The 70,235-nt window shown below is 35.7% G+C and overlaps 2 protein-coding genes across 2 annotated transcripts; one reads left to right on the top strand and one right to left on the bottom strand.

Moving 5' to 3' along the window:
- Nucleotides 1-410: 410 nt before the first annotated feature.
- Rab30 (RAS oncogene family member Rab30) lies at nt 411-10,212 on the top strand. The gene is made up of 5 exons (XM_089249619.1): nt 411-582; nt 701-800; nt 1,765-1,848; nt 4,266-4,449; nt 7,354-10,212. Exons 2-5 carry the CDS (start codon nt 714-716, stop codon nt 7,617-7,619), a joined length of 621 nt encoding a protein of 206 aa, XP_089105745.1. The 5' UTR covers nt 411-582; nt 701-713; the 3' UTR covers nt 7,620-10,212.
- Nucleotides 10,213-14,641: 4,429 nt separating this feature from the next.
- Nucleotides 14,642-69,532, bottom strand: LOC149070150 (uncharacterized). Its single transcript, XM_089249875.1, has 2 exons — nt 69,100-69,532; nt 14,642-15,903 (listed from the first exon to the last, which is right to left on the bottom strand). The coding sequence occupies exons 1-2, from the start codon at nt 69,127-69,129 to the stop codon at nt 15,019-15,021; spliced, it is 915 nt and encodes a 304-aa protein (XP_089106001.1). The 5' UTR covers nt 69,130-69,532; the 3' UTR covers nt 14,642-15,018.
- Nucleotides 69,533-70,235: the final 703 nt, after the last annotated feature.

Below are 70,235 nucleotides of genomic sequence, written 5' to 3'. Positions count from 1 at the left end.
TTTACTTTGCAAGAAACTGAACAAGTGCTTACAAAATGTGTTAGAATCTTATAGAAGCTATACGTCCTCTAACGTTAGACTTCAAGAATCATCACGAGGATTCAAGAATTTACCTCTTTCACTTCCAGTGCCGAAGACAGATGGCAGCACTTCTAAAACATGAAACATTCAGAACTTAATCATCATAAATGAGTTAGAAATACGCATAAATACACACACAGCACTTTCCGGCATGCACCGACAGTTGATTCACTGGATCCTTTTTTTAAGGAATCACATAAATGCTTGCATATTGAAATTGGAGTTTCAAAATAAGAATTCTATTTTGATTGGAGAATTTGTCAAGGCCTGACGCTTCCATCCCGGTATTCTTCTTTTGGCTCCTCCAAGCAATCAAAACTTGAACTGACCTTTTTAAAAAATGCAATGTTTATTTACGGTGTTTATGTGTCTCTTGTACTCGTGAAGACACGTAAAAAATGCTTCATCGGCACCAATATCAGTGATAGCACGTGTATTTCTTTCGAAAACAGCAGCAGCTGCGCGTGTCTAGGATTCTCGTATTTGTAGAAAAATGCTCTGGTACACTTACTGTTTACACGTTTACATATGCTCGTGTATTTGATTGTATTTTAAGAGGTCTATATATGTCATCCCAGTTTTTAATTATTTTCTATTTTTTTTTTTTTATCAATTCAAGGATCAGTTCATAAATGGAAGACTACAAGTTCCTTTTCAAGATCGTTCTTGTCGGAAACGCTGGCGTTGGAAAAACGTGCTTAGTCCGAAGGTTTACGCAGGTATCATTTCTATCGATTTCATTCCACTTGACAGAATTGTACTAACCGAATGATCGCACTAACCGAATTTCGTATGAACCGTCACAACAGTGATCCTATCAAACAGCTAAGATGATCATAGTATAGTAGTGTTTATGTTCTCAATTTAACAACCATTCGTATCATAAGGAAAGAAAATACAAAAAAGTGCACATAAATGTTCAAGATTTATGAAATCTTCATCTTGAATGCTAAAATATGTAGATATATCAAAGATTTAATGTAGTTTTCCACATTACGTAATAGCCTACATCAGTGGCCAAAGCCGCTGATTTTATGGCGTTGCAGACATTTCATCGGGATCTATCAAAAGCCTGTTTTGTCAATAAACGCTAAGAGATTCTCAATTTTAATTTTGACGGCACTTTGATAGCTAGATCTATGTATGTATACTTGATTGCAAACCTCTTTGCAACATTCAACATTGCTGTTGATTAGTTCTCAGATTGTATGTGGAAGTTTTTCTTTTTGTTCAGTGAAATATCAATATAACGATACTCCGCGCACCAAGAAAAAATACTGTTGTAGAGGGATTATCATTATATCGACAGGCAGCAGTTTAAATTTTGAGTATAGACATTTCTAAATTGGACTTGAAGATATCATTGTAGAGGAATTTCTCGTATCGAGTATGATTGTAGCGTTAAACCTGTCTGTAACAATTCTCTAGGAACCTAGAAAAAATATTGCTATAGGCAGGTTAGCGTTGTAAACAGTTTCAGTATTTGTGTTATTTTCTATTGAATAGGAATTCTGCCGGGATCAAACCAAAGAGAATATCGTTATGAGCAGGTTTATCGTTATAGACATATTGTTATATATAGATTTCACTGTATTTGTATTATTCATTAGCCTATATCAACATATGGTTGGCTAATGTTGTGAACAGTTTATATTTTTTTATTGTTATTTTTTGTTTTCCCAGGGTCTGTTTCCTCCTGGTCAAGGGGCAACCATTGGAGTTGATTTTCTCATCAAAACAGTTGAAGTTGATGGAGACAAAGTAAAAGTACGTTGCTAATCATCTATTTTTTTATTTTTACCTATTTTGTGCTGACAGACAAAAAAGAAATTTTCTTCTCCAAAATTTTTAGAACTTCATATCGCGGGGAGGGGGCAAGTGGCTCTGAAATATTAAACTGGGTGCACACTACACTTTGCTGAATATTGCCTGTGAAAGTGATTTGCTCTAAGCGATGTGAACTCTTATGCAATGTGAACTTTTTGGTGGCTCCTCGCAGACCCTTAGCTAGAACTTTCGTTTGGGGGAGTCCACTTTCATTTCGGGAGGGGACCAAAGTGATAGAACAATAGATTTTAACAATAGAAAGCAGGATTCCTAGAGAAACTGGAGCATGGGTAGTGAGTTCTTTTCCCCTTTTTTCGGTCATTTTCTCACATTTCGGGGGATCCAGATGCCCCATGTCTCCCACCTCGCTATGGCCTTGTTCTAGCAGATCCATTTGATGTGACCTGTTCCATGCCTGCCAAATCATGAATGTCAGATAACTCTGATGCTATATTTGTAATTATATAGTTTGGGCATTAGAGGATGAAAAGAAAAATCGGTAGTGTTCCATGATTTACTGGGTTTGATTCCGGGAGGAGAGAATGACATTTTGGTTGGCTGGAATTGGTTTTCTGTGGTTCCCAATTTGAGGCTTGAATCTGAGCCGATCTCATTAAAAAAAGTCTTGCCACAGAGAGCAATAGGCCTACAGTGATACAATCATTGCACTTCACACCTGAAATACAGATGACAGCACTGAAAAATCAGACACAACACCAGATACACACTCAGACTGTTAGGCACACACACACTCACATACTTCCAGCACAGCTCACTAGGTAGTAAATTTGGCCGTAGGAATGTAGTTGTGCTTGGTTTGAAAGAAAGAAGAGAAAGCAGAATTCGTAGAGGAACATGAGTAGTGTGAGCTCAGCTTTAGATTCATACTGGAGAGAAGTTACAGATGAATAATAAGAATGATTTCAATTAATTATTTTCGTTTGTTACATAAGCTTGAATATAGTGGATGTTAGAAGACCAAAAATATGAATGACGTGTTGCCACTTATTGGAATCACAGATAATGTCATCATTCAGGTATTGTTATCCACATTTTTAGTTTATATACTTGGTTGAGAGAAGGTGTGTGGGAATAGAAGGTTGGGAGAGATTACTTTTTTTTTTTTTTGCCCGGAAGACTTCGAAAAAAGATTATTTCTGAATATTAACACGAGATGAATTGAAAAAGCAAAGTTTCTTTGACTACGGAGACACACAGACTTCCATTTCCTTATTGTATGCTGAGTAGACACATTGTTGCCCACTTAATTGCAACAATAAGCCCCGGATTGTGCCTTTAGAGAGCTGATTTTACTCAACAAACAACACACCAGGGAAAGGAAGTTTGTACCTATTAAAGCTTGTTTTCTTTCTTTCAAACCAAGCACAACTCTGGTCTATTGCCATGGGCAATTTACTACCAAGTGAGTTGTGCTGTGAGTGTATACAACCCACCTAACAGTCTGAGTGCATATACACAATGTTGTCTGATTTTTCAGTACTGCCATCTACTGTATATGTCAGAAGTGAAGCGTAATGATTGAATATTTGTACCATTGTAGGCCTGTTGCCCTCTGTGGCAAGATTTTTCAGTGGGGAAATTGGCGCACATTTGCGCCTCGAAATTGGGAACCACATAAAACCAACTTTAGCAGACCACCACTGCGGGGGCAGTGGGGTTCGAACCGGAATCCTTGCGATGTGAGTCCGTCACTATGAATGGCCATTTGACCACCACAGTGGCACCTATACAGATACTGAGAGACAAATTCTCAGAAAGAAATGTTTGCTGGTCTCATTACGTTGTTACATCTATTCATTCCATTTCATCTAGAGCTGTGGGGAAATATCTGTCAAAGCCATCCCTTGGTCGTATTTAAAATCTTGGATGTCAAATTTTTGCAATTTTTGATTTCACTTTTTTTTTAATTTGTGTCATTTTTGCGTCCCTTGTAGAATTTTACTCTCTGCAGTGTGTTCCACATGCCTTGGACCTGCCCCCTGGTATTAATCAACAAATTTAATATTACAATGCTGTCATGTTGTCAGTTATCTGTTACACACAAACAGGGAAACATAGATGGACAACACCCACACAGGGTGGAGATATGGGGGGGGGGCAATTCTCTTCCAACATCAAAGATGTGTGGAAGTAATCTGATATTTTTGTATTGATATCATCATCATCATCAACGTGTACTCCTGCCCGCCTGCCCCGCAACTTCAAGTCTATCTCTGCCTCCACAGTGAAAAACGCATGCATGAACTTTTTTTTCTAATTCTCAGTGCCTCATTAATTAACTTTATAGCAGATTTATCTTCAGGATCTAATGTCAGTTATCCGACTTAATTTTTCAGCTTCAAATATGGGATACAGCTGGCCAAGAAAGGTTCAGGTCAATAACACAAAGCTACTACAGAAGTGCTCATGCTCTTGTTTTGGTTTACGATATTAGCACTCACTCAACATTTGAGTGTTTACCAATTTGGATAAGAGAGATTGAACAGTATGCCAACCCAAAGGTTCTCAGAGCTCTAGTTGGTGAGTACAGCAGTATATTTCTATGATATAAAAGTAACAATGAAAAATAAATCGAAACCTCTGAAATCTTTTCCTTCTTACATTTTTTCGGCTGACGCATAAGGGACAGCATCAATGTTTTTCTTTCATGTCTATGGCTACTGCATGGGCAAGAAGGCATGGGTGCACAATATTTGTCTTCTGGCTGTATATTCAAGGTAGCATGGTTCACAGGGTGATTAGCTGATGTATTTGTCATGTTGTGTGGATTAATACTTTTTTTCGGAAACGCCTTTCATGCAAGGCTGTTTTAATGCATGGGCTAACCTGTCAGACCAAACAAGGCCTGGGCTCTGCCCTCTTATGAGATGTTATTTCTCACAACAGTTTGAAAAAAATGATATAAACTTAAGTCAGGGTGCACAAAAAAATTGCTTGATAGAAGTTTGTTTGGTATGTCTAATATTTTTATCGAATTATATCGAGTTTGCCATTTTTTCACTAATCGAAAAACACTTCCTCTTCTGATGACCCATCATTCTTTACTTGTCCAGACAGCACACAAACTCGAAGTGGCGTAACTTTATTACCTTACGGAAATCTAAATAAGCAGACAGCACAATGTTTTATGGTATTGATGTACAGTGATTGGCTCCCGAAACCTTCCCATGCACACTCTTATTGGCTTTATTGTCCCCATTTTTTTTGTTTCTAAAGAAGAGCTGAGGGTCAAATCCTGGTAAATCAGATCTTCAGATTGTAGTTTTTGGTGACAAGAAATAAATAAAAAAATAAGGATGGTTGAAAAAAATTCATTATATCAAGGGTTTTTTTTTTGTGAAGTAGGGGTTTAACCTCCATTATCATCAGAATTTCAGGAAAAAAATTGATTAAATCAAGGAATTCATTGAGTCAGAATTCAATGTATCAATATGTCAACTGTATTTTTATTCAAATTGTGCATGTCGAAAGAAACTCTTGGCTGTACACTGAGTGAAGGGAGGATAAAAATATTCCCCTTTCTAAGAAAAAAAGCTGTTTTATCCTTGAAAATATGAGAGGAACAACAAACTTCCATGTTAAGTAAACATTTATTAATGATATCTAATATTTCTTGCCTGTTATACAGTTTCAAAAGCCTGGGGGGGGGGCTTATTAGCAGTCATCAACCAACTTTTTGAAAACATTAGTACAGTGCAATTATTACATACTAGCATTAGGAAGCTTTTTGAAAAAAAAAAAACTGGTTTTGAAGTGCTCTTAGGGCGCATTTTAGATTTTGCAGAGGAAATGCGCTCATGCAAAGCCAAAAGTAAATAAATAATATATTGTACATACTAACTGAACTTTTTACTTGCATTCTTGTAAAAAGTATGAAAATTTTGTCTTTTAAATAGCAAATCAAAATAGTTTGACATATTTATATCCAGTGACGTCTTAAGGCGTGGGCCAACCCGGGCCTCAAGATAAGAGGGGCAAAAATGAGATCTGGTTGAAATTTTCCAGAATTTCCCTGGTAGAGCCTCAGAAAAATCACTTGGCCTGGAGAGGCCCCCATGATGCTCTTAAGATGGCCATGCTTGTAACTCAGCTGTGATCATGCTTATGATCATAAACCATGCTCACATTAATCAAGTTTAACTGTATATCATCCAACACACACATTGATAAGAAAAGAATTCTATAAAAAAAAATAAAGACTGACTATAAAAGGCAGGAACATATTTCCTGTTCCTGAGATAATGGCTTATACAGAGTGGCCAACTGCTACGGATTGTCTGTAGTTTCTATGGACAGCCGCAATAAACTATGGAGCTATGGGAGACACTCTTAATAATACGGAAATTGGTTTTAAAAAAAATCGTTTCTTTGAATTTCTTGCTGTGTTTTACTTATTATTATTTTTTAATTGTATCTCAATCTTTACCATAATGATCAATTCGTATACACATGTGAGAGAGTTTATAGAGAAGACAAAAACTCGGAGCTGACATGGCCGAGCTTGCAAAACTTGTGTTGGAAAGAATGTTTTATCGTAGGTGCTGGAGGAGCTCTGATACGAAGATCGGAAAAGGGGTGTCTAGGGTTGCTAGACGTTCATATATATACTGCCCACAAGGGCGTTTTCAGGCTGGAATTGCATTGAATATTCATGAATTTTATTAAGGGACTCGGCAGTCTCAATCAAGTTTCTTCGGGAGGGAATGGGCTCATGCGGCCCAAGCTTTCTAGGTTTCAGTGCCAATGAGGTGCTGCATTTAATGAACTTCCAATTAAAAATTTAAAAAAATTAAAATTTTGAGTAACTTTTTTTTATTGTACTATATGATTATGTCGTCTTAGGGGGGGGGGGTACCCTGTCCCGCTCATGGCAAAGCTGGACATTCATCACTACTGACAAGCTTTAAGCCAATGTTGGCATGTCTGCTTATACAGTTATAAATGTATATCTTTACTAAACACTCAAATGCAGCAACAGATGTGCTATAAATCCGGTGTCCTTTCACATCCAAATACACTTCAATGTGTTTCATTTAATTCTTGGATAATTTTCATTCTTAAAGTTCAACATTGTTTCTCTAATAATGTGCAACATATTTTTCAATTTTTATAATCCTTTCAGAACAAAGCATGTATAAGTATGTGCATAAGTCACTTGGTATGCAACATGATTCTATAGGATGTATGGATATCAAACCATACACTGGAAATCACTGAAATATTTTATATACATATTATTTTAGTAATCTGTATTGTCTAAGTGAGTATTTGAAAAAAACAACTTCAACCAAACTGGTTGTATTGTGGAATTAGCTAACTGGTATCGAGAGTATTTTGTTCATTCCTTTATAACCATTTTGTTTTTACTTGCTTGATTTTCCTGTGACATTTCTTTTCTGTATTCATTTTTTGTCAATTTTCCAGGCAACAAGATCGATAGAGAAGACAGGGAGGTCACAAGTGAATCTGGGGAAGAATTCGCTCGTCTCAATGATATGTTTTTCTTAGAAACATCCGCTAAAGAAGCAGACAATGTGGAGAAACTTTTCACAGAAATCGCAGTTAAACTGACACACGAAGCTAAACAAAACGGCCAGCGCTACGGTGGTAGATCCCCTCTAGATTCGATTCCTGCCTATTTAGATTCAAAAGACAGCAGCGACCACAACTGCTGCGCAAAATTTTCATGATTTGAAAAACCTCTTCCACGCATTATCTCTTTTTATGTTCATGTGAATGCGCAGAACGTGTTGCATTTTGAGTCACGTAAGAAGGTGGCTTTATTGTTATTCTTGTTTTTCCCCCCCTTCAAATTTTTATCATTTTATCTGTTGATTTTATTTTGTTGAAAGTATCTATATATATACACATATATTTATATTGTTTATGATATAAATTTTAATTTGATATTTATTTACTCAAAATACTACAGACAGTTTCTGTAGAAATTTTTATTTTTAGGCGTATCTATATCGTTAGAGTAGTGCCTATTTATTATTAACATATGTAGTAATGATACACTGGCATAGAATGTAATTAGTTTTTGAACCCTGCCATCGTTTGTTTTAAACTTCATCTGCCTAAATGAAATGGTTGTAGTGGTCAATCAATGTAAAAGAATATGTATTCCTCCCCCCCCCCCCTTTAATAGATTAACTTGTTTTATATCTAAATTTGGTAAAGCCAATGCATATTTGATTTTCCAATTCATACTTGTCCCAATTATGCCTGATAAATGAGTTTTTACTGTGTTTATAAGTATGTTTTCGTTAAAAATTCTGTTGCTTCAATAACAAATGTCTTTAATCCAATTGTGATTGAATTTCATAAACTTCCAGCTTTATGACTTCCAGAGAGAAGAAAATTACTCTTATTATTTGAATCAAATACTTCCCTGAAAATCGAATGCACACTTTGTTACTCGGTAGTTATATTTGTGCACATTCCAACATTTATACAAATAAACAGGTTTTGGGGTGTGATTTCAAAGGAAAAGAAGTGCACACCTTTGAATTTAGTAAATGAACCACTTTGTACAAAATGGTCAGGAGTGCATTTAAAATAATTACTTTTCTGATTAAGCCGCATCCATCATTGGTACCTCATGTGTTACGTACATTCTAAGTTATTGCCCAAAATATTGAAATTTTTTTTAAATAGAACCTTAAAAATAATGCTGATAAATTTTTTTCAGTAATATGTTGATTTTAATAGTTGATAATGTCTATGTGTCTTAACTAAATCAACTCGTATCACATTATGCTCACGTTCTTTCATGTTAGCTCTCTCAGAAGTTACATGAAGGTATACAACTTTATACACGCAGCGTGACATGAACGTCAACAGAGTTAAAGTCCCAGGTACGAAAAGACGTGAACTTTATATATCATACGGAATGATTGGGTAAAATCAGAGCAGAGTGCGGTATTATTCATAGGGTATTTAAATCAGAGTTCACTAGGATTAAGAAACCTTACATGAGGGGGGCCCTAAAAAGAATTGGCATGGTTTTAGTACTCAAAAAACCACCATTAAAGTGGAGCTTGGTATAGTCTGTTTTGAAAAACTTGGTTTTTTTGCCGTTCTTGAAAAGCAGTTTTTTGTCTTTTAACAACCCTTACCAAGTCACCTCTGCATTCTGAAGAATCATCAGTGATGTGGGAAATCATTGTTCTCCTTTAAGTTGTCCTCAGTGTTGCCCAATATTTGGGACCCTAAAATATCAAATTGTAAACTGCACCCAACATACTGCCCCAACTTTGCTTAATTAATTTTTTTTATTCTTAAAATTAAATTGCAGTTGCTGGAGCCAACAGTTTTGCTCATCAACAAGGTTCTGAAGAAGGCTGAGGTGTTTTAAGTGACGTCAAAAGACTTTTTCCCATACATCTTCTAAGAATTGCAGGCATGCTCTGAACCTAAACTGCAATAACCATTTAAAAAATACTATAACTATCTGAACCTTGACCTTATATGATAGTCTGGGAGAGGAGGGCCTTCCTTTATCCTTTTACTCCCACAGAGACATACATTTATGCCCCATACAGATTCTAAAATTGATAGTGGAAGAATTCAGACTAGAGATAGGCTTACCAAGTAATACAAGTTTTCCGATTTTGATTTGACTTAATGATTCACAAACTACATTATTTGTTCTCATAATTTTTTGACTGGTCCTTGTTGATTTCAATTCATTTTTTCAAAATTGTTTAGTAATAAGAAATAAGTACATGATTTCTGTGAATTTTTAAAAACTTGAATGCCATATTGCTATTTCCTTCGCCAATTTTATTCATTATATGGTTGTAATCTCTTGAAATTTTAATGTAATTGAAACATTTCAAAACACATATATTCAGCCCAAAAGGATGTTGTTTTTACAATTTCAGTTACAAGCAGCAGGTTATTTCGATAGGTTGCGCAGGTACTCGACTGTCTTAGCATTTTACATACATCAACAGATTTTTCTTTGCTAGGGATTTGGTTATTATCTTCGTATCCCTGACATGGAACAAAGAAATAAGATAAGGTCTTTATTTTCATTTCATTCATGAAAGTGAGTATTTTCACTTACAGTGCTTTTTCGGATATGTATGGTTTTGCAAATCTATTCCAGAAGTAAAAACGGTCTCAACACAAATTGTCTGTGATGTAATTTTTTTTTATGACACTGTTGAATCTCGTAGTTGAATGATACATTCACATAGCTGCCAAGTCTCCCGAATTTTCCGGGAGTCTCCAGAATTTTGGTTTTATCTCTCGACCTCTCGAAAAGTTCTTAAATCTCCCGAATTTTTATGAAAATCCCAAAAAATCCCTAATCGTCCCTAAAAATTCCATACTTCATTTAAAAAGAAATTTTAAAGATACTTATTCCGATGAATTTCCTTTCATCAAACGTTCCAGGAAAAAGGCTGACTTTTTCTTTTTGTACAAGTTGTGTTAAGGTCATAAACATCGGTCATGGTGGAAATTCATCATCACCCATGTGAAATAAAAATAAACATCAAGTGAGTGTCACAAGAAGTCTGTGTCCTTCAAAAATTGATGCTTTTTTCCCCTTCATATTCAGATGATTTTGGGGTCATTCGCGCAGAATGTTTGTGTACATCGTTTCTGATTGAATAACATATATATTATTATACAATATACACATATATATTTTGTAGATTGCCATTGAAGTTTTGGCCTCCAATTTCACTTGTTTTTGCATAGGGATTTTATTCCCAAGGGTTTATCTTCCATGTGTGTAAAATCCCTATTATATTTAGGAAAATCCCTTTTGTATTTATTAGGGAGTGTGGTTTTACTATAAAATACGGGTCCGTGCAAAAATCTCCCTAATTTCCATTTTCAAAAGTTGTCAGCTATGCATTCATAAACAGGTCCAGGGTCTGTCCAGCTGAGATTTTTGTTAGTTTTCCCCAGCCCTTCAAAAATTCTGGATCTGAAAAAAACTGACCCTTTATAAAATACAAACTAACAAAACCATAAATGTGACATTTCTTTTGTGACAAATAAACTAGATTGTTTCGCTCTCCACAAATTACTCACTTTTCACAAAATTAATAATTTTTACAAAAATAAGGAAATTTTTCATAAATCAACCCTACAAAAAAAATTTTTTTTTGCTTTTAAAACCTGTAGAAACAAAGCTGATATCGATTCTGGAAACTTGTTTTGTCCTATGGAGAACCTACTCCACAAACAATATGTAGTGATAGTAAATATAATATTCTTGGTGGTTCATTTTTTATTTTATTTATTTTTTGTCATCCTTGTTCTGCTTGTAGTGTTTTATGGAAAATTTACATTCATTGATTGAGAAATTTTAGAAAATGAGTGGTCTTTCAAATATTCTTTCAGAATAGAACAGTACCAAAAAAAAAAATGATTGCTTGTTATTAAATTTTCATTTTATTGCCCAGACAATATTTCATCAATTTTTACGTCAATGTTTCATCTTATTGTCCCCAAAAATTTCTATAACAAGCAAATTATTCAGACATGGGAAGTCATAGTTTCCCAAACTTTTTGTTCCATTGCCTCCCCCCTTCTTTGGAAATATTTTCTCTTTCATCGCTATAACTCAAGCCAACCCATAGAAAACCTATACTAAACCCCATAGCTTCTACCACTTCCTGGAAAATTCCATGCCCCCCCTAGGGAACAATATCCCCAACTTTGGGAAACACTGACGTGCATGATGAGCTGAATTATCATGCAGTATTTCTTACCGAATTAATTATAGAAAATTTTTTGTTATGTGCACTGTTATGTAAACCACCACCTCCTCTTCCTCCTTAAAGAGAGCTAGGTCTGAAACTTTTAAGGCAATTAATATTTCATATGTGAATTTTATTTTTCGTTCTTTGCTAAAGACTGAAAAAAAAAAGAACTAAATACTTGTTAAGGACGAAGAGGTGGTACATTCCCTCATTTCCCAGTTGTTTCTTCTTTTTTTTTTTCAAACCAAAATCTGAAAGTTAAATTCATTGACACTTTTCTTGTGCATGTTTTATTGAGATAAAATTATCAGATAGTTTCAATAAGAAGTGTTCATGCAATCGATACTTTTGTCTCGATTAAAGGGGAAAAATCACCAACAACACATAAATCAAATTATATGCTTATGATCTCACTGCGAAAACAACTGCTAACGCTTCATATAATCTCTTGTGAGTGTAATTGTGCAGAGATTTTAAGGACCAAGCTTCACATGATTGTCTTCTTACAGCACTCGATAAAAAAATTCTGTGTTATGTGATGTGGTTATATATATAGCTTTTCCTAGTTGTCTGTTAGGTACCAGTCTTGATGTTTTCAATACGTTGTGTTCCACCTGTTTGTTTCGGTCTTCATGTTCTGGTGTGTTATGCTAGTCAATTCGGAAACATTGAGAGGTTTTCCAATAAATACTGCCATGACTTCTCAATTTCCGGAAAAGTAATGATATGTGTTTGAGATTATACATGATATGTAATTGTTCAAATTTTGTGTATATGAACTACGCATAAAATATAAATTTTTGTTTTTTTCACCGCAGATAGTTATCTTTGTTCCTCGATGCGTAGATTTTATTTCTGATTATATAATCGCTGTGTTTTGATGTTAGAATTGTGGAGAGAGAGAAAATTCTTATGAATACATAATATATACTATATTGGAACTATTCAGCTTGTTTTTTGGTATTTAGTTGTAGTTAATAACTTGTATTTATGAGGTAAAAATGTCCATACCCAGTGTTGCTCGTTAAAGTCTTTAATGTAGATGCTTTTAAAAACATTCCGATCCATCAGAGAGAGAGAGAGATAGATTCGGTTTTCATTTAAAAATCCATTTGTAATTATGCTCACGAGTGGATATTGGTTTGAACTGTTATTTTATATTTCTGATGCTGTGATATAAATTGACCATGCCATCTTGTTAGTTGAGATGTATGTAGTGCATTTTTTTCTTCCTGTCACTGGGTTTTATTTACCCCCCCCCCCTTTGTGCACTGTGAAATTAGACCCTTGTATAACCTAAAAATATTCATATAAAATATTCGAAAACAAACATGTGATTCTCATCTTGTGTTTCTTTAGATTAATCAACAATGAGTTCGTTGTAAAAATATTTGTGCGTACAAACTGCTTTCCAAAATGTCAAGCACAAGATAGTGAATTAGATATAACTCCAAATTTTGCTTCAATTGATTCTGGATTCTATTTTGGGAATATACTGTAATTTGATTATTCATTCATAGACATGCTAAAAAATGAATATAAGAAAGTATAAAGTGTCTCATAAATGTGTAAATAGTTTAAAAATTCATAAAAATTGAAGGTGGGTGGAGAGAATTGGTGTATTTGTGAATTTGGGATTTGCTGGAAAATTATCCTCACGAAGGGGGAGAATAACAAGAAATAAAACATTACTTCAAATTTTTGTTGATGGAAGGTGCTTCGTTAAAGCAAATCACTGGAAATATGCAAATCAGAGTCCTATAAATGCAGGGTGTACTGAGATTGTTCACAACAGCTCATTTCTGAACTTTCCTGTTACTGGCGCTTGCTTGAAGTTTTCTTTATGATGTTGACATTGTGAGGTGGAGGAATCACTATTGGCGAAGTTGTTTTTCCTCATCCACTAATCGCGGCTGAGCAAAAAAATCATTCCCCTTTGGTGAGTATAACATATAAATTTCATATTTCACACTTTAAGTGATTATTTCCCATTTAATACATTTACGTAGGGGAAGAGATGTTGCTATGCTATTTATAAAGAAACACAAGAAAACTTCAGTGGAATGTGACCTTTGGATATAGCACAGTTTCCCAAACTTTTTGTTCCATCGCCGCTTTCATCCAGAATTTTTTTCTCTCTCATCGCTCCCCCCCCCCCCCCAACTCAAGTAAACCCATAGTATCCTATGTTAAATCCGTAGCTTCTATCGCCCCCCGGACCATTCCATTGCCCACTAAGTAGCGCACTGCTATAGCATATGCTGCACATTCAACAATTTTTTTTTAGCCACGCAGTAGAGGACTAACCTATGCTATTCCTTGTAGGAATGATAGGAATGATAGCATTCGCCCAGACAGTGCAAGGTTGGTGGTTTGATTCCCCATAGGAATGTGAATTTTCTTTCAGAACTTGATCTTCATCTCCGCTTGGTTATCCAGGCTTTCGTACTTTTTAGGCTCTTGGGAGGGCCCCTTTGGATTCACACCTGTTTCTAAGTGCAATATTCACTGAAATATTTGAATTAAAAATTCGGAGAAAAGTTTGGGGAAAAAAACAGCATAAACTTACGGAAAACGCTTTTACCCCTCATTTATGCTTTCTTCCCCCCCCCCCCGTCCACTCTTTCTCAGATTTCTGAATTCAGATATCTGTCCATATAAAAAGTTATTTTTTATTTTAATAACAAATACAACCCCCTTGCAATAATGAATGGCGTGTCTGAGGTCCACACGTTATCTGGATACTTTTTCGAGGTGGAAGTATGCCCCTAGGATATCAACGATTCGCAAGTAATTTGCGGTGCGAGTTGTTACCTATGCACCCTGTATAATGTGATTCTCGACTCTTCCTCCATTGTTTGTGAATTAAAAGATCCCGTACTTGAAATATCGGAAAGCAGTGCAAATATTTGATTAATCTCGTTCTCACTTGTTTCATTGTTTGAGAAATAAATGCTTCAACACAAATTAAGAGGCAACTGCAGTGATGTTTGGAAATACTGGCAACTTTTTTACTCTCAAAAATGGAGCATCAACGAGGCAAATACAATAACAACAGAAATGAACAACATTGCTCTGTGAAGACAATAAAATGTGCCGTTGTTTTTTTTTTTTTCTTCTCGATGAAATGATGGCGATTGTTCTTCACTCAAAACATTAAGGAAAGACAGCGGATGTGGAAAAATAATAATAATAATTAAGCGGAGGGAACTATCTGAAATTGTCACAGTTTTCTGTGTCACTAGTGACTCCAGATGGCAGAAGAAAAACTAAGGGACGGCGCTCTTTCTAATGGAACACTTTTGTAAAAACGGTGAGATATTTCCCATACTGTGGGCGCGTGTGTCACTTAATGTGCCTTCTACGTTTCTCGGTAGAAAGGCAGCGATTCTTCAGAGAGTTTCCCATTCCTGGCACCGTATTCGCTGGCACTGTCGAGGCTTTCCGTAACCGGCACGATGTCGCTGTTCTCACCGTATATGCCGTTGCCCATCGGCCTATCCATCTTGAAGACCCCGCCGTGGAGTATCAAGAACTTACTCCTCTGTATTTTGCTAGAGTCCAAATCGTCACCTTTAGCCAGGTCCATGTAATTGCCGTTCATCTTCTTCCTCGTGTCGAAATCCGCGAGGTTCACTCGGTCCGCGGTGAACCTGAATATCTTGGGATAGTCCCGGGCTTTCGTCGGAGACTTGTTCTTCCCCGGTTTGACCTTCTCTTTGGGCTCGTTCTGGTTCTGTTTGACCAGCTTCGCCTTCGTGCCGCTGGAAGCGGGCCTCGGCCTAGGTAGCCTCCGGCTGTTGCTCGAAGGCTGCCTGCCTCCTATGATGGGATCGTCGGACTCGTCTGCGCTGGATAACGACGATTCCGGTGGCCTGTCTGGAAACGCGTCCCGAACGTAATCCGGGAACCTGAACGGCGGTTTCGGTGTCGTCGTCCGCTGGATTCGGAAAATCTCCCCGAAGTCAGGGAAATAGGGAAGACTCGGTATGGAATCGAACAGGCTGTCGTATTCCGGGGGTTGGAAAGTCCTCGAACTGAAGGACGGCGGGCCGATGTCAGTGAAGAAATTCGCCGATGCTTGGGCCACGTTGGAGGTCACGTGGTTATTATCACTGCTAATGTCCGTATCGGCTCTCGATGGCGTCGCAGTTGACGATGGAGGACTCGAACTCCTCTTTGAAATACCATAGACGATTTCAGCGGCTTTCACAAAGGTGAGTGGTATGGCGGCTAGGCACAGCACCTGTTACGAAGAAATCAAAACAAAAACAAAATTAATGTTATATCGACACTAGATAACACTCATAGTACTACTACTTAATCGTACATGCTCCTGGTAAACATTTCCCTTGGGATATCTAAAGCTAGGACTACACTCGTGTCCACTCTGGCCCAACATAGTCATTCGAAAATATTTCCTCCCCCTGCTGCAATGAAGCACCAGCGGCACAGGCTGGATACACTGATCCAGCTTGGTCTAACACTCCTTGGCGAATATTGGCTTCCAGAACACTCCCCGTATTGTGACTGTTGGCATTCTTCGACCAACGTGGAGCCAGTCTGGAACACCGGGAAGGAAGCCCCCCAGTGCCTTTGACTTGGAGCCTGACTATTTGAATTTGAAGGCCCTGGTCGTTCTCTTCAGCCATCCTTCCAGTGACGATCATTAACAGAAGTGGGGCGGTCACACTACTCGGCTATAACCAACCCCTTGGAACGTATTGGGCCAGGCTGTTCACGCGTGTGTGGGGTCCTAGCTTTCTAGCTTTACGAATTGCTTGCATGCAGAAACGCACACGCGCGTGTATGTACAATGTATGCTATGTTGTTAGACCTATGCTTGTTTCATGCTATACTACTACTACTACTCTGCCGCGTACCAACTCCGGTCGTATAGGCCATACAGCAATTCACTACCAATCGAGTGGGTCGGAAATGTAGGCGTCATCTATCGGTGGTCACCTCAGGTTCAGGAGGGAAAGAACTTGTTATCTATGCCCTTCTCCGGGATCGAACCCGTCCACCTGACGGTAACCTTCCTTCATGGTGATAGACGAGCATCTTACCACTGCTATACTGGTGTGTGCTTCTATCTTTCTTTCATATTTTAGAGTGAAAAAGGCAAATGCTTTGAAATTCCATGGTAAGTAAATATCGCGCGCGGAGAGACTTTTTCAAGTGGGAGACCTACTCGCATTCGCTCCCCCGAAGTTCGAAAACCGCAGAAAACTTCAGCTGATCATCGCTGCGCCATTAACGGGTTCGAACCTTGATCCTCACGATGAGTCTAGCAGGATCCAGGCCCGTAATTAGTCTGGGACAACCAAACCGAATGGGGGTCCTCACAAAAAATTTACACTTATTTTGCAATCTTTTTAAGGGGCCCCAAGGAAAAGTCTACCCCGGAGCATCCCCGAGAAGGCACGCTACGACCCTGCACGCTCCAACATCAACGGAAAACAGATGACAGCACCTGCAGATGGTAACACAAAAAAAGAGTAGGCCTATAATTTACTCTGATAATATGGTTATGGCCCCACACACACACACACACATAAAACGTTCCGGCATGTAGCAATTCGTTAGAAATTCCACAGAGGAATGTTTACGAGGAGCATGTATGGTTCAGTAGTAGCACAAAATGACACTAAATGTAGTTTATCTATTATGAAGATCATACTTAAGATTAAATATTTATTTTCGTCTCCATCATTACTCGTCATAAATTTAAAATTCTATAGCTGTATAGAGAGAACGAAACGCACACTTAAACACATTGTTAATAGACCTCTCTCCCTTATCAAATGAACACTCGTTATAACGCTATCAGTTAAGAAAGACACCGTGACCTACATTGTATGTATTAGATATAACAAAATGATCTGCCCAGAGAAAAAGAACGTTTCCCAATATTCGATCGATCGATCGATCGATCAATCAGATCGTTCATTTCAATCGTTGTCCGCTTGCTTCATTTCCTTCCTATCGTGTGATTAGCTATTGCCACCGAGAAATTAGTTAGTCATAAACGGGAACCGATTTTCAGATCGTCTCGGGAGGAAGGAAATCGACCATGGGGTTGATCGTCGACGATAATGTTAATTGCTATTGAGAAAGAAGTGGTTTTGAACCCCTAAAGGGGTACTTAGTTCCCAAGTTATTCTGCAATACGCATGAACTTATTATCATGATCAAGGAAAAGGCCAGTTTCCTGACCAATATCTGCAGAAAATACGAAATTCATACATCCAGATTCAAACACAGCCAGTTCTTGCGAAATATCGCGAATTTTTTTTTTTTTTCCAAATATTGCCTATTTTATTGGTTCTCAAAGTGTGCTGCTCCCTGGATCCTTGGAGCGCCACCAGCTATTGCACTTGACGCCGCGTGAGCTGCCCTTATTGCTGTGCGTTCCTATTCAATACCATGAAACGGTTCTTTTTAAGATTATTCTTGGGAGCCGCGGAAGACAAAAGTTTGAGAACCGCTGGCATATATTTAACATCAAAATTTTATTATATTTTATTCTTCCGGAGGCAAGTTCTTCAGCTGTTCAAGCATCAGCTGCCTGCTATCAATAGGCGGATACACGACCAACCCCTCCCACGTTCAATAAAAAAGTTGAATTATTGACAGAGGTGGAGGGCAAAGGTGGACACCCCTCCCCATTCAATATCTACACCCACGATGATCTTCACCCCGTTCAAGGAGTCTGTATCCGCTTACTCCTGCTTCATTTTCATACATAACTGAAATAACATTCGTCATACTTTGGCACAAATCTTCTTATGGTCTCTTAAAAGAAGCCTGACGGCAATGTTAACATGGTGCAAAACAAGAAGAATGCTGACTTTTTCTATGAAACACACGACGCTCGTGCCTAAATTGCAGCATGGACTAAAGTTCCAATGGAAGCAGCTGAAAACCGTACATTCCAGCCCAGACTTGGCTCTTACTGGTATTTCAGTCCATTCAAATGAAACTCCAAACCGCTATCATTTCACTTTAGTTAAGCTCGCTTCAGGGATATCAGTGAGGAAGAAGAGGGCGAATAACTTTAATTTTTCGGGACAAGACCATTAGTTTTCATTTTATTTCAGGCTCTTGCAGCTGGATTCGCGCCTGACTACAGCCTCATTTGTCGTAGGAGTGGGAGCAGGGACGTAGCCAGAAATTTCGTTCGGGGGGGGGGGGGGACCAAAGTAATAGAAAAATAGATTTGGCCATATTTTTCCTCTTTTTTCGGTCATTTTCTCACATTTCGGGGGAAGGGGCACCAGACCCCAAGTCCCCCCTCGCTATGCCCTTGAGTGGGAGCCACTTGTAGATATTTATGGTAGACATTTCAGCTGCTCCCATTTAAACTTATTGGAAAGCTTCCAGTGTCAGTTCATTCATTCGAGACATCGCGACGATTGAATTCAGTTGCATTTTTCAATAATTAATATATTTATTCGTCATGTTTTATTGTTCGTGTAGCAGTGTTGACACGTGCTTGTCGGTCCTCATTCGACAAAGATCTTTCCGCAGAGAGAGTAGGCAGCCTTTCAACACGACAGTTACGAAGCACTATCGTTAGAAATTCCCCCAAGGAAGGTGGATATGCGGTTTAATTAGTAGTAGTGTAGAGAGATATCGCGTTGACACATATTACATCAAGATCAACATTCCTTTTGTACTGTATTAACACAGCGACGTCAGATTTCTTTGTAGGAAAACTCGTGCCAAAGCATGATAGATACCTCAATGAAAATGACAGTTATGCAGAACTGTAGCAGCTAGTTATACTCAGTATTTTGCAAAACAGTATATGTACTCGTATTTTGCAAAACAGTATATGTACTCGTATTTTACTAAGGTATCGTACTCGTATTTTACTATAAAGGTTGACGACGCCACTAGAAACCACGACGCACACTTTGAAAAACACTTTTAGTGTTTTTCCTTACGGTAAAGTAGGAATAAGAAGTGTTTTTCAAAGTGTGCGTCGTGGCTTCTAGTGGCGTCGTCAACCTTTATCAGTGGTGTTGCGGTGAGATGGTGATATTTATGTGCACTTGTTCGATGCTTTAAAGCGGTTCTTTGTTTTATTCCGTGGAGCCGTGGATAAGCATCGAGAAAGGCAAGGAAGCCGCGGGTTGCCAAAAGTTTGAGAACCTATGCCGTAGGTTAAAAAAAAAAACCCTCACATTTCAAGGTGATAAGAGATACTATGGTTCTAAAAGATATGAAAAAACCATATTTTCGTCACACCCCTTCTTGAATTTTTTTTTTCAAGAAACGACAAAACATCAAAGGCAGCAACGACGCTGGATTCATACTCATACTTATTTCACAATTTATGACCATTAGTTTATCCATAATTACCCGTGAATTTATTTCAACACAACCAGCAGTATCCGCACGGAACTCTTCCCGCTTACTTTCATCGTGTAATTATACCGACCACGCTGTAATAACTATAAGTATGCAAATGTGGGGAACCTCCCTTTGATGAATAGGCAAATGGCTATTCTCTTCGCATGGAATACCTCGAGAAAATTCACGTTGCTAATTAGTGTAGTAACCCTACTTAATACCATAAAATTTCGAAGATGACATCCAATTATAAAATGTCCTCAAGTAGTGGGTTGAAATAAATGAGGCATTACAACGGAGATGCCAATTTACTTGAATAATTGCACGTAATACTAAGTAAATATCGAACATGAATGATTAATATCCACGACCTCTTAATGGATTGGAGACATCGAGTATGACCATCCATGAATTATTCACGACGGGTGTCTGATAAAGATCTATACATATCCATCTAAGCCACAGATTTATCACAGATATCATTAAATTGTTGTCTGATATTTCAGAAACAATTTCCCCCTTGAAAAACTCAATATCTCAGTACGTATATACAAGCCTTTTTCGTGAATGATCCCATCTCATAACCTGGAAATGATAATTATTCCACGAATGCCTTTTGTCTTACCGACACCACAAGAGATGCCTCATTCGATGTCGATTGTTGAAGATCCATGTCACCTCCATACACGATTGTTGATGTATTAGCCCATTCAAGGTATTATTTGGAAGACATGGGTTGCCTACAAATTATCTGAAACCATTATTGATTTAAAAAAAAAAATTGATTAAAAAAACAGCTGCCTAAAACACTGTTAGAAGACACATTTGTATTAAGAAAAAACGCTGTTAGAAAACAACACATTTGTATCAGAAAACCTCACATCTGTAATACAAAATTTCATAGCTGTTAAAGTATTTAGAAATCTCGCATCTGTAATAAGACATCTCATAGCTGCTCAAAACACTGTTAGAAAACCTCACAGTTGCCTAAAACACTATTCGAAAACCTCACAGCTGCCTAAAACAGTACTCGAAAACCTCACAGCTGCCTAACACAATGTTAGAAAACCTCACAGTTGTTTAAAACACTATTAGAAAACCTCATAGCTGCTTAAAACACTGTTAGAAAACCTCACAGCTGCCTAAAACAGTTAGAACACCTCACATTTGTATTAAGAAAACTTCACAGCTGTTTAAACGCTGTTAGAAAACCTAAACATTTGTATTAGAGAACATTTTTATTAGAGAAAACCTCACATCTCTCTCTCTGCAATGCAAAATTTCATAGCTGCCTAAAGCATTTAAAAATCTCACATCTGCTCAAAACACTGTTAGAAAACCTCACATCTGCCTAAATTATCGTCTAAGAATGAAGCACTTGTTGAAAAAAACGAAACCAAATTTCTTTTCGGGAATAAATATAGATTTATAATAAAAACAAATTCTCAATTGTTAAATATAACAATGCCGAGTTGGAACATCGATTTCAAAGTAATGAATGGTTTTTTTTGTTTAATGAAAATAATCAAAAAACGACGTTAAAGAACTATTTCTCCTGGACAAAGGCGTACGGAAGTGGCTTTGAATGGGACACGGATCGGCGGATTCTTGAAATTAGTTTGCATTAAAAAAAGCCTATGAATAGTTAAAGAAGGCATTCATCTAATGGTCGAAGGTAAAAACCTAAGGATCAATTAGGCCTTGGAGGGAGAACAACGAATCTTGCGTCCGAATTACCTCCTAGAAACCTCCTAGAACCTCTAGGAGTTAATGATCAGGTCCGGACTTGGAAATGATAAGAAAGTGTCAAATTTAAATGAATGCACGTAAAAATGAATGAAACGACAAAATTATTTAGATGCAATGCTGGGACAAACTTGGACATTTTGCATTCTCCTCTGCGATATCTATATATAGATTAACTCTCTCTCCCCCCTTCACCAGCGATGTGACAAGGCTCTAGCCCAGTGGTTCTCAAAGAGAGAGTAGAGGTCCTAGAAGCGTCGCTAACCTCTTTCAGGAGCGTCACGAGGAGTTCGTGCAGTGATTTGAAGTGATTCTTTTCCCGACAATTCTGGGGATCCGCGGATGAACGATAACAAGGAAAAGGAACCGCGTGTAGAAAAAGTTTAAAAACTACTGCCTCAGCACATAGTGCCCCCCAGTACTTTCCATCGTGATATTGCCTAGTTTGAAAAACACTAGTGTCCCGGGGTTAACTTTTCACGTCTACCAGAGATGGTGTGTTCATTGGGTACCCCCCAGAAATCTTGGCTTGGGACGTCCGTCGAGAATTCACTGTCCGAGGACTGAATTAAAGAGTTCTTACATACAAAGGCCGTTATAATAGATGGGCCTACGGTGCATGGTGGAGGAAGGAGGGGGGGGGGGCGTTTTAACTGGAATAAAATTGAAAAAAAAAAGGTTACCTAAAATCTATTTATTTATCTGAAAATTGAAAATCTATCTAAGCAAGTTTCCAATTTGCCTGAGGCATCATGGTGCTGTTAAGACCCAACTAGACCCATGGGCCACCTGTCATCTATTGAATAGAAACACAACTTAATACACATAATTCTTGAAATAAAATTGGTGTTGGATTTAAACCGATGTGCAGAATGAAATTGAATAACATGCGGGAGGAAGCTATATATTCTTTTGTTTTTATACTGCATATCTGGTGTAAATTTTATACGCCAAAATACCAGTTACTATTTTTCTTTTTTTTTGGTGTTTGGCATTTTTGAATTGATTTAGAATAAAACTAAAATTACCGATATTTTGGCACATAAAATTTACACCGGTGTGCAGCATAGAAACAAATAATATATGGTAACAAAACACATTTTCTTCGTTTCCATGCGGCATATCGGTTTGAGAGCAAAAACTAACTTTCCTTAAAAAAAATGATAACAGATATTTCAAAATAAAATTATAACATATTTCGTAGGTGGCAGCAGAAGTCATATATTTTTGTGATATAGATATTTTTCCCAATATTTTAGTATAGAAGAGAAATGTGCATAAATATTTCCCACAATTTTTGAATCAATCGCAGAATTTTTATCCCCTTCGGACACTTTATATACTGCATAATAGGGCCATATAACTATTTTGGAAAAATATATTTTACGTTTTAATGCAAACTAATAGAACTTTTTTCTTCTTCCGCGAATGCCACCGCATCAGGAGGCTCATGACCGCACCGGCGGCCTGTCTAACTATTAGGACCGTGAAAATACACGAAATATGTTGACTACACATTCGCATCGTGGGTGCCAAAGAAAGAATTTCTGGGAATTTCTCCACGAATGCATACAGAAACCACTTGCATCATCGTCGATGAAAAATTAAAAAAACGAAAGGGTGTTAAAATTTTTCATTTCTTATATGCCTGCGCATATTGGCATATTGGTCGAAAAAAAATACATGGCCGGTCGAAATGTTTACGCGCCCCCGGGCATGTCGAGCAATAGATTCGTCCAGTCCTGGTGCATGACGCATATTTTTCATACGACACTTCTATAAATTGATACAATTTCATGCCACGGCTTTCATGGGCAGTTAAAACGTAATAGGTAATCAATATATTAAATCCAATTTCACAGCCCCTAATATTTTGCAGCTACGAAGTCTATGATCCCACCTGGTGGTTGCAAAATTCAAATTCAAATTTCCTAAATCTTAAATAAAGGAAATTTTAATTTTGCAACCACCAGGTGTGATCCCAGACTTCGTAGCTGCCAAAAAGGGGTCCGAATAACCACCACATTTAAATAAAAACCCCGAGGTAAACCTACACCTAAATTTCTCATATCCATCAGGATAGATAGCGTGACTGCCGTAATTAGTCACACTGAAAATAATCATTCCAGAAACAGACAGAGAGAGGGAGTCAATCACTTGCTGTTGCTATTGTAATTTTCTATTTTAAGTGTATTTCCACTCAATTACTATTGCGCTAATGGAAAAAAAATAAATAAAAAGCAGTCCTAAATAGTCCGAGTCCTTCTTTTTTTTTTTGTATTCTACCTGCTCGTTGAAATGGTCCTGAGCATTTAGGTTAGGAAATTCGCTTGGTTTTTCTGAATAGACACCATCCGAACCGAATTTTCTTTCATTTTAACATTTTTTTTTTCATTATTTTCCGAGTACACAAATGGGATTCAAAAGCGTGAAAGTGAAGTTCTAATTTAAGAGATATAATAGTATGTTGAAAACAAGAAAACAATTTGGTGAGGTTTTTTTTTTCGTGTCTTATATCAAACGCATGGATATAATACTACTGCAACTGGAAAGATAATTCTGTTTCGTAGGGTGCTACTTCAAGGGGAACGACATCTTGTTTTTTTCGGACGTACTGTAGTTGGTTTCTTTTGTCGAGTTTTTCGTGCTTCCGAGCTTAAAATCATGATAATAGTGATCGAGTCTTTATGTCTATAACCATTCCATCTTCATCTCTATATATCCATTCCGAAATAACCTCTCTACATTCATTGATCATACTTATTTGTCTGAGAAATTCGGTATTTTCTCATGTTATCAATGTCGTCTCAAAGTCAAACGTGAGAAGCTGCGATTCAAGAGCGTGGACCGAAATCTCCATTTTTGTTCGATATTTTGTGAATGACCTCTTTGTAGATCAGTGGTTCTCATCCTTTGGAAGCCAGCGGAACTGTTTCGTTTATTCTTGTAAGTGGAAGGCCCGATCAAACACGCACAACAAACGGGAAATTAATGGGGGAAAAGGAAACGGCCAATCACTCGCGGTCCGGCGTGAGTTATTTACCCCGGCCCGGGAAATGTGATTCGCCATACGGGGATTCCTCGGTGTGAACATTCATTTTCTCAATGTAAAAAAAAAAGTAAATTGCGGCCTGTGTGGTATGAATGATGTCAAGGCCCGGCGGTTGAGAAACACTGTTATAGATTGTCTGCTGTTATCCTTAGGGTACTAACCGTTTGTTTTCCGTAGATCTCCCTGATGACATGTTAAGGTGCATGTTAAGGATCCTTATGCTAATCAAATTAATGCCACGGATCCCATTAACAAAAATATCAAATATACAGGGTGTCCTGTACGTCTTAATTCTGCCTTAATCTCATCAACCGTTCATTGTAGAGGTACAGTTTTAGTTCAAAAAATGCTCAAAATGTGTTCAGGAATCGACCTGTATCAGTTTCGAGAGTGAAAACACAAAATGAAAAATCTAAATTTTTTACAGTCCTCCTGGCCTCTAACTTCAGTAAGAACGTTGTTGCCTTGTCTATCCTAGAGCCAAAAAAAAAAAAACAAAAAAAACGACACAAAGGAGAGGGGTTTGGGGTTCTAACCCCCCAAGCAGAGATTATAGTGTTATTTTGCAGGAAAAAACGTAAACCCCCCCCCCCCTTGAGAAAATTTTGCGTACGCCTATGACACTGTATGTTTCGATTCTCGAAATTCGTACAGAGTGATTCCAACACATTTTTAAATTGGAACCATACCTCTACGACGAACAGTCGATGAGCTAAAGGCTGCATTGCAGGACACCCTGTGTAATAATAATAATGAAAAACGGTGAGTTAATTTTTTTTTTCGAATTCAATCTCTCATGGACTCTTTGAAATCTCTGCAGACCCCCTCCCCCGCCCTCCCCCAAGGGCAAAATTGATAATGTTCCAGTATGCATATATTTCTTCCAGGCGCGTGTAAAGACCAATTCATGGACCCGATGGACCTTCACTGAGAACCGAGCTGACCATATGTCATAGAAAAAAATACGGGAAATCGAGTTCCCCTAAATAATGAGAAAATACAAAGCATCACCAATTCTCACCAAAAAGATTGGAAAAAAAGTTTTTAAACAAATGGAGAAAATTGCGAGTTATAGGTGAAGAGTTGCTATGAAATATCCAATTGGTGAGAAATCAAGGCCTACTGAAAGTCGCAGTGACTTTTGATTTTATAATATAATTCATAAGTTATAAAAATAATCTTAATTCTAATTGTGCAGTTAAGAATAAAAATTCAAGTAGCTTCGTTGAAGAAAAAAAGTGACATTTCTCTCAAAAAATCGGGACAGTCATAAATGAAAAAAAATACGGGTCATATGGTCACAGTTCGCTTTCATCAACAAATATAAATAGCATGTAAGGGATTTTGTTTTTCAAGAAAAGCCAAAAAAGAACATGCTAATATACAAGAATAGATAAAATAGAGTAAAAATAAAGAGGCATTTCCATCCATTGTTCAGACCATATTAATTTCTGGAAAAGTGTTGACCTCTGGAATATGTATGTACACGGCCTGAGATAAATCACGATGGATAAGAATGGGAAAATTACATGCGGTATTGCTTATTATTATTATTACCACCACAATGATAGTCTCTACTAAAGAAGGCTAAACGTGAAATATGCAGAAATAAAAATCGCCTGTCATAGGAAATAAAAGCTATAATACTGCATCTGTCTCTTTTCAGTAGCACAGAAAAAACCAATAAAGTAGGAGAAAAGATTAAGATTGGCGAGATTTCATGGTCTTCAATCCATTTCAAGGACCTCTATGATAGACAATACACGTTTAGTTCAATCGCACAATTCATGGATTGAATCTGAACGAAAAAGGTTTGATTGACCTTTTAACAGGGAAAATTGAATACAATGCAGTGAATTGTTTTTCTGTATTAGAGGAATGCTTACCCGTCGGATAATGTCCGTTGCTGGCTTTCAGTAATTACATTGTTTCGAGAAATGAATCTATAATCCGATTACTTTATTATTGAACATTGTTCTAAAGCCATTGTTTCACATGTTTGGAAACCCACTGTGCGGGCTGAAGCTCCTTACTGTGTAAAATGATTGTTTCACTACCATTATCTTCCGAGATAAATATCCAAAGCCTTTGGTATCTTAATAATTTTCGGAAATGATTGACACTTATAAGATTCAATTATTGTTTCCACAGATTAAGAAAAAAAAAAATTTAACCCCCAAAATCTTTGATTGAAAAATATTATTGTTGGAAAATTGTATTATATCACTATTATACATTACTATGTCAAAAGTTTTACGAAAACCATTGTTGAAACTAAACAGTTACGGTGCTTAAATATGCACTACTGCAGTGTTGTCTAAAAACATCAGTACCTAGATTACAACTGTCACAATATAACCAAAAAATAAGTTTTGAAAAACATCGTTTCTCCTAAAGCGCATGTTTGAAAAATATTGTGACATTGTAGGAAAAAAAAACCGTCACGGTATTGTTTAAAAAACATCGAGGCGTAAAGCATTGTAGGAAAGATATCTTTGCGCAAAGAATTGTTTTAAAATATCCTATATCAATCATTGTTTGAAAAACATTCGAAATCATTGTTTGAAAAACATTCGAAATCATTGTTTGAAAAACATTCGAAATCATTGTTTGAAAAACATTCGAAATCATTGTTTGAAAAACATTCGAAATCATTGTTTGAAAAACATTCGAAATCATTGTTTGAAAAACATTCGAAATCATTGTTTGAAAAACATTCGAAATCATTGTTTGAAAAACATTCGAAATCATTGTTTGAAAAACATTCGAAATCATTGTTTGAAAAACATTCGAAATCATTGTTTGAAAAACATTCGAAATCATTGTTTGAAAAACATTCGAAATCATTGTTTGAAAAACATTCGAAATCATTGTTTGAAAAACATTCGAAAGCATTGTTTGAAAAACATTCGAAATCATTGTTTGAAAAACATTCGAAATCATTGTTTGAAAAACATTCGAAATCATTGTTTGAAAAACATTCGAAATCATTGTTTGAAAAACATTCGAAATCATTGTTTGAAAAACATTCGAAATCATTGTTTGAAAAACATTCGAAATCATTGTTTGAAAAACATTCGAAATCATTGTTTGAAAAACATTCGAAATCATTGTTTAAAAAAATAAAAGCATTGTTATAGAACTCGAATCTATTGCAATTACTGTAATTATTTACAAGATACCTCAATGTCTGAAGCATTGTTCGAAAACAGCGCTGCCAAAATGGAAGTTTGGGAAACATCGCTGCACGAATTATTGTTTAATGTATGCCTACACCACAGGTGAAAACTATTGCCATAACATACACATTGTATTAAACAGACCAATTAAACATGTTTGTATAAAACAAGGTTTGTGGAAAACAAGGCTGTCTAAATAATTGTTTGGATCCATTATTTCCTGAATAATTGTTTGAAACCATTATTGCCTGAATAATTGTTTGAAACCATTATTGCCTAAATAATTGTTTGGAACCATTATTGCCTAAAACACTGGTGGAAAACCTCGCAGCTGCCTAAAACACTCTTTGAGGACCGCACATCTGTATTAGAAGACCTCACAGCTGCTTAAATCATCATTTAAAAATGAAGCACTTGTTGGAAAAAAGTTTCATTGAATAAATGTGAAAATGAACAACAAAAAATAAATTATTTAATTAAATCTTGACCACACACTGTTTTAACGACAGCAGAAGAAATCAAATAATTTCTTTAAATTTCGAAACTTAATTTTTTTTAATAAAGATTTTAAGAATGAAATATAGAGTAAATTCACCACGCAGAATCATGGGAATAAAACATTAGAAAAAATTCAACCTATAACTAGGTCGAATACACACACACACACACACACACGGGATATTTTATGGGGAAGAAATAAGTAACAAGTTTGTTGAATCAAATACAATAACGCAGATATTGAGGAAAGATAAATGATAAATTTTTGAAAAAGAACAACAATGTGATATTGTATTGGAAACACTGTATATGCACTGTATTAAAAATATATATATAAATAATAATAATAATAATATGTAAAGATCAGAGCATCTTTTTTCAAAGTTCTAACAAAGAAGAGAAGAAGAAGTCACGCTTAAAGAACAAAAGATTCTATTTCAACAATAGAATTGGGAAAAATAATGAAATTCTCTTTTATGGGTTCTTTGTACAGAAATTTCACGTTTAAACTCGGTGTTACGAAAATAAATATTTTCTCTCCGCGTGAAGTTTACAACGTGAACTGAATCCTCACAAAAAAATAATAAATCCATTAATACAGTAAAACCTCTCTTTTGCGGACACCGACGGGACAAAAAAAAAAACGTCCATAAAAGAGAGGTGACCGTTAATCAGGGGTTTGAAATGCGTATTTTTATTATAGAAGAAAATTTTGAGTGAATGAATGATTTTTAAACTTATTTTTATATTATTCCCCATTATTTTTTTAAGGAATAGTTTTTTGTTGAATTTTCTAGAGAGAGAGAGAGAGAGAGCTCTAATTATTTCATTTATTTCATCTTATTTTCAATGTAATAATACAGTGAAACTCCTGTATAACGATACTCAAGGGACTAAAGAAACGTGGAAACGTATCGTTATAAAGGAGTTATCGTTTTATATGGAATATATAAACACACAAAGGAAAGTGTATCGGATTGAAAGAGCAATATCCTTGTATAGGTGATTAACGTTGTAACGGTATACATATATAATGCTTGAATATTTTTCAACTTACTGAATCATTTTTTGAAATTTTTTCTTCAATCTCATTTTAAAATTTAATTTTATTGTTCCTTTCATTTTAAAAATTTGAATTTTATTTGTTTTTCTCATTATTTTAAATTGAACGCATTGAATAGTCTTTTTTTGAAATCTTATTCCATCACATTTTTAAATTTTATTTCAACTTTTTTAATCTCATTTGAAAAATTGAAATATAATTTTATTTTAAAATCTTACGCAATTTTCCATATAATTTTTATAATTCTTTTGATCGGTTTTATATAATCAATTAAATTTAAAATTATTTTGCAAAACTTTAGCGTTTAACTGGAAACAGTTTTTTTTTAAATAATATTTATTTCATTTTTATCAATATTCTTAAAATTTCAATTCACATTTATTTCTTCAATTCCTTCTAATTTATACAAATATTTCATGAATTAAATTTTTAATTTTAAGCAAATAATTTTTTCAACAACAATCCTAAAACTCTGCCGACATGACTAAAAGTTATTCAATTTCAATTTCAATTCAATTTTCAATTTTTTTATTAATATGTTAGATGAATGATAACAATACATTAGATTAGTGAAAACCACCAAGGAGACACCAAGGTCCCATACTGGTTGTTACAATGAAGTTAATTCAATATATTTGTATTTTTGTATTTGTATTTGTATTAATATTTCAATTATCATACAGTGTAAAATAGTCACTATGTAGTCACTCTAATTTTGAGATTGAAAACAAAAAATCATGAAAAAAACATTTCAGTTTGTTTTTCAAGAGACGCCAGTAGATAACTCGCACGTGAATCACATTTCTAATCAACAATTCACACAAATACGGAAACAAAATTCGTAACATCCTTAAAAAATTTAAAAGATATGTATTTCTCAATCCCTTTTAATCAGCAGTAAAATTTCGAATCCGATTTTATTTATTCCACTCAGGTGCATACGCACACTATATAATCATATAACTCAACTATATCAGTAGAATAGATGGAATCGGCCATGAATTATGAGCCGCAATCTAATCAATTCCACTCGTAAATTACTTTTTCCTCCCGTAACATGTTAAAAATTGGTCATGCTTCTTTTTAGAGAAAAATCAGAAAACCAGACAAGTTCGTTATATAACACATTGCGGAACCTTACTTAGTAAATAGATAAAAAAAAAACTAATAATATATATAAGCCAAAAAGAATTCGCTTCGTTCGTGGGAAAGGCGACGTTCCTTAAAATTATGGGTTTTTTTTTTTTCACAGAAGTCCTCGTGGCATTTCAATTAATTTTTATACAATAATTCCCTTGGCTAGGCTAGGAATGAAAAACCCGAAATAGATGGTTTTTTTTATAATTTATTCTTTTATTTGATACATTATTTATTTTCAAGATTTTGTTCGAAACATAAATTGAGATATTTTCTTTAATTTTCTGACCTCGTATTGCAATTGATTCATCTAAGATTAACTTGACACACTTTTTATTTAAGGGGGACCTCAATACCTTTAACATGATGAAACACTAGGCTGTGATAGAAATATCATTAAAAAATAGTATTTAACTATTGATTAATTATTTTAAATTTTTTACACGTATTTTCGATTGTATGTGCTATTCTGTGCTTGCAAAAAGTTTTACGTATCTTGAATGCTTAATTTTTTGTAAATTTTCAAAAAAGTGCGTTGAAAACAGCTTGCATGCAGGATAAAATACCATGACATGCAACAATGTAATTGAATAAAAAGTAATTCAAAATAAAGGAAACTGTTCAGTTCATAAATTAGCAAAATTTTGAAATTCCACTAGAATCCTATTTAAAATTAAATTTAAATTTTTTTAAAATTATTAAATTTAAATAAGATTGAGTCAATGAAATACTAGACTTTTGCTTCATTTCATGAACTAAACAGTTTGTTTTGAATCAATTTTTATTTAATTACATTGATGTCATAGTATTTTATCCTGCATGAAAGTTGTTTTTAATGCAGTTTTTTGAAAATTTACAAAAAATTAAGCATTTAAGATATGTAAAACTTTTTTTTACAAGCACAGGGTAGCACATACAATCAAAAATACGTGTAAAAAATTTGAAATAAATCAATGGTTAAATACTATTTTTAATGATATTTATATTACAGCATAGTGTTTCATCACGTTAAAGTATTAAGTCCCCTTAAAGCTAAATACAGTATAAGAAAGAGGAAATTTCGGAATGAAGATTGAACATGAATTCAATTTTCTGTGTTAATTTTGAATATAAACAATTTCTTCAATAAAAAGCCCCAAAACTCTGCCGGCGAAAAAAAAAGAAAATGACGTCGAAAATGAAATGAAAAATGAATGACTCTTGAAATGACTTTTTAGATTTGATGGGAAAAAAATGAAATGATCTCAATTTGTTTTCAAGAGACGCCGTCAGATACCTCGCACGTGAATCACATTTCTAATCAGCAATCCAAATACGGAAGCAAAATTCGTATAACATCATCAAAAAAATTAAAAATATATATTTCTCAATCTCTTTTAATCAGCAGTAAATTTTGGAATGAAATTTCATTTATTCCACTCAGGTACATATACGCACACACACATGCTATATAATCATATAACTCAACTATATCAGTAGAATATATGGAATCGGCCATGAATTATGAGCTACCTTCTAATCAATTTCACTCGTAAATTACTTTTTCCTCCCTTGACATTTTAAAAATTGGCCATGTTTCTTTAAAAAAAAGCCAAACATACAAGTTTGTTGTATAACTCATTGCGGAACTTTCTAGAAAAATGAATAAATAAATATAAAAAAAGTTAATAGAGTGGAACCTCGTTTATACGACGTTCAAGAGAGTCCGAGTTAAAACGTCGTATAAATGTGTAAGTCGAATAACTGAGACTTTGTAAAAAGATGACTTGTTCCTCCCTCCACAGACATGAAAAATATTATAAAATTCAATGAGTTTAATTGCATCTCTAATTACAAATTCTGTTACAAAAAAAAAAATAATTCAATAACACTTGACGGGAAAAAAAATTTACATCGCATTTCAAATCAAAGAATTAAAATTTAGCGGAACATTACCTTTGTGGAAAATTTCAATAAAATTTTCCCGACTTTTGGGAAAATTTTTCCCCATCTTGGACTCTCATTTTTTGTGCAAGTGGATGGTTTGCAACCAACAGTTTGGTCTTTGATTTTGTTTCTGTGCTTTATAATCGTTTTCAAAGTTGACACTGAGATATTCAATTGTTTTACAACATCAACTTTTCCTCATTAATTTGAAATTCTTGTTGAATTATTCCGAAATTTCCTGTTCTTGTTTTTCTTAAGAGAAAGTTTTTTCTCGGCATTACGAACGGCGGATTTAATCGTAAAGTTTTCGAGGGTTACGATTTAACACAGCCAGCAAGCCACCACGACGAAAGAAAATTCTCTAAGAAATGTAATCGGAAGAACTTAATGCGTATGTATACCGTATATATATGTCTCTTATCAACAAACCTGTGCCCTCCAAATGCTTACGATGTGAAGATTTTTTTACCCTCTGTGGGATAACGACGAAAAGCAATGGGATATGAAAAATTCGGAAAGGACATATGACCGTCAAAACAATTGAAACCAGTTTCTGTGGGGCTCGCCGCATCTGCGTATTCTCAGAAACAAGCAATAAACAAATCATTCAAGTTTCCACTCCAAATGGCCATTAGCCAGCTCACTTGGCTATATCACCCTAAAATTTATGTCTTTTGTCGTAATAATATGCAAGAAGTGGTGTTTCAGCAACGCGTATTCACCGTATGCAAAAATTATGCGCATTTGATGGATATAAATGACGTTTTTCTCGAAAGATTCGGAGTTCGAGTCGAAGTGAAAACGTCGAAAGAAGCGAAATTTTGCGTGTAATAAATGAATAATTATAACATTAAATTGCATAGGAACCAATTTCGACCCAAGCCAAACGTCGTATAAACGTGGAAGTCGTATAAGCAAGCGACGTATAAACGAAGTTCCACAGTAATTAGTAAAAAATAATTCGTTAGGTTCGTGGGAAAGATGACGTGTTTAAAATTATGTGTTTTTTTTTTTTTTTTTACAGAAGCCCTCGTATAGCATTTCAATTAATTTTTATATAATAATTCCCTTGGCTAAGCACGAACTTTAAAAAAAAGAAGAAGAAAAAACCAGAAATAGGTGAGTTTTTTTAATTTATTTGATATATTTTTATATTTATTTTCAGGATTTTGTTCGAATTATAAATTGAGACATTTTATTTCATTTTCTGACCTCGTATTGCAATTGATTCATCAAAGATTAACACACTTTTTTTTTCAGCTTAAAAATAAATGCAGTATAGGAAAGAGGAAATTTCGGAACAAAGATTTAAAAGATAGAACTGTGAATCAAGATTTGATTGTTTTGATAGAGACATAACAATATGTAATCGAAATTCGAACCGTTGTTTTTAATGAATATTCCACTGGGTGGTCAAGAAATATACAATAACGTAACATGATTTATTTCGTCCTTGGTTATTAAATTAGGATATAATTTTACAATTGATTACAAATTTTGTACGATGATGAATAACCCAAATAATCGTAGTAATGTTATTTGGATGTAATTTTCTGATGAGGAAACATAGACGTACATTGCAAGAGATTTAAATATTTAGTTCTTTTATTAGACTTTTGAAAAAAAAAAACCCGTTGTTTTTTACTTTTATTATTGTATTTATTCATATATTTAATTATTTATAAATCTTCTTTGTTAATACTTGTGTTGTAAGCGGTAAATGCATATATCTCGTATTTTACGAAACAGACTAATTTTTTTTTCCATACGATGGTTTTCCTGTATTTGTTTATAATTTTTTTGATTACATTTTTAATTGGGTTGCTGTAATATATGACATCCATACTTGTATGGGCATCTTTTTCTCAGCCACCTCGTTGGGCATTTTGCCTGTTGTGGCGTTGTATTTGTATTTGAAGAAGGTGGTCACCCTCAATGTCCCCTCCCCTTCTGGATCCGCACACCTGATCAATAAACTCGCCACTCATGCCTTCCAAAACTTTCCTTCGATTGGTGACAGTCATTTTTGAAAGAAACACTCTCCTTCGATCGACGACAGCCAAGAAACTATACTTTGTTCCATGACAGCTGTTTGTAGACCAGGAAACTATCTTCCGATGAACGATAGCGATTTTAAGCGATAATTTCTTTCATCAATTCTCGTATTATTTTTGCACTAATTATGGATTTATGTACATATTTTTATCGTTAATTTAAAATTTTTAAACTAATCTTCCTTAAAATATCTATTTTCTATTAAAAAGAAAAAACAGAACTTATAGGTTAAGAGCCTCTAGTTGAACTATTTAAAATTTTTCCACACCCTGAACGTAAATGAAAGCATACAAAGTTATCAAAATAATAATCTAAAATATCTATAAATCTGATAATAATGTCAGTGGATAAAGGAACCAAATCAAAGTTCGAAAATTATTACAATAACCTAATAAATGTAATTACGGTACTTGAAACTAATTTATCATTTCTTTAAAATAACAATTCGTTGGAGAAAAAGGAAGAAAAATCGTCAAATAGACTCTGAAAAAATATTGTCGCTGAAAGAATTATTTATATTGTATAAATCTCCTTTTTTTATAAGGAGCAACACGACGCAGGAGATGAGGGATTCGCCCCGTTTTTGCGTGTAGGATCGGGTTGCGTTTAGACGTACGATTTTGAGACCGCGATGGAACGCTGGACTGACCAGTTCCACTCCTAACCGTACACTTTTTTCGCACTCTTGAAGGCGGTTCTGAATTTGTTTACAGCAGTCGCACCTGCAAAAGCGTACGTGTTAAAGGGGCCTTTAGACTGGGAAACTTTCCCTCTATCGACGGCAACCGTTTATAGACCGAGAAACTCCCCTATACCAACGACAGCAGTTTTGACGTTTTTACACCGAGAAAATAGTATTCTATCGACCCACTTGTAGACCAAGAAACTCTTTCGATTGACAACAACCAATTTTAGATAGCGAAACTCTCCTTCTATCGACGACAGCCGTTTATGGACCGCGAAACAATGACAGCCGTTTTTACTCCAAGAACTGATGATAGCCGTATTTACACCATGAAGCGATGACAGCCGTTGACCACCGATGACCACAGAAAGATGACAGCCGTTTTTTAAATCAAGAAACTCTCATTCTATTGATGACAGCCGTTTTCGGACGGAGAAACTCTCCTTCGATCGACAACGGCCGGAGAGACCTGATCGATGAAAACATTAATCACAACTTAATGGAATAAGGAATAACTCATAACATAAGGAAGGCAGGGTCGTGTCTTCAGTGGTGCATATGGTAGCGAACTTTCCCGGTTTGCAAGAGAACCTGGATTCCATTCCCGACGGAGATCAGATGACTTTCCGAGTTCACCTCGGCGCAATATCCAGATAAATTCTAATTCCTGCGATATAATTTAAATATCTATAACTCTTAAAAATTCATTCGTTACCAAAAACCCCCATCACGAATCCATAAAAATCTGAGATAAAAAAAAATCTCGATCCATCGAGCCGCAAAACAAAAAAAAACCGTAAAAAAAGAAAAACTTTAAAAAAATAATGTTCTTTCTCCACTTTTCAGAAGCAACTATCATTGAGCAAGAAAGCATTATTCTTCCATCGAAGCATAGTTAGCCCATGACAAAAGAGATGGCTGACACTCATGCCTCTTAACACTGATCTTCCGAGCCATACATAAATACGTCTACAACGTATATATCTACGAATCTATAAAATACCTTCGAAACAAAATGAATGGACATGTGGGCGCAAAATAATACTAGTAGTAGTAATAATAATAATGCTAACAATTGTCTGTTACAGCACGCACTTTTTTTTTTTTTTCTTGCAGTATACCAAAAACCATTGTTTGGCAAAACTTTTGGATCTCTGACGCCGACAACTCATATAAAGGGAGAAAACAAAATAAAAGTGATGGCGGATATAAAAAAAAGGAACGAATTGTGAAAGTTTCTTGTTTTCTTTTGTTTACGAAGTGGTTTTATTGTTTTTTTGGATGTCCTTGGGTTCCAAAATAAATAAAAACAACAAAATTATTCAATAATAATAATCCATAAAAGACGAAAAGAATACTTTCTGAGATAAGAGAGATGTACACGTTTTTATAGAAACTATCTCTCGGGATTATTTTTTGTGGATAGTCTTTTAATGATGGTCCACGACTGCATTATAGATACTCGTTTCAATACGTATTTATGTGTGTCTGAAGATACTACCTTTACCTGGGTTTATAATTAAAAAGGTATTACAATATTTATTGTGTATCCAAGGACGTAGAATATTTGAAGAGAAAGTTATTATAAAGGGTGATTATAAATAAAGTTTCCACGTACTCTGAGTAGTTTTTTCTCAGAGTACGGGTTTGACGTACGCATACAGAATACAACCAAATTTCTAGGATATATTAATAAGTCCATGGGAGAGAAATTTATGAAATTAAAAAAAATGGTTCAATTTTCAACCACTAGGTGGAAAAGTGGGGCTTTTTTCTTGCATTCTACATTTTCCCATGGGTCCATATAGCGTATTCACCAAGTTTCAATGGAATACACGTCTACCAGAACGGGTGCTACGTAGGTCTCAGATTAGTTTCAGTAGGCGACTGGATAAGGCTATTTCAAGTGGCTATAACATACACTACTCCGACTTATGTAGCGCCCGTTCTGGAGGGCGCATTCCATTCATACTTGGTACATACACTATATGGTCCATGAGAAAAAGGAAAATTGAATAAAAAAAAGCGCTACTTTTCACCTGGTAGTCGGAAATTGAACTATTTTTTTTACTTCACAAATCTCTCTCCCATTATGTCATTAAGATATCCTAAAAAATTTACTATACTCGGATAAGCAGTTCAGAGTCGTATAAATTCAGTGTTCTGTTGCTAAATTCTGCTCAGTGTTGTTTACTTCAGTTCAGTGTTTCATTTTCGACGTGAGTTGTTTATTTCAGTTCGGTAGATTTTATATTCGTATTTACTGTTAGGTGCTTATGGTGGTTTACTCTAAGCGTCAGAGTTCTTTAGTGTAGTTAGAGTTTTTATTCGCTGTGAGAGTTGTTTATTTTATTTCGGTGTTTTATTCTCGGTGTCAGTTGTATACTTCAGTTAGCTGTTTATAGTGGTTTATTCTTGGTGTCAGAATTCTTTAGTTCAGTTGAGGATTTTATTCTCGGTGAAAGAGTTGTTCACTTCAGTTCATGGTTTCGTTTCAAGTATCAGAGTTGTTTACTTCGTTTTGGTGTTTTGTTCTCGGCGTTCGATTTATTTATTCCATTGCGGTGTTTCATTCTCGGTATCGGGGTTGTTCACTTCAGTTCTGTGTTTTGTTTTAGCACGTCGCATTAACATAAATTCATTTTGACAAAACGTCTGGATGGTACTCGAAGTGACTAAGCTAAGATGCCTATAAAAGGGAATGGACGCCTGAAGGGTCCCCTTCCCTCCAGGATTGGTCCTACTTATGACCCTGCCCTAGATAGGCACCCAAAATATCTAAACGAAAGTACGAAAACTTCAATTTTTTAAATACTTCCCAATATAATGATGGTAGTGCCATTTTGCCTACATTGATAGAAATAGGGTATAAGAAGCCGCGTGAAGTCTTCCCGTAATATCAAAATGATTCACCCCCAGCTACACTAAAAATTTTAAAAATGCCTGACCTCATTCCGAATTCCCACACCAATTTAGTCGCTATGGTGACCTGGCACCTGGGATCTGTGAAGCCCTGTATTAGCTACACGAACAGCTTTGTATCATTAGATCAGGGCTCAATAAATTGAATTGCTTGATATTTAGGTGGCAGCTAAATTTCTTAGGAGAGAGAGAGAGAGAGAGAGAGCAAATGATATTTTCCATTTTATTTTTCTTATTAACCGATTCGATGAGCACATCTATAATACAAAAAGATCTTCGAAGTTTGGTGCTACATGTTTCCAAATAAAGATGCGGAGCCGTAAAAACTCCTTTCAAAAAAAGTTGTCTGAGATGGGCGGAGAAGAACCAACTCTAAATGTAGACCTTAGGAAACGTCTCAATGATAACAAGAAACGCTTCACTTTTTTGGTGGTAACCAACTTCCTTCTATACGCAATCGTGCACGGACTACACATTAAGACGAACGTGCGATACGCGTGAGGGTTTCCTTTTCACGAAAAAACGATGTCACGATACATTTTTTTTTTTTTTTCATTTGCGATATTTTTCATGGTTTTCTTCTTTTTCTTCTATTACGAGTTAATTTCATGGTCCTGTTGTAATCTCTCACAGTTTTTTTTTCTTCTCTCCTTTATTTCTGGTACGCATTTCGGCACGTCATTTCACCTTGAGAGGCTTTACCTCAGATGATAATCGTTAAAGATTGGACAAGTTCTATATTACGAATCTCTTGATGTTGGACAGCAACGGACGGGAAAAAAGAAACAAAAAAAAAACAAAAAAAAAAAAAAAACACAAGCTATTTACTATAATTAATGGAGGTAGTTATATACCCATTTTCTCCTTCTCATTCCGTATAAGTCCCAAGAGATTTGTGCTCTTGATAAACACGGAGGAAATGGTCAAATAGGTATTAGGTGCAAGAAAAAAAGGAAATTACGAAATGGGAAATTCACGCGAAAAGAATGATGTTTCTGAAATAAGTGGTAATAAATGAAATTATTGTCTTTTTTTTTTCAAGAGAAGGTAAGAGGATGGTGATCCCCAGTTATGATTTGCGGTTAGGAGTGGTTTTCGAGAGCTTTCGTAACTAGAAAATTGATCTTTCAGTTTGGTTTTATACAGTTTTTACTTAGCGAATTTCCCTGAACTCCTAAAATCAGATCTGAACATGTCTTCTCCGTGCTCTTAAAATCTTATCTGGGAGGGTCTTCTCTCAGTTACTAAAATCTGCACATCTTCCCGGAGTTCCAAAGATTTTGGATGTGCACAGGTCTTTACTGAGCTCTTGAAATATAAGTTGTATGAAAGTATTCTCTGCGCTCCTGAAATTTACTCTGCACAGGTCTTTACCGAACTTCTAAATCCGGGGCATGCCTTCCCTGAACTTCTAAAACCTGCACAGATGTTCCATGGACTTATAAATATGGATTTGCACGTGTCTTCCCTGAGCTCCTAAAATATGACATGAACAGGTATTTTCTCAGCCCTTAAAATCGGATCTGCTCGTCTTCCTTGAGCACCTAAAATATGCGCAGATCTTCCTTGAGCTTCTAAATTTGAATTCACGCGTGTCTTCTATGAGCTTCTAAAATCAGATCCGTACATGTCTCTTCTCTGAGCTCTTAAAATATGATTTGAACGAGTATCTCCTCAGCTCCTCAAATCGGATGTGTACATGTCTTCCCTGAGCTCCTAAAATCGGATGTGTACATGTCTTCCCTGAGCTCCTAAAATCGGATGTGTACATGTCTTCCCTGAGCTCCTAAAATCGGATTTGCACATGTCTTCCCTGAGCTCCTAAAATCGGATTTGCACATGTCCGTTCTCAGCTCCTAAAATATGATCTGAGCAAGTCCTTCCTCAGCTCCTAAAATCTGCACAGAACTTCGCTGAGTTCCTAAAATCAGATCTACACGTCTTCTCTGAGCTAAAATCGGATCTGTACATGTCTCTTCTCTGTGAATCCTAAAATATAACCTGAACAGGTCTTTCCTCAGCTCCTAAAACCTGCACAGATCTTCTCTCAGCTCCCAAAATCGGATCTGCACATGTCTTCTCTGAGCTTCACCAATGTAGACGATACTCCCGTATCCGATTTCTATCAAAACTCATAAATGGCTTATTAGTACGTATTATTTTTTTAGAATTCCGAAAGTTCTTCAATCAATTTAACAAGTTCTCGTGCCTCTATCTGGAAACTTTGATGGGCTTTTCCCCAGGGCCTTTCAGTTTGACATCCTCTGACCCAGTAAAGAACAAGGTATTCACAGTTATTGAGGTTGGTAAAATTTAATGAGAAACAAACATTTTCTTCGGAACTGAAGCCGCACAAAAGAATCAGGAAGTCATGAGAAAAATAAAGAGATTTCACACTGGCGTGTTGGGTTTCCTCTATCAATAGATTGGACATCGAGAAACGGATAGGAAACCTTAAGAAGCGATGTGTGACAGAAAGGAAAAAGAACTTTCCTACTGGAAATACGAGAGTAGCATGTATTTATTTTTATATACGTAACTAACACTGAAAGGAAAAGTTTCGAAACCCATCAGAGAAATAAAATAACTGTATACAAAAGAAGAAGAAAACCATTTCCTTTAATCGATTTTCGATCAAAAAACAACAATCAATTGAATTGATCGATGTTCTTGACACGCTGGTGATTTTGCCGATCGATCTTTGATAACACTCATTTCAAATCTCCGCATCTTAGATGAATACCGTCAAACTCGGTTGTAACGACACCTCGGCTACAGCTTCAATACTCAGTGGCCTCCGACTGATTCCTGTGGAGAATATTGGACGTGAACCTAGCTTATAACATGGTTAAAAAAGTAACGACCTCGGATTTAACGACATATTTTTCGTCATTTTGATTCCGTTTCACAAGGAATTTCTATAAAAAATCTCAAAGAAATGTCCCGTTTTTTTCGACAAAGATTGCTTTAATTCAAATACTAAGATCATCAAAGATGGAGATTATTTGCATAAATTGTAAATTATAAGATAAAAACATGATTATAAATACAGAAATTTTCACTTGTTTGTTTTTGTAGAACCTTTTTTTTTTGTTTTTTGCCTTGAAAGCACTTTATTTCCAGTCAGGGGTAATAATTGGCGATCTTTCCAAAACTTGGTGATATTTTTGGCAAGAATTGGCAATATACCCTGTTTGTGATAAAAATTTTATCGTATTTTTCTCGATATAATATGGTCACCCTAAATCATAGCATCCTAATCTTGCATTAATTCTGAAATAATTTTTTGCATTAAATCTTAAATCATTCTTTGCATTAAATCTTAAGTCATTTTTTGCATTAAATCTGAAACCATTTTTTGCGTTAACTCTGAAATCATTTCTTGCATTAATTCTGAAATTATTTTTGAGCTAAATCTGAAATTATTTTTGCGCTAAATCTGGAATTATTTTTTACATTTATTCTGAAATAATTTTTTACATTTGTTCTGAAATCATTTTTTACATTTATTCTGAAATCATTTTGTTGCATTAATTCTGAAATTATTTCTTGCTTCAATTTTGAATTTCTTTCTTTCTTTATATATAATTCGGAAATTATTTCTTACACTCTTATTCTAAAATTTTTTTCGTTCTTTTTTTTTAGTTCTGAAATTATTTATTCTGAAATTATTTATTTTATTTATTCTGAAATTATTTATTTTATTTATTCTGAAATTATTTATTTTATTTATTCTGAAATTATTTATTTTATTTATTCTGAAATTATTTATTTTATTTATTCTGAAATTATTTATTTTATTTATTCTGAAATTATTTATTTTATTTATTCTGAAATTATTTATTTTATTTATTCTGAAATTATTTATTTTATTTATTCTGAAATTATTTATTTTATTTATTCTGAAATTATTTATTTTATTTATTCTGAAATTATTTATTTTATTTATTCTGAAATTATTTATTTTATTTATTCTGAAGTTATTTTTCCTCTCATATTCTTAAATTATCTTTCTCAAAATCTGAGATCATTTCGTTCATTTATTCTGAAATTATTTCTCTATTTCTGATATTATTCCTTTGATTACTTCTTTATTTCTTATCCTTATTCTGAAATTATTTCCTCACTTCATTTTTATGATTGATTGGATGTAAGTATATTTCAAATGTTTGATCATTTCTGTCGCACCACGGTCATTTTCTGCACACAAGGGCTAATTAGACCGGGACCTACAATTTATTGCCGATTCCGAACGGCAGGCCTGTTTTTTTATACTCATCGAGAGGTTGGTGCGCTAACCCCTCGATGGGGGACTCCCTGCGGTAGCAATTTTTTGCTGTGGTCAAGTCGCCGTTTCTTCTTGTACCCGTGTGCCAGGAAACTTTTCTGACAAGGACGAACCGGGTATCGAACTCGCGACACCTCTAAACATCCTTTGGTACTTTAGGCGAGCATCTTATCGACCGGGATACCGCGCCCTATTTCAAATGTCTTGGAAAACGTCAACCTCGTTTATAACGACACCTCGATTATAACGACAAAACTTCAAGAAATCTTCGGTGTCGTTTTATGCAAATTTGAATGCATAACATTAGATCATGTTTCCAATGGAATCAGATTTTTCGGATGAAAAGAATTTCTGAAAATTTAGTCCACAGAAATCGGAAATAACCAATCGAATTTTTAGTCTTCCTAAAACAAAGCAGCATGCCCAATGTCCCATTTGCTCCATTTCGGTTCAAAAGTCCCAGTTTTCTAGTACTTGGTCCATATTCCAGAGATAACAAGTACCAGTTGATTCTTCAAGGTTGACCTCGCTCTGGATCAACACGGGAACATATGTTCCGCTGTTGGCAATGGCGGAAAAAAAATATCGATTTTTTTTTTCTTTTTTTACTATCGATATTAGCTCTTAGAGATAAAAAAAAAAATTAATTTAAGCTCGTTATATATATACGCAGCACTCTATGACATAATCCTCAGGCTTTATGTGCCGTTACGTTTGACTGACAGAACGGATCATTTATGAACCGAGTATGATCTACATTACTAATGATTATGGATCGGATCCATGTGTCTTGGATGAAATATGTGGTCCACGGATTGATAATATGATCTGAGGAATGCGTTGATCAGTCAATCAATCATTCATTTGTCAGAATTACGTCATTCTTATGTATGTTAATAACTTCTAAATATACGTTTTTTTTAGATTTTTTTTTAAACCGCTAAAGCGGTGATTTCCATATCTTTTAAATTCGCGGCACACCCTTGGGAATGATATTAGAATTTTTCACGGCACTCTTATTCAGACTTTACGCGCTTCAACGGCACCCTGAAATGGCTAAACACTGTATGGAAATCATAGCTTTGATTGAAAATCTCGTTGCGTTTAATTTTGTCCCCGACAGGGGCGCCTTAACGAGTCAGCCAACAGGGCACAAATTCAAACTTGGGGGGGGGGGGGCCCGAATTGATTAATGTTTTCATTCATTGCGAATTTTCATTCTTACTGAAATAATTTCTTGCGTTAATTATGAATTATCATCCATTATGAGATTATTTCTTGAATTAATTCCGAAATTACTTTTTATTTGGTATTGAAATTATTTCTCTTGCTTTAGTATTGGAATTATTTCTCTTGCTTTAGTATTGGAATTATTTCTCTTGCTTTAGTATTGGAATTATTTCTCTTGCTTTAGTATTGGAATTATTTCTCTTGCTTTAGTATTGGAATTATTTCTCTTGCTTTAGTATTGGAATTATTTCTCTTGCTTTAGTATTGGAATTATTTCTCTTGCATTAATTTTGAATTTTCGTCCATTCTGAAATTCTTTCTTGCATTGGTTCTGAAACTATTTCTTTTAATAATTTTTAAATTATTTCTAGCATGATTCTGAAATTATTTTTTTAATTCTGAAACTATTTCTTGCATTAATTATGGAGTCTTTTTTTTTTGTAATAAATGCGAAATTATTTCTTTCACTAAATATAACTCTGCATTTTTTTATCCATTTTAAAATCATTTCTTGCATCAAGTATGAAATTATTTCCACCATTAATTCCGAAATTATTTTTGTAATAATTCTGAAATTATTTTTTCTTTAATTCTGAAATTATTTTTTCTTTCTTTAATTCTGAAATTATTTTTTCTTTCTTTAATTCTGGAATTGCTTATTTATTCTGAAAAATACTTATTGCATTTACTATGTAATTATTTTTGTCTTTAATTCTGAAACTATTTCTTTCACTAATTCTGAAACTATTTCTTTCACTAATTCTGAAACTATTTCTTTCACTAATTCTGAAACTATTTCTTTCACTAATTCTGAAACTATTTCTTTCACTAATTCTGAAACTATTTCTTTCACTAATTCCGAAACTATTTCTTTCACTAATTCTGAAACTATTTCTTTCCCTAATTCTGAATTTATTTACTTTCTTTTATTCTGAATTTATTTACTTTCTTTTATTCTGAATTTATTTACTTTCTTTTATTCTGAAATTATTTTCTTCACTAATTCTGAACTTTTTATATATTCTAAAATTATTTCTTTCTTCATCTCTGAAATTATTTCTTACGTTGATTCTAAAATGACTTCTTTCACAAATTCAGAATTTTTATTCATTGTAAAATCATTTTTACATCAATTCTGAAATTACTTATCGCTTTTTTCCCCTGAAATTACGTCTCGCGTTGGGAATAAAATTTCTTTGTTCACTAATTCTGAATTTTTATCCATTCTGAAATTATTTCTTTCTTTAATTCTTAAAAACGGAAGCTATTCTTTTCTTATCGGGTAAACTCGTGTTTTCTTCGGGCGTTTAAATCATAATGATTCTAAACAAGAACATGATGATGCATTATCACAGTTTTTAACGGTTATACTCAATCAATGTCCAAAAAAAAGAAAAAAAACTCTAAAAAATGTAATTTTCACCATACACTTCAGATATTGATCAACTTCATTTGGCAATTCTGTCCAAAAATATCCTAAACCGTAACAACAGCTGTCAAATTGACCGATTGGTTAGGTTACCGGTATTGTGTTTCTCAACGCATGCTAAAAACACTGTGAAAGATTTGAACCTAATTTATAAGACTTTTACTTTCTTATCTGATTGAATCAATCAAATCAAGAAAAGTAAGGTGATTCGGGGAACCGGAATATAGTTTTCCAGTTTGAGAATATTATGAGATCAATCACGCGTATGATGCTGCAAAACTGATTGTAGATAATTTGTACGCAATTGAATGTAATTGTTCGTTATATCGTATAAGATTCTGATTGCTTTGACCGAATTCCAAATATAGCCACTACCCGACTTACAAACTTTTCGAGTTACGAACAGAAAAATTATTGTCACTCTTGCCGAATCCCAGATCGATTCCGGTTGACATACGGCAAAATTGAGGAGTACTCTTCTCGTCTTAGTTCTGGATTTAGGCTGGAAGAAGATTCCATGTATATCAGGAGGTTCTTAAAAATTTTCAGCCACGATCCAAAATCAACAACAAGATCAGTTTTGGGATCCATGGGACTGTTTATTCTTCGAAATTAGTGAAACCAGTGACGCAATAAGTGCATTTATAACAGGACTGCAAGTGGATTCTTATTACCCTACTTAGATGCCCCTGCGAATGAACCACAGCTAAAGCTTCCCTGGCTGTAAGTGGATGTGAATGACCCATCTCGGGAGCCCTTGTGAATCAAGTTTGGGTCACGACCCATAGCTCAAGAATCCCTGACTATTAGCAGATTTGAAAGACTCATCTCAGAATCCCCTGTGATCCAAGTTTGACTCGCGCCCCCACAGGTTAAGAACCCCGGATGCATATCAATCAATGATTCGCTATCTAAACCGTAGGGCTCCCCTGGAATCCTGGGAGCTACGAGCAGAGAACAGGTAAAAGGGAAGCCACGGCAATAAAGGGCTGTTGCAAACTGTCGTGATAAATACTTGCATGTAATAATCACAATTATTACATGCAAGTATAACATATATAGCATGACATATATAATAACATATAGTATCATAACACATTTTGTTCGTTTACATGCTGCACACCGGTTTGAAACCAACAGCCAACTTAAATTTTCTTTTTACAGATAACTCAGTTTAGTTTTTATTCGACAGGTGGCAGTAGTAGTCCTATATTTTTGTGATGGATATTTTTTCCGATAGTATGTTTTTTTGTGCAGAAGAGAAAATGCGGCGTAAATATTTCTACAATTTTAGAATCAATTGCAGAATTTTTCGAACCCCAAACTATTAGGACCGTGAAAATAGATCTAAATACGTTGACTGCAAATGTGCATTATTTCTGCCAGAGAAAACATTTCTGTCGAAATTTCACGCATGTGTGTAGGAACACTTGCATCATCATCGGTGAAAAAATTAAAAAAAAACAAATAAATTTTTTTGTTATCTTTAATATGCCCGAGTCGAGCATGTGACGGAAAAAATACATGCCTGGCCAAAATTTTTACATGCCCGGGCATATCGGTCCAGCTCTGTTGAGCAGCGTCACAATTTGGCTAATCTTTTCTCTTATTTAGCTGCAAATTTATTTTTGCTTGATTAACCAATTAATGAGAATTGAACGGAAACTCCTAATCAGGAATCCAGGAAAAAGTGTAGTACCCCTTCAGAAGTCACCAAAATATATCTACTGTGCCAACACCTTCTACAGCAGAAAGCCTCCGCGCGAACCTTTCACGTCACTGAAGTCGTCCATTTCACCTGCAGCAATTGGATAAAGCAAGCCGACGCGTATGCGAAATCTTTACTTTTTTTTGCAGTATATTCGATGACTATAGGTGAAATGGATGACTTCAGTGACGTCATGAGCTACGCACGGAGGCTTTTTGCTATAGGTGTTGACTGGCCAGGTAGTGGTCGAGTGGTCTTAAGTGACGGACTCGCAACGCGGGAATCCGGGTTCAAACCACCCCGTCGCCGCAGTGGTGGTCGGCTGAAGTTGGTTTTCTGCGGTTCACAAATTCGAGGCGCGAATGCGAGCCTATCTCCCAGTTAAAAGGTCTCGCCGCAGGTCTACAACGTTACAATTATTCATTCATTACACTTCATTCACTATAAGTTGCGAAAAACTCATTTTTTAAAAAATTGATTGCAGATGGCAGCACTACATATAACAAGCATTACACAGAAACAAACTTCACGGAAGTTTCACTACACACACACACTCCAACATGCACCAATTCGTTAGACGTTCTGCAGAGGAATGTGGACGAGGTGCATGTCTGGTTTAGTAGTAGTAGTATAGGTGTTGACTGTGATCCATCGTGAGTAGCAACAGGGCAATTTCTGCTTTCTCTCCGGTCACGGGTAATTCTGGAGGGGACAAAAATTCTGTCCCTTTTTCCCCCCTTCTTTAACGGTACAGTAATATGTTTGTGGGGAAAAAATTTTTCCTCTTCTTATTCCTCGGATTTTTTGTCTTTTTTTTTCAATAGCTAAAATTCTAAAAAAGAAAATCATTTGCGATTCCAGATTCCATTGCAAAAATAATTTGTCTTAATGTTTCCCACCGCCCCTGTTATTTCAGCGGTAGAGAGTTCTCGAAACAGTCTAAGTGAAGAATTCTGAATGCGAAATCCACAATCATTTTCCGACACCAAACAACCCAACAATGAGGAGGATAACAACAGATTTCAACAAAGACAATGGAAAAAAAAACCCATCAGACGTGAGCAACAAGCTTAGAATAGGTACATTAAACATGGGGGGGGGGGGAAACAATTACAAGAAAAAAACAACCAGTCTATTTCACACCGAAGCTTTTTTTTAGTCTTGAAATCCCATAGGGGAGAAACACGAAAAATATATCCTCATTGACTAGAACTTTCTTGACACTTATATTGAACGTCATGAGCTTGGAAATACGCACTTACGCGATACATTTGCGTAACTGATTATAGGCAAAACCTCAATCCGTCGAATTAATGTAACAAAAAAAAAAAAAAAAACCCACACAAAAAATCAAATAGACAACAACAATCGAACAAAAGCGATAATGGACTAAAAAAAAAACAAACCAACAACACCAATCCACAATGCAGGTCAGTGAAACACAATTCAAAACACATTAAGGTCGGGGAAAACTGTTGTGTCCTCTCTCATCAATTCACGGCTGTATCTGGCTTTTTTTTCTTCATCCAGTTTGTCTAAAAAGCCAATATTCATCTGCCACTGAGATAAATAAAAAGTCCACTCCCTGGACTCTCTTGTCACAACAATGAATTTTTACTGTAAAAAAAAAAATGAGAGAGGAAAAAGTAAGCTTGGATAACCTCGAAACTTGGACATCGGGAACGAGAGAGAGAGATGTATTAAAAAGTTTCTAAAAATTGAAAAGGGTTAAAACAACCGTAAACTTGATCAAACGGAACGAGGTCTATTTTTTTTTGTAACGTCTCAAGGTAAGTGTCCGAACGACGTTTACCTTCTTCGATCAATCACCTAGCGGTGAAATAAATAAATAAACAAATAAGATCGCTGTGCAGAATCTAGATCGAGGTAATGCTCCAGACTTTCGAAATGTCTACTTTTCGAGAAATTCATAATCAAAATTGAATGGACTTTCATCGTCTTTTTCTCAAGCCAATTCAACATAAATGATCAATTGACCATTTGGTTTTTTAACGGCCATTATGTGCAGTAGAATTAATTGAAAAGGGAGTTCAGAGCCAACTTGCGGATCGGATGTTAGGATATTTGTTCGTTGCACCGGAAAGTAGGCACGATGACCGAACTGCACTGCTGTACTACATTCCTTTCATAATTGTTTGGTAATTAATTCCTGTAATTATAAATGATCTCCTTCCCTAATTCTATACCGTGTCACTTATTCAAGAAATTTCAGTGCAAATTAGTGCGTTTTGCGCAAATTCGAAACTACTGTGTTTCTGGAGTTCAACTCATGTTTTCATGCTTCCTGTTTGACCAAACGGAACACATGGTAACCTTACTTACAACCGGGATTTTTTTTTCGGATATAATTATCAACCGTTATCACAAACTGCAAGTCCCGGTGAGATCACATTAAGCGGCGTGCACTGTACTTGAAACTCAAAAACCGTCAACTTAAACACACTGGCCAGCGACAATGGTTCATAGGCTCCAAAACAATGACCTTCAAAACGTTCTTTGGTTTCCACACTTCTCAAACATCGTATTTTCCAACAATGTCGAGACATGGCCAGAGATGTTTGCAGACCAGAGATTTATAAATGCGTCAGTTGCACCGGAAAGTAGGCATGATGGTGGAACTGCACTGCTGCACTACATTCCTTTGTAATTTTTTTTGTTAATTAATTCCCTAATTCTTAATTAACTACCGGATAAATTTTCCATTAAATTTTTATGAAAATTAGTATTATTCAGATAGGATAAGTACATATCCATTTCGAAACGGCAGTGCTTCCGGAATTCAACTTGCTGTAACCTTGCAGACCAGAGACTCGATATTAGGTCAGTTGCACCAGAAAGTAGGCATGATGGTCGAACTGCACTGCCTGCTGGACCCAAATGCCTTTACAATTAATTCTCTCTCTCTCTCTCTCTCCTGAATACTTTGATAATTAATTCCTAATTCCTGATATAATCCCCCTTTCCTAATTCTATACCAGGTCATTTGTCCGAGAAATTTCGGTGCCAAGTAGGACTACTTAGGTAGGAGTTCAGAATTGATTCGAAACTACCGTGTGCTTCCAGGATTCAACTCGTGGAAGTCGTGCAGGACCAGAAGTTTTGGAATGCGTCAGTTGCACCGGAAAGTAGAAATGACGGCTGAACTGTAATGCTGTACTACAACTCCTCTGATTCTTAACCGGGTAATATTCAAACCAATTTGAAACGGTCAGTTGAAAGTTTCAGTTCCTGCAAAATTTCAGGATTTCAAATAATTTGACATGGACTTATATTTTAAACTCCGTGCAGCCATATGCAAAGCTGGAATTGCACCGGGCAATGACCCAGTTTGAAATTAAGGGTTTCAGTACAACAGTTCAATTCAGTCATCATGCCGGCGCTTTCCAATTCCAACCGACTCATACTGCATTGATTACGTAGAAAGCTATACTGGAGAAAATTCTTATATTAAATCAGAATTATCAGAAAAAAATTCCGCCATTTTTCTCCCCCCGTAAAAAGTTATATAATTGAAGTTCCAAAATTTCTCAGAAACAAATATAACTGGCTTGAATTATCTTTCAAAATCTCCATATCTAATACTGTGACCGGTATTTGTTGAATCACGTGACTAATGGAGTCGTTAGTGATCGGTTCCGCGTAACTTCACGTTTATTGATGTTCTACATAGAGTAACGCTCATCAGACCATGCTAAGTTTGTGCCGTAAAATAAATGGATTATCCATGTCCAATTATTATCATTACTGCATCTACAGAGATTATCTTTATGTGGTTTTTCTTTACGCGTTCCGTCTACACGGAAGAATGACTGGTAATGGCTTCTCGTGGAAATTATTTCGAACTGAAAGTAAAAATTTACGAACAAATTTTTTAAAAACGTAGGTCACTCCAATTTTCTTCTTTATTTTTTTTTGTGCGTTAAACTAATTTTAGAACATTGCTGAGACACTTCCCGAGCCAAAATATCAAAACCCATAATTATTCCCTCTAGGCATTAATAAACTTTTGTCATTATTTGAAAAATTTAATGGAAGAATTCTGGAAATTCTCAACTGACAAGGTTTTCAAAATGTCATACATTTCATCTTGCCCTGAAAGGGACACAAAAAAGATCACGGGTTAAGTCGGGACTGTGGGTGCAGATGACCCAAGAATTGAGTGTCTAGACCAGTGATTCCCAACGTGAGCGTTAACACCCCCTGGGGGGCGATGGAATGTTCCAGGGGGGCGGTAGAAGTAACGGGTATAACATAGCATCCTATGGGTTAGATTGCGTTGGGGAGCGATGGGAGAAAAATATTTCTGAAGAAGAGGGCGATAGGACAAAAAAGGTTGGGAAACTATGGTCTAGACAGACTAAAAAGTCAAAAGTACTGAGATAAATGTTAAGTCTTGACACTGTCGTGATACGAAAGGGGGAAGAAACTCATTGTCATGAGTCCATAAGACTTTGGTTGTTGTTGTTGCGAAATCTGTTGAACACAATTGACGCATAATTTACGTTAACTTTCTGTGACGTAACAGTTCGTTGTTTTTTCAAGAAATCACTTCTCCAAAATTTTGAAGGAAATGGCAACCGTTTGTGTCTCAAGCACTTTGAGATATCTTTGGTCAATTTGATAAGAAGTTTTCACCTTTATAAACAGGAATTGTTCGTTACTGTTTCGTTTCTGGATTTCATGAGGAACATACAGGTTCTATTATCTGTTACTATGTTGTATACAGAATGTTTAATCCTCTTAACGATCACGGACGAGATATCTCGTCCTAAAGCAGATCGAAGAAATTTAGCTCTCCCGGGTTTTTCTTACGTCTTTTCTCAAAGCTCTATTAGTTTCTATAAACGAAAAATGTTTTCTTCTCTCCCCGTTCTTTATATACTCCTAGTGATTAGATTAGTGATTTAGTGTGATTTTTTGTGATTTTTTTCCCAAACTTATAATACGCATAATGAATCTTTCTACTACATGTTTATAAGACGGAGGAAGAGAGGGAGAATAAATATTCAGAAGAGGGTGAGAGAGAGAAAGTAAGGGTGAAAATGAAATCAACTGCCACTAATCTTCTCTACCCACTTTGTATTTCAAATATACCGATACTTCGAATACAGGTCATCCAAATTTGGTGCCAAAATCCTGTACGTGAAAGGGGTTACCTCCCTTTATGGAAGTTTTGCAACTCGCATCACTACTAAGTCTGTTTCCTGTGTTCTGTCATAATATCTATAAACTAAAGACTTGCAACTTTTCTCTCCCTGAAATGGTGATGCAGAATGATTTGTACTGAAGATGATCGAATGACTAGAGCCTGGTTGAATCTCCTTGTAAATATGATTTGATTTTCATGAAATTTATTACTAGCATCGACTAGATTTCTCGACAAACAAGATTTGCTTTGCATTTCGACACATTCACGAGTATCTCGCCTTTTTGATAACCTCTTATTTGGTCGTTTACGAGTCCAAAGATACCGTAAAGTGAATTTCTCAACATCTTAACATTTTTTTCTTATGGTATTTCATTTATACCCGCTTTCGCATTATAACATTTGTTACAGTTTGGTGCGGATGGTTAGCTTTTTTTTTCTCACCGTTTTAACAAATCCTATTCCCACCGGGACGACCGACACCAGATGAATATGAGATAGCCTTTGGGCTGGAACGAGCCCATAAACCATCTTACATTAACCATCATGGAACCACCGCAATAATTGGATGATGAAACGACTCCTAAAAACGAGCTGTGACCTGCAAATCCTTAGGCTATTACAAACCATCATCTAACCGTGTTTTGTAATATTTAAGTCCCGTTGAAAACCCAATGTAAAATAATCAATATCCAACCACAACAAGTTAATGAAGCCATTTATTATTAATACAATAATTTTTTGCTACGCATGTTAATTCGTTTGGGCCCTAGAGGATCTCGTAAGGACCATCAGAAACCTAATTAAATAGGGCAAGGATTGGTCTCTCGGCCCGTAAGTTGATCGGAGCCATTCGATTTTGCCATGACACTTAATAGATCGAGGTGATTTGGTTTAGTATTCTCTTGTTATTAATTGTAATATCGAACGTTTTGCCTTATACAAGAAAGGAAATCACTTTCACCACTCCTTGACTTTCTCGCCATATTTTTTTTTTTTTTAGGTTAGAGGAAAAAAAACATGGCGGCTGCCCTTTCGTGAAATAAATCCCTTAGGCCTTTATTGCCTTCAAGGGAAGAAAAAAAAGGCCTTATTGCCTATATCACTTCCTGAGGTCATGTAATGAAAAACCGGAACGATTACCTTGGAACCTAATTTCCATGTATATTTATTTATTTATTTTTTCTTCTCGATCATCAATCAAGATATTGATTGCAAGTTGATCGAATTTCCATCTCTCTTCCCGTCTGAGAAAAAAATGAATTAAATAGTTTTGATTATTTAGTTTATTTTCATTTATTTTTTGTCCCAATCTTTGCATAAAAAAATGTTCTTTTTTTGTTTTTGCTCGGCTTAAAAACTATGAGAATGACCGTGCGTACGTACATGTGCGCAGTTGCAACACTAATAGCCGATGCACACCTGTGCGAAATTTCGAAGGAAACTAGGGAGGATGAAGGCCATTATTGCACTGCAGTTTCGACATGGTAGAAAATGTATCGTTGTGAAATATCCACGTTCTTCTCGGGAAGGATATTGGTTGGTTAATTATGGATTGAGTGAGGATATATGTGGAAGAAGTTTGAAGGTGCTGAAGTAAATTTGTGTGGTAAAGTAATCTTTCCATGATTTCCACATGGCTAAGCGATTGTTTCATGATTTAGGAGCTTCCACCCCAAATTTAAACTGCAGATATGAACAAAACTAACACAAGAACCGTTGACTCGAGTAGTGCTGATCCCTTCAATGCTTGTTGTGCTCAGCAATACGCCCAAGCTGGGCCATTTTCATAGCACTATGGGCCTCCGGTCCAAAGTGATTATTTGAGTCTTTCCAAACTGAAAGTACAGGGTATCACATAAATTCGTAAACAATTGTTTAAGAATTCATAAAAATTGGAGGAATTGGAATAGAGTACCTCGGTAATTCGTCACCTCGTGTAATCGAAAAATTATGACGGCTTAAGCGGAGTGACGACTTAACCAAAGTACCGTCAGTTTAATGTTCAATGCTGTGAAAATTGTATAAATTTAAAGTAATATAACATTTTTTAAAATATGAATTTTTCTTATAGGCTTCCTGGAAGGACATTTGTCCCTTGGGGCCACACAGATGTCTTTATTGTTTGAGTGCGCGCTTAGCGCTCAATTTCATATGTATATTTGTGTATTGTTCAATTAATAAAAAAAAAAAAAAAATTTACAATATATTAACAAAACTTATTGATTGCAAAAGAAACACTTTTGCACATTTTTTTTACCTTTTTCTAAGCTCTAATTACTTAACTTATTGTGGTAAAATAAACTGGTAAACTTTGATTTATAATAGTAATTTTTAATTTAGACTAATCCCACTTTTCACTTGAGGGGGGCCTTGGGTAGTTAAAAGCATACGTTAGAAGACCTCACCTTTGGAAAAAATGTCTGGTTATTCAACAAAGATATTTGTTTAAATCTGAAGCAATAAATTAGTGGGTCCCATGCAGAAATCAGTTGAAGCTCGAACAGTCCCCTAACGCAGCGGTTCTCAACCGGTGCTCCGCGTAGCCCCAAGGGCTCCGTTTGTACCTCCCAGGGGCTCAGCGGCGACTAGAGGAAAATAAGAGAGGCCTACCAGGTTCTGAAATAAAATTATGTACAAAAAAGGGCTCCTCGTGTCAAACAGGGCTCCGCCACATAGAAATTATATACTGAAAAGGGCTCCGCGAGTCAAAAAAGGTTGAGAACCGCTGCCCTAATGTATCAAAAATGTGAGTCGGCAAATGGATTTCCCCAGCTAACTTTCGTCCTTTGAACTGTTTCGTTTTGGTACATAAGGATTTTATGGTGAATTTTGAGCATATACGCCAATGCTGTTAACAAGCCTTTTTTTTAAAGGGAGTCATAAAATGAATCTGTTCCATTCTCTCAAACTTTTTCCGTAGTGACGGGTTAACCGAGATTTGCGACGAGTAAACGAAGGTTTAATAACATTGTCGTCTATGAAAGCTAGACGGGCCTGAAGAAAAACGACGACTTAACCGGAGTGACGACTTATTAGGGTGACGACTTGACGAGGTTTTACTGTATTTGAATGCGGTTTTTTTTGCGAAGAAATTATTCTCACAAAGTGAGATTTTTTTTTTTTAGGGGAACACAAAATTTAGTTCAAATTCTTGTCGATAGAGGGTGCTGGTCTGAAGCAACTCGCATAATTCCAGATCCGAACGTTTTTTCTATCACTTCTGTGTCTGAAACGCTCGTAAGGCTTCAGTCGGCGCTTCGGGGCTCAGGTAAAACAATTTCAACAATAATGATTTATCCACCAATGTTAACAATACAATCAAAACCTTATGTAGTGCCAGTAACAGGAAAATTAACCTACGGGCGGCTGACCACTTAAATGAACTTCAACTGCACCTCAGGTCCCTTAAGTGATACGCAACTGTGCCGTAGGTCACACTTAAGTGCTCTGGGAATGTGCCTCATGGTTCATTTTTACAAAATGAGGTTACGGGACACATCAGATGACCCCAAGGGTGAAATTTGTCCTGTGTGCGATGGGTTGAGCATGTAAGTTGTATCTGAATCTCCTATCGCCACAGCCGGTTCGTTCCAGCTCCCACATATATGGGATATCGCCCACTTTGGGAAACATTAGCCCATAGAAAGGAGCGGGGTGGGGGGAACAAAAACATCTAGCATCAATGCGTGACCATCCATCACAGGAGGAAAAAATTATCCATTCAAAAACGAAATAGAAACGAAATCCTTGAAAGATGTCCAACTTTCACGGACAAGTACGGCCAGCGCGGGTCGAGGACAAAAGATGGACAAAAGGCATTTGTTTCTACACAAGGAAGAGGAAATATGGCAACAACGGGTATTGCGTCAGTCACCAAGAGAAGGATTCCACGGACAGAGAGAATAAGCTATCTCTGACACTCACCTCAAGGGTTAACCTTAACAACTCGGTCCGGTTCCTACAATGGGTGTTGTCCCTACCAACCACAGCACAGAGTAGATAATACTTTCTCGCTCGGAAAAAGGTCATTATTGTTGAAAGGTGAAAACCTTAACCGCGAAGTCACGCTTCTTGGTGTATATGTTAGCGGCGGCGGCATCGCTATCTTTTCCCGTGAACAATCGCGTAATAACACTCAACACACACACACACACATGAGAAATCGATTGTATTCACTTCATAATGATGTTGAAAAGCTTAACGAGTTTGTTCGGTTACGCCTTGGAATTGTACGAGCAGCGAGAAACGTTCAATTACTCCTAGAGTCAAGAGAACGCAAGACATTTACGCATTTCGCATTCCGCATACGTTATGCGGAATGTGAGCATCACAATCATTATATGTTTCAGTAAGCTTCGTACGCATCCCCACGCCTAAAAAAACCTCCTACACATTTCTAGGGGGATAAGCAATCTCATGCATTTAAAGAGAACGCAAGGCTCCTGTGAATTTCGCAAGCATCCTATGCTGTTGTCCGGCAATGCCGTTGTCCTACACATTTCAAGGGGCAAGCTGTCCTCTATAGTATTTGTAAAGAACGCAAGTACCCTACGCATTTCAAGAAGGTGAGCAAGCTATATACGCATTTCTACGGCTATGCAATTCTCCTACATATTTCTAAGAGCAACAAATCTTTTTATTTCTTTATAGAATGCAAGCCTCCTACGAATTTCTATGTGCAAGCAATCTTCCTATGCATTTACCGGGAACTCAACATTCCACTCATTCCAAGGGGTACATAAGCTCCGTAATCATTTCTACGGCTAAGTAGTCCTCCACATTTCTGGGTATAAGAAATCTTCCTTCTCGCATTTCTGCGGCTAAGCAACCCTTCTAAGCATTTCTAAGAAACGCAAGCATTCTACGAATTTCAGCAGAGGGGGGGGGGGGGGGGCTGACGCTAGCTTTCTACACATTTCGACGGCTAAATCAATCTTCCATATTTCTAGGGATGGACAATCTTCCTCCGTAACATAACGACCCAGCAATCCTCCTACGCATTTCCAAAGAACGCAAATATCTTACGCATTCCAAGGGGTTGGGTACGTAAACTTCGTGCACATTTCTACGGCTAATCAATCCTCCTAAGCATTTCTTAGGAATGCAAGCATCCTACGCATTTCAAGAAGGAAGATTCGTACACATTCCTATGGTTATGTAATCCTAATGAACATTTCGATAGGGTAAGCAATTTTCCTACGTATTTGAAAGGGCACATAAGCTATCTGTGCATTTCTATGGTTAAGCAATCCTTCTAAGCGTTCAAGGGAACAAAAGCATCGTAGTCATTTCAAGGGGGGGGGGAAGCATTTCTACCGCTATACGATTCTCATGCACATTTCTAGGGGAAGGCAAGCATCCTGCGCGATTCAAAGGGTAGGCAATCCTAGAATGCATTTCTACTGCTTAGCAATACTAGCGCGTATTTATACGTCTAAGCAATCCTCATGCACATTTCTATAGCTAAGCAATGTTCATGCACATTTCTAGCACTAAACAACAAGGGCGTACCCAGGATCCGACCTAGAGAGGGGGGAGGGACAATCCACCGATACTAAATTTATGCGTCTGTGCTGTGTGTGTGCCAATTATTTCACTTTAATTTCTTTTGCGGGGGAGCTGCCCCCCCCCCCCCCCGCAAAATCCCTTGCTGGGTACGCCCATGCTAAGCAATCTTCCAACGCATTTCAACAACTACGCCATTTGGTATGCAACAAGAGCAACAGGCTTGGTGACAGCTTGACTACAGCTAAGCGATTTTTGCGTACACATTTCTAAGCAATCTTTTTACAAATTTTAAGAGCTGAGCAAGCTTGGTACGCATTTCTATGGCTATGCGATCCTCGTACACATTTCTCGGGCTAAGCAATCTCCGTACACGTTTTAAAAGGTTGAAAAGCTAATCACAAATTTCTAAGGCGATGAAATCCTCCAAAGCATTTTTAGAGGAACGTGAACCTCTTAAGCATTTCGAAGGTTACGCCTTCTACGCATTTCTGACATACTCTAAGCCAGTGGTTCTCAACCGGTGCTCCGCGGAGCCCTTGAAGCTCTGTGTGCACTTCCCAGGGGCTCCTCGGCCACTTGAGGATAATGAAATGAATCAAAAAATTTAATGAACAAACAAAAAAAAGAGTGCTAAAGGGTACCGCCATATAAAAAATATACTAAAAAGGGCTCCTTGAGTTAAACAGGGCTCCGCCATAGAATTTATACACTACAAAGGGCTCCACGAGTCAAAAAATGTTGAGAACCGCTGCTCTAAGCATTTCTAGAGTACGCAAGGCAGTGCCGTCTTCATGTATCTGCCCTAACGGGCACTGCTAGGGGAGGGCTTCCACTGCAGAGGAGGGGCCATATGAAAACAAGATCTGGTTGAAATTTTAGATAGTAAGCATATAAATTGGTAGATCGGGGCACTTATGGTCAGGTAAAGGGCTTCTGAAAAAAAAAAAAATCGCTTCGCCCGAGGGCCCATAACGCTCTTAACACAGCCCTGACGCAACGCAAACCATTCTTGGACTATGCAAGTCTCCTATACGCATTCCCATTTGAAATAGTACTTGAAGCATGAAAAATATCGAAAAAAAGACCACTATTTCATAAAAGTAATGGATATTGTACAAAAAAAAACACGTACAATAAAACCGGAAAATAAAATACTCAAGAATTTTTCTGAATGGAAAAAAAAGCGGCTCGTGTGGAAAATGACGTTCACGCGCGTCTCACTATTCGCTTTTGTGACGTCATTATAACAAATTACTATTGTTGTTGTTGTTGTTACTGTATTTATTGAGGTTGTGCGACAAAAAACGAGCCATTTTTTTACGCATTCCGAGTCACGTGACACCCATTGACACGTATTTCCATTCGCGGCAACCTTTACTCGTTTATTTATTTTTTCTTAAAGACTTCGCCAGAGCAAGAATTCCTCTATACGGCAAAGTAAAAAAAAAGGTCACGTGATATGAATTACAAATGAGAGAGAGAGAGAGAGATAATTTTCCGCATCCTAATTTCCAAACGAGGAAAAGATAACATAGCGAAAAAATATATATGAATAAATAAGTAATCGAATCGCGGCGCATTTTTCGATTGAATATTCATGGCCCGCGGGGAACGGAAATGCACCGCGAGTCGATTAATTCACTTAAATTCGTGCGGCCGGGTAAAAAAAGGAATGCCCCCATAAAGGTATCTATAAAATGATGGTGATGATGATGATGATGATGATAATAATAGTGACGAAATATCCGAGCACGATAATGTCCAGCATCCTGTCAGGTGTCTAATGGACATGATGATTTCCGGTCAGTTTCGGTTTTTTCCTGCTGTGGGAAAATGCGGTTTCCATTTACGTTGGTTGCATCGATAGGAAAATTTTATTCGGAATCGATCGATCAGAAAAAGGAATTTTTGGTTCCCTTTAAGGGCAGAATTTTTTTCACACGGGGCCGCTTCAGATTAAATTCATAGGGTTTGGAGAAAAAGAAAAAAAATATATATGCTTCTGTATATAATCACGTGCGGATGTTATAGGGATCTAGGGCTTCAACCCGGCCAGGGCCTGATTATCTTTCTTTTGTTTTAGACCGCACATCGTCCAGGCTGTACTGGCAATCCCCAGATAGGGCCCCGAAAATTTTAACGACACATACAGTCGAATCCCGTTTTAACGAATACCGTTATAGAGAAAATCTCGTTTTAACGAACACTTTTCTAATCCCCCAAATAAGTTTACATCGGAACAATGCTATGTAACCTGGAATTTCTTTATAACGAAATTTCGTTTTAACGAAGTGATTCATCCAGTCTCTTGGCGTTCGTTATAACGGGATTCGACTGTACTAGTTGAAAGGATTCGACTGTACTAGTTGAAAGTATCCGACCATAGTTGCAAGGGGCTCCATAATTTCAGCTTTGCTCAGGAAACCCCCCACAGCTCAAAACCGCGCCCTGCTCGAAAAATTATTAAAAATATTTGAAAAAAAAATGTTTATGTTGTTTAAAAATGTCTAAATTTCATTTTAAAATATAAATTAATTAAAAAATCCTATACAAATACAAATACAAATACAAATACAACGCCACAACAGGCAAAATGCCCAACGAGGTGGCTGATAAAAAGATGCCCATAAAAATATGGATGTCATATGTTTCAAAAACACAGCAACCCAATTACTAAACTAATTAAAATTCACAAAAATTTATTGAATATATTTCTTACAGAAATGTCAATTCATGATCAAAATTGAATAGAAAAATATTCCAAAAATATTAATAAAAGTTAAAAATATTAAGGAAAAATGCTTCAATTTTACTTTGAAAATAAATTAATATTTGAAAAATTAAAATATTTCTAGTTTGAGATATCATAGTCATTTCATTGATTCTATTTAAAATTAATAATATAACTAAAATTAATTAGAAATATTAATTTTAGTAAAAATTAATTTAAATTAATTTAAATAAAATACAATTGTGATCAAAATTAAATTTTAAAAAAATTTCAAAAATATTGATTTAAAAATATTTTTATAAAATACTCAAAATTTATTTTAACAATACAAATAAATTAAAGACAAGAAGACACACAAGACTCATTAAAATCAATAAAATTTAAAAAATTAATTAGAAATATCAAAAATAGGCCAATTTACAATCAAAAATATTATTTAAAATTAAAGATATTTAAAGAAATGCTTAAATTCTAAATATTAATGAAACACCCAAAATTAATTGAAATGAATAAAATTACAAAAACTAATGTGGAAATATTTTTCGAGAATAAGCCAATTTACGAATAAATTAAATATAAAATATTTGTAAAATATTAAAAAAACAGAAATTAAAATTAAAAACATTTAGAAAATGCTTAAAATGCATAGAAAATAGAAAAATAATCTCTAACACCCAAAATTAAACAAAGTCAATGAAATAATGATTGATTAAATTTTTTTTCCAGAAATAGGTTGATTCATGATCAGAATTAGATCTAAGAATATTTATAACGAATTGAAGAAAAGATTAATTAATATTAAAAATTAAAAAATACTGCTTAAAATCTATGTAAAACAATAAACATTTAGAATAAAAATCAAAACCATTAAAACAATTAATGTTAATAAGAAAACCTTTTCAAAAATAGATCGATTTACTATCTGAATTCAATCAATAAATATTTCTAAAATATTGTGAAAAAAATTAAAAATATAAAAAATGCCTAAAATTAATTTTAACAAAACACACCCAAAATAAGTCAAAATCAACAAAATAATTAAAATTAATTAGAAATCTTCATCAAAAATACGTCCGGTCAATCTTTAATCAAGGTAAAAAAAATATTTCGAAAATATTAAAAAGTATATATATATTATTTAAAATTAAAACTGTTTAAAAAAATGCTTAAAATTTATTTTTAAACAAAATAAAGAAAATTAAAACAACCAAAATCAGTTTAAATCAATAAGATGATTTAAATTAATTCGACATCTTTTTCGAAAATAGTTCAATTTAGGATGAAAAAATTAAATAAAGAGTATTGAAAAAAAAATTGGAATTAGAAAAATGCTGGAAAAAAGTATTAAAAAATTTAATTACAACAAAAATTAATTAAAATTAATTAGTAACTTTTTTTTCAAAAATCGGTTGACTTACAACCAGGGTTAGATGCGTAACCCACATAGAAGCATAATAATACACGGAGCCCCCAAACTTAAAAAAATTCATTAACTAACCAACCAAAAAATTCTTGGGGGCGGGGGCTATTTAGATGCTTGCTTTGCCAGGGCCCCCCCCCCCCTTTAAACTGGGCCCTTGAAATATTCTACCAGATATCAAAGACTCCTTGACCGCTCAGCAATTCCAATGCTAATTGCTCCACAGACCTTCGAATTAATTCGAATACCGCGCATTTATGGATTATAAACTACTATAATGGAGAGAGATATAAGACGCATTAGAGCGTAGAATATTCGAGAATACCATTTCCTGCTGGGAAACACAAAAAATACGTATTATCACAAAAATATAACCTCAAGGAAAGTGAAGACAGAAGAAACAGGTTCAAGATCCGGTGTAAGGAGCGAAAAAGAGAACCTCTTAAGACGACGACATATCATTTGGATCACACACACACAAAAAAAAAAATTAATTAATATATCATTAATTCTAACCCCAAAAAAAAAAGGAAATGATCAATGGAAGCAAAATATATGTATCAATGAATTTATTTCTTTTACGAGCAGCGGAAATGTCATTGCACGTTTGATTTAGTGATCGGAGATTCTCAAGGAGGCCATATTCAAATTCGTTTTCTTGATTTATGCGCGTCTTGGAGGAAGTGTGGTTTCCTTTGGAATACTTCTTCTTCCGGCCCGTGCAAAAATCTAGCCTATATTCCGTGACCAAGGCTGAAGCAACAATGATATCGATCTGACGGTCGCTTCTTTCAACAATGGGTTAACTGTAATGATGAGATGAGTGTGCGAGAATCGAGACGGAATTTATTGAAGTTCTTATCTATACAAGACACGCGAATTCATGATTCATTAAATATATGGTTACACACGTGCATAACAATGGAACGGTGGAGAAAAATGGATACAAGATATTCCAAAAATGGACAAAAATGAGTACGAGACAGTTCCAACAATAGGCAGAAATGAGTACAAGATATTCCAAAAACGGACAAAAAAGAAATAGGTGTTCCAAAAATGAACAAACATGGATACTAGCCAGTCCAACAATGGATTACTGATAGCCCAAAAATGCCAAAAATGCACAGAAAATAGTCCAACAATGTATATAAATGGGTACAAGAAAGTCCAACAATGCATATAAATGGGTACAAGAAAGTCCAACAATGGATATAAATGAATACAAGAAAGTCCAACAATTGATGTAAATAAATACGAGAAAGTCTCTCAATGAAGTAATGATAGTCAAAGAACGAATACAAGATATAGTCGATCTTAGAACGATAATGTATACATGACAGTCGAATCATGAATCTCTAATATTCCGAAAATGGGTACAAGACAGTTAAAAAATGCACAAAAATAGAAACAAGATAATTCAACAGTTGGGAAAAATGAATAGAAGACAAGACAGTCCAACAATGCGTTAATGATAATGCAAAATGGATAAAAATTAATAAATACAATATAGTTCAAAAATGCAAAAAATACATACATACTAGATAATCCCACAAAGAAAAAAAACGGAAACAAGACAGTTCAACAATGGATAAAATGGGTACAAAGTAGTACAACAATGGAATAATATGATAGTAATGACAATAGAACCACAACATCACACTTTTGAATTGAAATTTCATTTTCAGACACCATGAACAAACATTACAACAATAACTACATGCACACACATCAATATTATCTAATTTAGCAGACGCTTTCCAACAATGGATCAAAATAATAATGATGAAATGAACTCATCAACTCTTTACTCAGAAAATTTCATCTGATTCTGTACTTCCCAACATTGAAACATTGACAACCCACAGTCACTCTATATTTCACAGCAATGACTACACACTGAACATCGTTATCAGTTTAAGAGTTATTATTTAACATTCGGTCAATAATGAGCACAAACCTACACTTCCCAACAATGGGAAGACTACTCCACATAATAATCTCATCAGTCTAATTCCAACAATGGATTGAAAACGCAATAATGAACTCGTCCTCACTGGAACTGAGACCAAATTATACATACATTTCAATTGAAACTCATCTCCATACAAACCAAGTGAATAAGTTTCCGGAAATTGAAGACATACAAAAATTATAATTACTAAAATAATTAATAGTATTTTCTTTTTCGTGTTTTTTTAATTAATTAATTAAAAATTAATCGTGCCATTTTTTTAAACCTTCCTGTCGTATATCCCCTAGTCATTAACCTATATTCTATTATTTCCGTTCTATTAATTCAGCTCGTGGAGATGAATTTCAATTGATTAAATGTATGAATTGATCTCAATAAAGTTATTATTATTATTATTATTTACGAGAGGAATATTTATTATGCCATGACTTTTATGATAATATGGAATAATTTATATTCGTAGAGTGAAGGGGCCCTTAAGACCTCAAAAGGTGAAAAGTTTTTAATCAAAATATTTAATGAGGTTTCTTTCTATTCCAATTCAAAGGGTATTAATCTAGAGCAGGCATCTTCATACACACTCACACACACAACCCGTTGCTCGCGAGCACCACGGTGCTCCCTGAAGCATCCATAGTGCTCGATGCTCATGTCCAATTTCGTGCTCGCGAGCACTTGATCAACGTTCCAGTTAAACACCTTGTACAAATTGTATTTCAAGGATTGAAATCATCCTGAAATCATCACATTCACATGTCAAACTTACCATAAGGGTGCTCTTCTTTTGGTGATGGGTACAGGCAGTGCTCACGACTAGAAAAAGGTTGACTTTTTGGCCCAAATGACTAGAAGACCTCTGATCTAGCATCACGTCCTGGGGTGATTTTTTTTTTTGCATTATAAATTCACTATACAGGGCAGGAGGCCCTCGAAAAATCTTAGAGGGCGAAAAGTATTGGGGAGTACTGAGAGCCCTCTGGTTAAAAATACTTGAAAAATTTTTAGAGCTATTTTGCAACTGATGCTGCAATAAGACGCTATATAATAAACTTATTTGGTGCCATCATGAGAGATCATTTTACATGAAAAATCTTTCGAGATGAATCTAAGGCATTGTTAATGACATGCTTCGATGCTTATCATAGGATATGGACGAGGACCCGTTGAACTGGAAGTTGGTGCGCTATCCACTTGTTTGACGGCTTTGCATAATACGGTTAGAATTCTCATATGGAAAAAAGATGAAATGGATCCTAGGGGCTGGCGGGAATGTAAACCTTACAACCATAGTAAGAGGGGGGGGGGGGAAAAGGAAAATGAAAGTACAATAAAAATCCCGAAATATTCTTAAAGCGTTTCGACACAAACAATGGGTACTGTTTTCCCACATGATTAATGTAACCACTATCACTCTGACCGAGGATCCCACTTCTGACAACAAAGTTTGACTTAAGGGGGTTGGTGCACGCAAATTTTCCAATTTTTAAATACTATGAAATTTTCTGCGTCTAACTGTGTTTTTGTTCTACCTGTATTAAAAATATTTTTAATGCATTTTTTACATTAACTGCTGGCAGGCATTACACATGCTAATGTTTTTCACTAAAATGCGTTTTTCTCAAAACTATGTTTATTGTTAGATAAGGAACATTTTTTTCGAACACCGCTCATTCAAATGTCATGAAACTTTGTGTGTCTCTCACCACTGTAGTGTTACACACTTTAACTAGAGGATTTTTTATTAAAATTATTTTAAAATTTTTTATGGCACAAAATACGGGTACATTTTGATGATTTTTGAAAAAATTGCATATAGGTGGAGTTAAAATTCGATAAAAAAAACAACCAACAATTAAAATCCTAAAAGCTCGTGTTAGAGTATGTAACACTATAGTGTTGAGAGGCACACAAAGTTTCATGACATGTGAATGAGCGATGTTCGGAAAAATGTTCCTTATCTAACAATAAACATAGTTTTGAGGAAAAACGCATTTTAGTGAAAAATAATAGCATGTGTAATGCCTGCCAGCAGAGAGTTAATGTAAACACAGACGCAGAAAATTTCATAGTATTTAAAAATTGAAAAATGTGTTTTTTTGGAAAATTTGCGTGCACCAACCCCCTTAAACAGACGTATTATTTTCCGTTGCGTAACCCGGAGTGAAGATTTAGTTACCAACCCAAATGGGATCCCAGGTCAACGATGATAGTAGTTATATTTGACCCTCTGAAGACGGCACCCATGGTTTGTATCGAAATGCGTTAATAACGGTCAAGGAGCATTGGTTTTATTAATCAGAAGAAAATATTTTTCATGAAAGCGCTTCATTTCTTTTCCTCCTGAAAGTATGAGATTCCAATCTTAATTTACAGAACAAAAATTTAAATCATTTCAACGCATATTCCTCCAATTTAGTTTTTTTCAAATTAAGGGGAAAAAATTTAATTTTTTTTTTTAAATTTTAATGTTGTTTCTATGGACATGGGAAAGTGCAGAAACATATACACAGGGAATATTTTTCATTGATATATCTAAACGGAAGGATCAGAAGCGGGAAGTGAAAGGGGAAAAAAATATGAAAAACAATCTAAATCTAAATTCGGTCGGTAAAAGTTTCAGGAATTTCGTTAAATTAAATTCGTTTCGTAGTTTTCCTTTTGTGATTATATCAGGCAAAGGATCATTTACTTTTCTATAAGCCTTATAATTTATTTACATAAACCTTATTTATTTCTTCCATATAGAGAGACAAGAGGGGACCGTAAAAAATTTAGATTTTTTATTTTTGGGACACACTGTATTTTTACATTCGAAACCGCTACAGAGTGATTTTCGAACGCCTTTTGAGCATTTTTTTAAATTGAAACTGTATCCCTACGATGGACGGTTGATGAGATAAAGGCCGCATTAGCACTTAGAGGACACACTGTACATCTAAATATTCTTCCATTAATTACATCATTAATAATATCGAAAAAAATGTCACCATGCAATGGATATTACCTGCGACATCCCCGTTGATTTAAATAATATATTAATTTTTCTTCTAAATCACACGCCCAAAAAAATAGCCCTACATAATAGACTAAAATATTTGCGAGAGGGGCAGCCCCACCCGACTGAGAAGAAAAAACTTCAGAGCTTGTCTGCACATAGGTAATAAAGGGGTGTTCTGATAAGCCTCGTTTAATACGTTCTTCACTTTTAGAAAATTAATATGCTGATCGACAAATTCCTTATGCTTTCAGGCACCGACAAAGGATTTCAAGCTCTATCTTAACATCGTGGGAACGCGGCGTATTCGAAAATTTCTCCTATCCCGCGTAAAGCAATTTTAAAATACATTCAACTTTTTTAGAAAAAATGCTGCTAATGAACCACACATGCACCTGGTACATATTCCACCGCGGAATTTCTAACGGATTGGTACATGTTGTAATGTACAGTACGTGTAGTGAACCTTCCGTGAGAAGTTTGTTTCTGTGTAATGTTTGTTGTGTGTATAGTGCTGCGATCTGCGCGAGTCAAAAAGGGTTGAGAACCGCTGCTCTAAGTGGCGAGACTTTTTTTATTGGAAACCAACTTCAGTTAACCACTGTGGTGACGGAGTGGGAAGGGCCGAAACTACATGCTTGGTCACCCGGGGCCAGTGCGAATTTTGACGCCCCCTTGTACTGTTGAAGGGGAGGTTTCAGAATGAAATTTGCGACCCCTCGGGGTCACGAGACCCGTCTGCTCCCCCCTACTTTCGTCCCGGGGGTTCGAACCCGGCGCGATGCGAGTCAGTCACTATGATCATTCATCCACCACAGCAGCATATTTGAAAAATATACAATGCAGTATACCTCATTGTAGGAGTTTTTTTAAGGTTGTAAGACGAGCCTCTCTCTCTCATGGCCCCCGCATCCTGAAGCAGGGCCCCTAGGCTGGGATATTTTACGGGCCTCTCCGACCAGACTTTCCCGGGGGCTCCTTTATGATGAATTTATAGAGTGAAAAAATAAAAAAATGATAAAATCACACCGGGCCCCAGGGCTGGAGTCTTGTCAGCTCATCCCTTGTGGTGCCATGACGAGCCTCTCTCCCTTGCGGAGCCACCGAAGTCAGCGCGAGAACTTCCAATTCTTTTACAAAATTTTTCTAAGCGTGACCTTGATATGAAACGAATATGAGGAGGAGCGACACCAAGATTCTACGCGATGGCAAAAAAAAAAAAAGTCGTCTGCTATAAAAGTACATTAAATAAATTATAAATTTATAATAAAATTTATTTCGTTTGAATTGACTTTTTTCATTCATATTTGACCTTTAAATAGGATATTACAGCTGTTACATGCGGCTCGATTACGTAATTCTCGAAGAAATACGGCCCGTAAATACATGTTTTACGTAAGCCAAAAAGTAAATCAGAAATCGGTTTTGCTTATCCATATGATATAAATGCAGTGGTGTCTTAACGGTTAAGAAGAAATTAATTTAAAAGGGCCCCCGCTTGATTCGTGACCCCCCCCCCCATCATCATCCTCATTTCAGAGTTTTATTCACTATAATTTTTTCATTTATTTTATTTGGTAATTCGAAAAATTGTTACTGCTAAAAAAATTTCAGAGTAAGAGGCCCAAAAATACTAATTCCCGGGGGCCCCTAGGAATTCTTATTAACGGCTCTGAGGATGTGATACTTATATATATTATATGTAAAAAGACATGACAAATAAATTTGTGACATGTATTCGAATAAACTACATACTCTTGCACGAATTTGAATTAATTTCGTTTGAATGGATTTCGTCATTTTGACCTAAGACAAATTTTAAACTCTCTTATACGTCCCAAAAAACTTTTAAACTAACGAAAGTTATCTTTATCGAAATACAGCCCCAGGGACGCCAATTCAACTTTTTCCGGGGGGGGGGGGCAAAGAACATGTACTCAATATATGTATATATATATATATATATATACCATTTTTAGTGCCCCCCCTGACCCCCCCAAATGACGAGCCTGTACAGCCCTCCAGTTAATGTTTTACATAAACCCAAAACTAAATGAAAAATTTAGTTTTGAACCAAATACATTATACGTATATATGGCATCTTAATAGCTCTGAAAGTATTTCAGGGCCCCCCCCCGAGTCAAACCGCGGCCCCTTAAATCATTTCGGAGCTGTTTTCATAATCTTTTTTTTTGTAATTTAAATTTTTTTTACTGCTTACAAAATTTTTCAGGAGAAGAGACCCTAAAAAATATTCATCCCCGGGGGGGAGGGCAAGAACTCTTACGGCCCTGAGGATTAAATACTGATGTACATTTTTCATATATTATAGTAAAAATAACTCCCATATAAAAACGAACAACATACCTGAAAATTCCAAATGACTGACAGTTTCATGGTGATTATCACAATAAAATGGCGATGAGATGATAAATAATTCCAGGTGAAATCAAAGTGTTTTTTTTATACAATTCAGATCCAATCGATCGATCGATCCATCATCGCGTCAGCAACATTCAATGATAATTCTTGATTTTAACTGCGAAAATGTTCTTTCTACATGTTATATGATAATCCTCCGTTTCACGAAAATAATAAAAGTTATTGTTTTGTTTTTGGATGATTATTGGTAATAATTTCCGAATCACATGGAAATAGCAATAGATTCGATGATAATCCTTCTCCTTTTTCCCCTAATCCGTCAATTATCACGTGTTTATCTCGCGGCAGTTATTATGCTTTCCTCCTTTGAAGAGACACGGTATTTGTTGTGGAGAAAAATGTTGTTTACCTACTGACCAACAGAGACGATTCGAAGCTCGTTTTTACGACGACATCAATCAGAGAAATTGGCGATAACGCGTTACGGATCGCGCCAAGCGTAGCCAAAATTTTGGATTTCTACGGAACACTTTGATGAAATGTTTTGAACGTTCGAATTTTAGTGAAAAGATTACGATCATGTGTGGCCAGGTGCCGTCTTAAAGAGTTTTTAGGGGCTGCCCTGAGTCCCGATTGGAAAAATAAATTGGGGTGTGGAGGGACTGCATGCCACCGTAAAAGATATACGTAGATGTAATCACGGAATTTACAGAAAATTCTCAAAAATACCGAAACTATGGTCTGAAAGCATTGAACGAAAATTGAAGTGAAGTCTAACACAGAAGAAATTTATTGAAGGAAATAAACTCAGAACCATTCAAACAAATTATTTTTGAATTATTGGAATTTCAGAATCAATGAGGGAAATTACACCAGAATTTAAGTGAGAAATAAATTCGAAATTGTGCCCAATTTACGGAATTATTCAAAGAAATAAATTCAGAGATAGTGAAGGAAATAATTTTACAGAATTATTGAGAATCAAGAATTATACGGTGAAAACACATACTTAGTGAGAGAAATAAATTTATATATAGAATTACAGTCGGCGCCCCGTTTAAACGGGTAAAAAATCCCCCGTCACCAAAATTTCTCCCAAACAGGCAAAGTTCTCCGCTTAA

This window comes from Pholcus phalangioides, unplaced genomic scaffold (genome assembly GCF_987345545.1).
Source record: "Pholcus phalangioides strain wild (caught in Gottingen) unplaced genomic scaffold, Ppha-v1.0 ptg000022l_1, whole genome shotgun sequence".
In the NCBI taxonomy this organism is placed as follows: domain Eukaryota; kingdom Metazoa; phylum Arthropoda; class Arachnida; order Araneae; family Pholcidae; genus Pholcus; species Pholcus phalangioides.
The sequence above is the reverse complement of the archived record's forward strand: the minus strand, read 5'-3'. Positions and strand labels throughout refer to the sequence as shown.

Coding starts and splice junctions, on each gene's coding strand:
- Rab30 (XM_089249619.1), top strand. CDS start 714: ATGGAAGACTACAAGTTCCTTTTCAAGATCGTTCTTGTCGGAAACGCT. Junction 801..1,764: donor TAGTCCGAAGGTTTACGCAG/GTATCATTTCTA, acceptor TTGTTTTCCCAG/GGTCTGTTTCCTCCTGGTCA. Junction 4,450..7,353: donor GGTTCTCAGAGCTCTAGTTG/GTGAGTACAGCA, acceptor TCAATTTTCCAG/GCAACAAGATCGATAGAGAA.
- LOC149070150 (XM_089249875.1), bottom strand. CDS start 69,129: ATGAAACTGTCAGTCATTTGGAATTTTCAG. Junction 15,904..69,099: donor CAGTCATTTGGAATTTTCAG/GTATGTTGTTCG, acceptor TCTTCGTAACAG/GTGCTGTGCCTAGCCGCCAT.